This window comes from Sminthopsis crassicaudata, chromosome 6, assembly GCF_048593235.1.
Source record: "Sminthopsis crassicaudata isolate SCR6 chromosome 6, ASM4859323v1, whole genome shotgun sequence".
Classification (NCBI taxonomy): Eukaryota; Metazoa; Chordata; class Mammalia; order Dasyuromorphia; family Dasyuridae; genus Sminthopsis; species Sminthopsis crassicaudata.
The window spans coordinates 209,761,908-209,833,996 of NC_133622.1; the positions used below are offsets into that span (position 1 = coordinate 209,761,908).

The window sequence follows — 72,089 nt, forward strand, 5'->3', positions numbered from 1 at the left end:
ACTCTTAGAAGATGAATGAGCTAGATCTGGAATTAGGTAGGAAATTTGGGAAACCAGTTTTTTTTTTTTTTTTTTTTTTTAACAATTTCACAGTTGTTCTGCTTTACCAAAAAAAACCACAAAAAAACCCAACAATCAAAAAAGCCCAAAACAAAAACCATCTTTTTTTCATGAAATTCTCCTAGTAATGCTATTATGAATAAAAGATCATGGTGCATCATGATCTTAAGAGTTAAAATGACAAATAATTATAAAGGACAATGAAAAGCCACATTATAGAGATTAAAAGATTGCAATAGATTACCCAATATGGCTTATATGCAAGAAGTGGAACAGTATAAATTAGGATTATTCTATTGGCAGCCAAAGGAGATGGGTCAATTATAGAGAATGGAAGACAAGAGACAACCCAAATGGTTCATGACTATTCCACATCAAGAGTCAATTGAAGGAACTAGGATGTATGAGAAAACATGGATAAGAAAGGCATAAAATGAAGATTTGAAGGATTATGGCCTCTCATTGAAGGGAATATTGAGAAGAGATTAAACCTTGGATCTTTTAAAGTGCCATTCAAAAGTACATTTTAAATGTTTGTGGAATAAATATTCTTTATTCTTTGTTTGAACCTAATAAGAAGGTTCAAAAACTGCTGCAGAATTTGTATGATTACTGAAGTGCAGGCCTTCCACTGCTAAGGGCTTAGGTAGGTATACTCTTAAAAATTTCAGCTTAATTCTTCCCAGAACCCACAGAGGTTCCCAGAAAATATTATCTCTTGAGCATGAAGGGAATTAGAGTTTCCTCCTGTTCAATTCCACATCCATGTCCAGGAGTAGTATGAACACTTTGCAGAAGTCTTCCCCTGGGGCACTGAGGAACCAGGGTGAAGACTGGAGAATCACCATCTTCTTCTTTTGGCCATACAGTCTTTGGCTAATGTACGAGGTGAACAACTTTGTATCCTGGCCTCTATTTCATTTCCCCTCCAAAGAATCCATGATCTTCCATCACCTTTCCATTGACTTATTCCTTTCCCTCAGAGGCTTTATCATATAGAATAGGAGGAGAACTTCTCAATGATTAAAATTACTCTTCTCACTGCAGTATCAGGATACAAACTACCTTCCAGTCACTGGCACTACAGATCACATCATTAGCAAAACTACTTTCCACAAGGTCCAAATGAAAACATTAAGATGTTTTAGAAAAGTTTTAATTTGAACAATTTATGATTAAAAATACATTATATAAATAATTCCTTCTTTCATAGACTTGATTAAGATTCATTCCTACCTTTACAAAAGACATTACTGTAAGAACATGGGATCAAAGACATTAAAAAATATAGCTATAGTCCCACCTATTTTGAAATACAATATTATACATTGCACTTCTCGTGCAAAGTGCAGTAGAATGTTGTTCTGATATGCCAATATAATTTAATTTTCTAGAGTAAATTGTAACTAAGAACAGTTACTCTGTGGACAGGTACAGAGTATTTCGTTGAAATAATGAATCTTTCCCAGAAGGTAATGTACCTGAGTTCAATATTCTTTCATTAATTTTGTAGTATTAAAGACTGTACTTATACAAATATATATATGTATACATATACACACACATTAAAGTAAGAGTCTGCTCTGCATTAAGCAGTCGTTAAACATATTTACAACTTTTCTGGGGTAGTACCTGTTCTCCAAATAAGCATGTTAAAATTTTTTGTGTTAAGCTCTCTTCCTATTAATTCAAACATTTATTAAGCATCAAGGTTTGGCTGACATCATTAGTGGACATCTTCTGTAGACACTTCAAGCTTTCGCTGTGGGACAAAGAGAGGCCCCAGAGAGGTTTTACGAGCACCATCCAAATCGTCACAAGTTGGAGCCAGTTTAGTTGGTCCTCCTGGTGTTCGAAAGAAGTTTTCAGTCATTAATTGTGATCCTTTGGGTGTCACTGGGACAGGCTAATTGAAAGGAAATGGAAAAGAAAAACCAGTCAAGACTAAATATATGTTTAGTGGGAACATAAAAAATTGGCCTAGTCTAACATTTAACATGTTGAAAATGCAGCATATCTAGACACCTGCTATGCAAATGACAACAAGTTGTTCACCTGGTTTTCGCTGAGGCAAGATAATAAACAATAGCTAGGTACCAGCACATTATTCACCGGAGCCTTGAGCTCCAATGACAACGTATCTGTAAAGGAGAAGGACCTCTCTATGTTCACCATGTCTCTTAGACCACTATGTGTAGACCCATATGCTTGAAATGTAGCCAAGAAATGCCACTGATGTCAAAAGGCTGGCTAGAAGGTATTTTCAAGAAACCATATGGAATAATCTAGTGAGAATATTGTATAAATCTTCCCCAAAGTAGCCTTTTTTGTGAAGAAGACATCTATTATACATGTAAGTAGCTCTTCTCATACTCAAATGGGGAAAAATAAATTCAGCGGTTCCCAATGGAGCTAATTCACTGTTCCACTGTGTGGTAGATGCTAGGTTATTAACATTCCTTATTTATCACATGATCAAAAAGGGAATCAAAACACTTAGCTGTCATAATAACCCCTAAAATGAGAATGAAAAAATAACTATAAAAGAAAGCCATCTAAGGAAGATGTTCCAATGTGAAAAGGACATTTGGATCTTATTAGCACAGCAAACAATGATTCACATATTAAATGAAAGGAAAATGGCTTAATTAGTCAACAGTCCTACCTGCTGGCCTGTAGTCACAGTGATGGATTGTCCATTCACCTGACCCCGCCCTGGCACAGGTGACTCGTGCTTGGTGACTTTCCCTTGCTGCATGCCTGTGGTCTCAGATGGAGCGCTAACAGGCTCTGTTCTCGGAGATGCTGGAACGGAGCCAGCACCAGCATTTGCAGACACTTGCACACCTGGAGATATCAGCCCTAAATGTTGCAGGGTAAAGTTTACGATGGCTGAACTTGGGTTTTGGACAGGAATGGAATGGCTTGAAGAAGAAAGGGATGGGCTGTTCACAACAGGTACAGTTCCTACAGAGGTTGGTGAGACCATCAGTTTCAAAGGCGTAACATGAAAAGTGGGAAAATTCACAGCAGTGAGGTCAGATGTTGTCACGGGAATAACACCTACAAGGCAAAGGCAGAAAACAAAACATGAAGAGGCAAGTGACTGAAAGGTTGATATGGCTCAACATGAGAGCCCCTCACATATGAACAAGTTTTTGTTTTTTTATTATTTTATTTTTTCCCCCAACTACATATAAAAAAAAAAAAGCTTACATTTTTTTTTTTTCCCAGATGGAACAAGTTTTAAAGCAAACACACCTGTAATTGGCGAGTTGTAGATCCTATTATTTGGAGAACAAGCACCTGCGTTTTCTTTGTGAGATAAAATGGACTCTGTACTAAGCGACGGGCACTGTGTGAGAGGAATGAGGTATCCTGATGGAAACAAGGTCTGGAAAACAAGGAGAGGTGGTTTTGCTACACAGAATGGAAAAAAAAAAAAACACCAAAAAATGTCTTTCTTCTTAGGCTGATGGGATTCAACTATTTATCATGAGCAGTTTATAGGAAAATAATTATTTTGGGAATTGTTTCTTAGTCTTCTGGTGGCTTCCTGAGGAAATCGACTCTCAGAGGTCAATGAAATGGTTCTTAGAAATTTTTCCTGCAGTTTCAAAAAAAGATGAAAATATCTACCCACAAGATAAGCGGCTTTGTGGCTCAGTGGATAGTGTGCCAGGTTGGAAGTCAGAAGACTCATCTTTCTGAGCTCATATATTTACCATTTGTGTGATAACATCTGCCTGAGGTACCATGTTTATTGAATATAAATAGAGGTTTCCTGAAGAACCAGAGAAGCTCATTCCTACAAAGTGCTAAAATCCTGTTTTGACCTATCAGATGTAAGGAGAATTATCAAAGTACCAAATCAGATTTAAATGAAGGTAGCAGCTGGACTTATCAAATCATCTATTTCAAAAATTCTCAAGATGCTACAAGAGATGGTAAATGGATAACGATTATAATCATGTTCTTAATCTTGGAGTTTACTAACATGAGTTAAAAAGATCTGATAGAAGTTGGAAAAGAAAAAAATTGTACTTTTTAAAATGGGATCACTCTTTTAAACAGTATAGCTCTGGACAAAAACTTCCAAATTCCCCCAAACTTCTCAAGTTCTTTCTGAACATATAAAGTCCTGACCATCACATCTTTTCACTTCTTTCTGCCTTATCATTACACTGTGCAAGGAGAAAACATTCATGATGAAATCAAATGCTTAAAAAGCCCATTTTAACCTTAACATAAGAAAACCAGCAACATTTAAAGGCATTTTTTCTAAATAAATGACCTTTTTCTTAACTGCCATAAAATCCTTTTCTTTTTCAAAATAGTCCTAGAAATAGAAATAGCACCCAGGGATTAGAGTCTAAAGATCTGAGTCTTCCATTCCCCATTCTAGCTCGGTGAAATTGGGAAATCAGATGGGACTTTGGGCCTGCTTCCTCACTTACAAAATGAAAGGATTAGTTTAAATCTCTTAAGTCTACTAGAACTTTTCCAGCTTGAAAGGCCACTGGAACAGAGACTGGGTTTTTACTTTTCTTTGTATCCCTGGTTAGTACACAGAGTAAGTACTTCTGACTGATTATGATTCTACAATATGTCCACCAAGTAATTCACTCTTGGACGATGAAGCTGGCTCTAAGTCGTCAGTTTGCTATAATGCTTCATCTTTGTAGAGATGGCACTGACTTCCTAGGATATTGGCTCGCCAAATGCAATCTCTTGATTTCTAAAGTTAAATTTTTGGGGAGCAGCTAGATGGTAAAGTGGATAGAATACTCTTGGATTCAAATTCAAATCTAGCCTTAGATGCCTACTAGCTGGGTAACTGAGACAGTCATTTCTGTTTGCCTCAGTTTGCCCATCTCGAATATAGAGAAGATAGCACCTACCTCCCACCATGGTTATGAGGATGGAAGGAGATAATATTTACAAAATGCTTAGCAAAGGGCTTGGCACATAGCAGGAACTATACAAATGTTAGCTATTACTATTAATTAACATAGTTAAAACTAGAAGGAAGCTGAGAAGTCATCTAGTCCAAGTGCCTAATTTTACAGATGAGGAAATAGAAGTCCTTGAAAAGAAATGACTTGCACATGATCTCAGCTAGTTAATGGCAGAACTGAAATTTGATCTATTTCCTTGTTCACCTGAGGACCACTCTAGCCAAAAAATTGGACAACGAATGGCTGTTATTTTTCAGCCACAACAACTTATAAAGACTGTCTACTAAAACATGGAGGGGTTGCAATCTGTTTGAGTGGAGGCAGTATCCATATTATTGCAATCACATTAAAATCACAAAATCTTAAGAGTTAGAAAGGCCTGGGAGAGCACCTTTATCCAACCTGGACCTACACAGTAGGTGCACCATTTTTGTGACTAATTTTTTTTCCCCTGAGGCAATTGGGGTTAAATGACTTGCCCACATAGACAGGAAGTGTTAAGTGTCTGAGACCAGATTTGAACTCAGGACCTCCTGACTTCAGGGCTGGTGCTCTATCCACTGTGCCACCTAGTTCCCCCCTCTGCACCAATTTTAATAAGTGCTCATCCAATACTACTTTCAAATCTCCCCTGAAAGCAAACCTATTACTGCTAGGCAAAAGTGTATTTCTAATTAGAGGCAGCTAGGGGGCACAATGGATAGAGTGCTGAGCATGGGATCAAGAAGAACTGAGTTTAACTCCCCCTTCAAACACTTAGTAGTTGTGTGACACTGGACAGGTCATGTAACCTATTTCTCTCAGTTTCTTCATGTAAAATGTGGATAATACCAGGGGCTCCTGCCTCCCAGAGGCTTTGTAAGAATCAAATGGCATCTTTGTAAAGCACTTTTAGCTTAGTACCTGGTACAGAGTAGTCACTCTACAAAGGCTTACTGTCTCCCCCTCTTTCTCCTCTAAAGGCTTTTCCAGTCCTAAAGCTTAACAAGATTTCAGGCTTACAAATGTTGAAAGAACAGTAAAATCTCACAAGATTATGAAACAGAAGTGATAAAATTCTTAAGCTATTTAGCAATGTTTTAGGGTCCTATGACCTCATGATAAGGCCTTTGAAGTTCGTTGAAATATTTCAGACCACTATCACATATATCTCAGGAGCTTAAAAGAATATACTAGGCAAAGAGATCCCCAAAGTAGTTCCTTTTCTACTTGTCTTTCTTAAAAATGATATTACCATCATAATATCAGAAAGAAAAAAAAATCCAAATTGGAAATGGTCATTACAAGGCCTATAGTCAGCCTAAAATGAAACAACTCATTAGCTAGAACTGTACTAACAATAGATAGTACCCAACATTTTGTGTTTTAGAAAATCTAAAACTTATTTACAAATACCCTTTTCCACAAATTATTTATGTATCTTCAGAAAATTCCTGGAAATATACCAAATAGAAGAGTATACTCATTATACACAGATATGTAGTGAGATTAATTTGCCCAAGGTCAAATAAGAAATTGCTAACAGAACAAAAACTGAAAGCCAATTCTATTTCCATGGATTATATCATCTTCCACAGAGAACTTAATTTATTTATATATGAGAAGTTAACATATCAAGGTCCTTACAAAATCCACATATCCCATTTCTTAAAGCTACTAATGTCTACTTTAAATTTTCTATCTACATGTTTCTTTGTAAATGTATTCCAAGTGACCTGATAGTGAAAAAATTTTTAAAGAGGGGGAGGGAGGAAGAAGAGATGTTAGGATTTCTTTCACAATCACTAAATATTTAAGTGACTCTATAGTGTGACTCAGAGAATAGCTTTTATAAAGACTGTTGTAAGTGCACATTCATTTGGCGCTACTTTAACCCATAAATTCCTTCAGCCTATTAGAACAGGTGCTCGTGTACCATATAACTGCCAGGAACACTTAAGAGCCAGTACTGGGGTTGCTTGAAAGTTCCTCAAGTAATCCCTGCCTGCAAAGGTTAAAGGTGCAGAGCAGCGATCCTAGGCAGGAGATTAACTGTATGTGATGCCTGGAGCTCAGTTTAGGTTGCCAAGAGGGGCATCTACTTCTACTGAGAAGCTGCTTCTGAGTCTGGAAGATTCGTAAACTGCTAACTACTGGATTAACCCCCTAAGGAAGCTTCCGGGTCTGAACAATGAAGAATTTCACTTACTGCTGGGACATTTTCCAGTCCTTTTAGGTCCTCTTTAAGTTTTTTTTTGGAACTGTTGTCCTCCAGCACATTCTGTCTCTTCAAACATCTTTCGGCAGTTGGTTCTCTTTCCTCGTTCCTTGAGATTTGTCCTTCAGAGGTGGGCAACGCTTTCCCAGGCTTAGTGGTGACATCAGATTTGACCACATCACTAGCGCCTTTTTCCGTGGTCACTTTTGTAGTACTCTCAGCAGAACCTTTAATTCCAGTTACATTAGTACAGGGAACAGTGTGTACTGTGGAATTCAGGTTTTGGGGTGTCACAGTTTGGGCCTGGGAAGGATGCAGATAGATTGCATAGGAGGCGCCCGAATGGGCATGAGGCATAATTACAGGCACTGCAGAAGATAAGGGGCTGTGGATCAAAGGTAGGACACCTAGCGGCTGAATGAGAGATGGTGTCTGGGAGGAAGCCAAGGTTCGGTTAGGCTCAGGATTTGCTATGAAGTCAAGAGATTGACAGTGCACAGTAGGTCTCGTCAATTGCATTTTCACCTTCTTTTTTAGTTCACTAAAAAACAAAATAAAAATCCACCCATTGAAAAACCAATAATAACAACTATGAAACATTCTTTCATTTCAAATTTTTAGGTAAAAAATAATTTAGTTTTTTATGGGAGCTTATATAAAATCCCAATATTATTTGAAAGTAATTTGAAAGCTGAGTAATGAGAAAAAAAAATCATACCAGTTTCTAAGTCTAATCAATATTCTCGGGTAAGATAAGCAAACTAAGTAAATCAGAGGGAATTAATTCAGCACATTATTAAAACCCAACCTACCTCGATTGCTCTTCTAATTGCATTTTGCAAATAGCTGCAAGTTGAGCCATTTTACTTGGAAAGGGCACTGACTTCAGAGAACTCTCAGCTGGTAAAATAGAATGATGTAGATTAAGGCAAAGAACAGACACATTTCTCCATACAAAACCACCATGAGGGGAGTTGTATGAAAACATTTAATGTTTTTGTCCCAAAGTCATTAAGCAAATTAAACTCCATAAAATTCTATTCGTACCACTTGCTTCATGCATGATTTAGAAGCTGAGAACATTTGAGTGAATAAAGGTTATTATAATTCTCTAATTTACTGAATTAATTTAATAGATTCTAAAGCAATTCAATAAAAATGCTTTGTGGTAGAGCGAGCCTATTACTGTTAGTGGAACATACCAAAGTCTTGTCAAATACCTACCTTTACTGGTCTTGATGGGGCTACTGGGAGCTGAATTAATCTTTCTCCGATCATTTTCTATACTCTTTACTAGTTTTATTAGAGATGGATGCCTAGTAAAGTTTGGTTTCCCAGTGGTCGAGAAAAGATTCTTAGCACACTGTTCTTTAGAAGACTGAGATGGCTCCAAATCACATGAGTCAAAGGAAGTTACAGGGCTCAGAACTGAAACACAAGAGATCAATGCATTACGATGTATACAGTGAATTAAATATATATATGCAGTTAAATTAAATATATTCCTCTGAGCATCTTTTAAGTAATAATTACTAACACCTCAAAAAACAAGAAATCAAAAAATTGTCATCAATGGAGAGCTATAGACTAAAAATTTAGATGTTAATAGTAGAGTCAAGTTGGCTGCATGATGGAGAAAAAGTCAGTCACAGTTTCAAAGGTCACTGAGCTGCAAAATAATAACACTGATGATACCTTTTATCTATCCACAGAGTTTTTTTACACCTTTCTCAAGTGCTTTCATGATGACATTTCATTCTCTGGGCTTTGAACGTGAAGGTGGAGTTGTATTTTAAAATTATGTTTGTTTTCCTTTGAAAAGAAATAATTTTCTTGAAGTAGGCATTGAATAGGAGACATCTTAAGAAGAGATGCTTGTTGAAAAACTCAATGTTTTTCAGCCACTACATGTATTTAAGAGATCGTGTTGGAAAAACCAACTAATTATAAAGAGGATATGGCCCAGGTGAGGATGTATAGCTGTAGTGGCAGTCCCCTGAGCTCAGAATAATCAAGAAAAAGATCCTTTTGTTTGGAATTTAGGAAAATGAGCATTGATTTCAATGATCATTATCACATAAGCCTTCCTTTTTAAAACCACTGTTCTTCTTGGGAAGCTATTGTTGAGAATTATAGACTACCACAATCTTTAAATTATAAGAAACTTGCTTTAAAAAAATGAAGAAGAGAGAGAAACTTGCAAAGTGCAGTAATAAGAATAAAAAGACTGTAATATATTATCAGCAATGCCATATCCAAGTGATGAAAGAGATATGATGAGAGGATGTATGTGACTTAAAAAATTTTTTTTTCTCTTTCCTTCTCCCTACTTCTTTCCCTAGACAGCAAGTAATCCAATCTATGTTAAACATATGCAGTTCTTTTATACATATTTTCGCAATTATCATGCTGCACAAGAAAAATCAGATCAAAAAGAAAAAAAAATGAGAGAAAACAAAATGCAATATGTAATATATGATTACATAATACATGCAATCATAATTTACAGATAAGAAATTAAACAATCTGAATATAGTACTGGTACATTTAAGGCAGTGAAACTATAGAAGTAATCTTCAGCTGTGATGTCTGGAAACTAAATAGTGGATTTATAAAAGATGTTCCTAAGAAAAACAAGAAGAGAACTATAGGGAAGACTGAGAGACAAAAGTTAACCAATCAAAAACTATTTATTAAGCATGAACTATATTCCAAGCATTGTATCAGACAATGGGATAGAGAAAAAAATGAAACCAGACCTACCCTCAAAGGGCTTAAATTTAGTCAGGGAAACAAGATAGAGGACATACAGAATACATACCAAATAAATACAAAGTAATACAAAGGAAACAAAAACAAAACACAACTAAAAAAAGAAATCCAAAAAAACACACAACAAAACCCCACTAGGATCTGGGAAGATCACGAAAAGGTCCATTGAGAAGTTGGTGACTGAGCTGAGTTTTGAAGGAAATTAAGGATTACAAGAGGTTGAGATAAGAAACACATTCCAAGGATGGAAAAACAGCCTAGATTATTGCCAACTGGAGAAAGCAATTGAGTCATAAGGTCCGGAGCCAGCTTTAAAAGGATTGAGAAGTGAGTAAAAGGAGAGGAAACAGGCAACAAATGAATAAAGTTTTCCTTAACAAGTCTGATAGTGACAGCAAGGGTGGATAAATGATAACAGTTTGAGGGGATGGCGAGATTGAGAGCATGTTTGCTAGCAGCAAGGAAGTAATCTTGTAATAGGGAGATCATTAAGATGAGAGACGAATTGTTTTGGGCCAATCTGTCGAAGAAAGCAGGAGAAGATGGGATCAAAATTAGCCTTAGTAAGGAAAAGAGCTATTTCTTTATAAGAGACTAAAAGTAAAAAAGAGGGGAATAGAGGATGTCATGAAGAGATGTAGAGAAGGGGAAAAGAAAGAGCTCACAGGTCAATGCTTCTATATTCTTGGTGAGATGTGAAACAAGGAAAGTGAGCTGACAGAATTTTTTTTTTTTTAGTTTTTAAAGCTTTTTATTTTCAAAATATATGCATGGATAATTTTCAACATTCACCTTTGCAAAACCTTGTGTTCCAAATTTTTTTTTCTCCCTTCTTTCCCCCTACCCCTTCCCCTAGGCAACAAGTAATCCAATCTATGTTAAATATGTGCAGTTCTTCTGCACAATTTTCCACAATTATGCTGCAAAAGAAAAACTAGATCAAAAAGGAAATAAAAATGAGAAAACAAAATACAAATAACAAAAAAAGTAAAAATACTATGTTGTGGTTCATATTAAGTTATCACAGTCCTGTCTCTGTACAGATGGTTCTAAGGAAGCATCCTTGAGGTATGCTTTCACAATCTCTTGGTGGGAGAAGGTGGATGGATGAGAAATTCTCTATATGTGTATTAAATCAAAACAATGGAGCCAAGAAAAGGAAGAAAAAAAATACATACCTGTGGAATTTGGACAGATTTCTGGTCCTGTCCATTTAAAAGCGGGTTTTCGGCCTCTTTCCTCTGTAACATGAACTTTCTTGATAAGCTCCAGACTACTCAGAACATTTGCTATATCATATAGCCTCCTGATTTTAGCTGGAATCAAGTAAATGGAACAATTAATTGAAGCTTCCTTTAGTCTGTTTTCCCAAGCATTTTCATGTGAAAATAAATACTATATTTATTTAATATAACCAAACTGTCAAATAAGTAAAAAAGTGAGTCTACTTTTCTAAGTTATTCCAGTGGCAATATTTACTTGTTCATTTTTTTAAGCCATCTCAAAAGATCAAGTAGTCCCTCTAGTAAGACAAGGTAGTACAAGAGAAAGAACACTGACTAAAGAAATACAGACTCCAGGTTTAAATCCTGCCACTGTCACTTATTACCAATGTAAATTTGGGCAAATCATTTAACTTTTTTTAACCCTCAGTTTCCATGAACCTATAAAATGAGAAGGGTGGACTGGTTAACCTATAATCCCTTTCAGGTTGACATTTATATTCTATGATGCAGGTGGCAATACTTCTAGGCAATACTTTTAAACACTGGTTATTGTTTTTTTGTTCTTGAGGACCAAAAAGACATTATTATGTTAAGAGTCAAGTTAGTATGTCCAACTGTGGCTGATCAGACCAATACAAGCTTGGAATGTTCTGCCACAGATCAGACATAAACAATTCCTATGAACATTTGGGGTGGAATGTTTAACTCTGCACATCTTGCATTTCTTCTGAGCTAATGCAATTCTGCTTTGCTCTCAGAGCATAGCACCTTCTCTGACAAGGGCACACCACGCTGGGTGGTCCTGTCCATGTCATACAATCTATTCTAAAATTAATTTTTCTTTGATCTAATTGGAGTTCATCATGGTAGGCGCATAGCATGGCATTTTCCTGCGAGTAGCAATCGCAATATCATGAACCTGTCATTCATTTTAAGCATAAGAATTTATTGAGCCTTAAATTTTGAATGAAGAGAAACACATCTTGATTAAAGAAACTGGCATTGAGGTAATCCCATCAAGAATTATTATATATATATATATATTTCAATGGTTTAATTCTTAAAAGTCTTTCAACATATTGTGCAGAATTTTCCAGGAGAAGGTAATAGAGGTACAAAGCAGAATCTAATTTTGGCTTTTCTTTGTAGTTATAACTCACACTTGAATATAGCTTTAAGATTTGCAAAGGACTTATGGAACCCTAAGGCAAAATTTCACAAGATAAAGGGACTGAGATTCAGAAAACTTAGATGACATAAGGATAGACAGCTAGGTAGGGTCGATGGGATTTGAATTTCTGTCTGCTGACATCAGCTTTCTCTCTAACATACTAAGCTCCTTTTTGGTCATGTCTAACAATGATATATAACATGACCAAGTTAAAGACCGAGCTACATTCTCTAGTTTTGAAAAGCCAACCTACACTGGCATATATATTATTGAAAAGCCCTGTATATACCTCCCCAGTGATGTGCCATCATAGCAAATGGTAACCATTTATAAACTTAGCTGTGTCTTCATAGCCGAGCCAGAGGGTTCTTAACTCCCTGGGGTTTTAGCGAATTATACTGATTTCAGAAGTAAAGGATGAATCTAAAGCTGTGTCTAGACAAATAAAATGAAATGGAGAGTGGAACATTGTCTGTTGTAACCCAAATGCATAATACAGACAATTTTCCCTTGTGGAAACGGCAGATTTTTCAACCCAAATGATGTGGATTATTGCCTTGGTTTTCTATTTCCTTCTGTCTTCATAGGTACATTAACAGATAAGGAAATCTCTGTACTTCATAGCTCACAGGGTTTTGAGGAAGATGATGCTTTGCAAACCTTAACAAAGCTATATAATGTAAGTTGTTACTATGATAACAAGTTGGTTTATCCCTAGCACAGTAGAGATATTCTATACAAATAGTTCATTTATGTGATAATGTTTCTTGCTAAACTGTCAAAGATAAAAGGGCTGTTGGGTGCCTTACTGAGAAGTAAAAATAACTGCTAACATTTACATTGTTTCTTAATTTTTGCAAAGCTCCATCTTTCGATCCTCCCAAGAGGAAGGGGTTGTTGCTATCCCAGTTTCATAGAATAAGAGACTGGATTTATGATGAATAAATGAAAGGGATCCTCAGAGGCTAGCTACTATAAAGTATTGGAGATGAAGGAAGTAAAGTGACATGCTTGTCCAAGGTCACACATTTAATTATCATCAGAAGCAGGATTTGAACCCAGGTCTTCTGACTGCAGAGTCAGCCATTCTTTCCACTATATCAAAAACCAATCTGGGCAACTTAAAGATGCTAATAATGCTTACAATGCATTTTAGTCACTAAAATGTGAGTGTGTCTGAAAGTATCAGAAGAAGAATGACAAAAATAAACAAAAAGATTTGTCCTTAGAATGTTGAGAGAGAAAAAAAATATGTTCAGGCTTGCTTTAAGAGTTCTGTTTTATGTCTCTTAAAATTCCGAAGCTGTTGAGAACTAGAAGGGAAACAGGAAGCCTTGCTTGCCCTATCAGGGCCCACCAGCTTTGAGCTTCCATTCTTGGTCAGGACCCAAGGAACGTATCTTTCCCTTGTTTCCTGTATTCCATGTCACAGTATCTAAGACAGTAACTAGTCTTTTATTTTCAAAAGTGCATTTCCCATAGGTAGTGAATATAGACGAGAGACAGAAATAGCACTGAACTAGGAGTCAGGAGGCCAATGTTCTAATCTCAACTATCCTGCTACTACCGTGCCAGCTTGATCTGTTAACTTCTCTTGGAACAATTTTCTTAGGTGAAAAATGAAGAGATAAAACTAAATTCTACCTTCCAGTTTCTAAAGTCCTCAGTTTCTTCAGTCATGGTGCAGCAAAAAGAACACTGGATTTACTATCATGATATGGCTTCAAAATCTATGCCCACTATTTGATACTTGTGAGGCCTTGGCCAGGTCACAATCTCTCTGGGTTTCACTCCCCACCTTTGAAATATCAAGGTGTTGGATTCAAGACCCTATGATCCTACAAGATTTATGTATGGTTGATTTTAGGTGCTGTTCTACATGTCAGCTAAGGAAGCTGGAAGCAGGATGACACAGAGGTAGAATGAGATTTCTGTTCAATGTCAAAGCCCCATCTGAGAGGAGAGACGTGACTAAGCTGTTGCTCCCATGTTTCTCTCTTTGCTAAGCTCCCTTCTCTAGAGTTTGTTAAGATTCCCAAAAAGGAGAAGAATGCATGTAGCAGAGGACCCTCTCCCTCCTTCCTCTACTCAAGGACTCTCCCAACAGTAATTAGGTCTTCTTCTAGTTCATTTTAAGGCTTCAGTAAAATGAAAGTAGTTCCTCAACAAAAGGGATTCTTGGAGTAGAAGTGATGGTGAAGTGAGGGTAGGAGCTAAGGCTTCCCAAAAATGTTTGAACCCCCTCATCTCCTGAAAGCTTCCTGGGTTTAGAAAAAATTAATAAATATTGTTCTTTGTTTTTACTTTAAATGTTAAATCTTCTAACCCAAACGCCTTTTCTAGAAATAAGACCTACTATGTTTTCGAGCACCGTGGAAAACAATTTAAAGAGCTATTTTTGCATTCAAATATAATTTATCTCTGACAAAATGAATCTATCTGTTTTAGAGCAGCTGTATCATAGCTTCCAAAGGAATTTTAAAACACAGCAATTATACACCAAGTCTTTATTAGTAAATTCTCAAACTGGATTTGAACTTTAGTAAATCTAAGCAATATTAGTAGCATACTTACTTTTAAACTTGCTTTTATCCAAGTCTTCTACATGGTCCTCACCAATTAAAATTTTGGCGGCAACTTCAAGGCTTACTATTTGAGGGGTGGATACGAGAAACAGCATCACAAATTTCTGGCTCATCACTCTTAAGGACTTGTCTTTTCGACTATTTACAGAGGCTTTGCAAAAGAGAAGGGATTAAAAAATTAAAATCACTGAGAAGCTGAAATACATATATATATAGAGAGAGAGATTACAAAAAACTTGAAAATGGCACAACTCATCACATTCATGACAACTATAAAATTTTGAAAAATACCTATATTTTCTTTAAAAAGAAAAATTAAACATACAAATAGCTCTTTTCAAAAAAAAGGTCTCACCTGCTCGAAATTCTACTCCAGGAAGTTCCACAAAACACATATCAGAATGTCCATTTTGACCAGAGCCAGGTTTTACTGTGGCCTCTTCATTTTTGTCACTATTGAAATCAAACTCTTGCTCATACTCTCTCTTCTTGATCATCATGATCTGTTCTGCATATTTGTTCTCCATACCAACGCTTTTCAAAGTTCCAAGGGTTTTGTTGAGATTATGACGTCCATGCCAAGTATATCTGTTCTTTGCCAGGCGACTGACCATATGCAAACTTTCTAGGACATTTACAATATCATAAATGCGTCTACGCTCCACATCTACAAAAAAAGGACAACTAACTATTACTTTCAAATTATCTTAAGAAGATTCTTTAGGGTACTTTAAATTGATTTTTTTTTTTCTTTATCAATATAACTGTAGTTTTGATGAAATTTTAACTAATATTAAAAAATATTAACTTCAAGCACATTGACAATATTTCTGGGAAAACAAATAAAAGAGACATTGATAGGCCATATTTTCAGCCCATTTTGACAATTATGGGTATAAATAATTCTGTGGTATTAAACTACTCCATATTTTGGAATGCCATAAAGAATTTAGAATTCACATGTTCAATACCTTTCATTCAGATGCAATGGCTGCTATTCTTAATTTTAAATGGCAAATTCTAAATGGCAATAATTTTTTGAAAACTTAAAAAAAATAACACTGCTTCAAGAATGCCAATAATGTCACTACAATGAGATGATTACAAACAATCCATGAATGTATACATAGATATTCCCTGCAATGATGATGAAAGCAAACCATCTATGCATGTCATTCCTATGAAAGTTTTGTCCACTTCTTCCCATATGTTCATCACAAAAGGTCCACCTATGTGTTGCAGCCTTCCTTACTTTGTCTCGACCTTGCAAGGAGGTCAGAGGAGTATAGTCCGATGGTCATCCCTCACTATTACCATGTGACCAGCCCATCTTCTTTTTCTCTCACATATTTCTTTGATGGCACATTTTACTCCTTTGTAGTTCCTTATTTGTAATGTGCTACAAGCCTGTTCCTGTCCACCATTTGCATTTCCATTGCCTTTTGAGTGATTCTCAATTTTAATTCTTTGTAGCCTCTAATATTCCATAATTTGTAGTCAGAGAGTAACACCAGAAGAATAGTAACATTTAAAAGATCGATTATTTCAAGTCCCAGAACACTGTAGAACTTCCCGCATGACATCCATAATTGTTTCAAAAGAGTGATCTAACTATCCACACAGGAAAACCAAGTGGATGAAGAATGCTTATTGTCCTGATTATGATATGCAGTTGATGGACAATGTATAGAACTCGTCCATCAGAAGATATATACATACATATACAAATACATACTGTACAAACACTGCAAGTGGACAATGAGATGAACTCATAACTGAACAGGAGGAAAGCAGGCTGGACTGCCTTTGGAAAATGGCAAGTTCTTTTAATGATCCCAAACTTCTCCCTGAAACAAAGGTCCATCTTTTTAATACGAAATGATATTATGGACAAAATAGACCAATCCAAGTTGTATAACCTTTAAATGTGACATTTTATCTGCTAGTATGTTTAAAATATATTTAAAAACTTAAAAAAAAAAAAACCCTTAAGATTTGAGGTATTTTCTCTAGACGTTGATAAATTATCATATTATCAAAATCAGTTATGTTGATTTGTCTATTACATGCAGATTTTTTGATTTACTTCAGCAGCTCAAAATATGGCCATATACCCAGTTTTGGTTTTAAAATATGATTTAATAGTTTTGCATTTATACGACTAAGTACAGTACATGTTTAAGGAAGGGGATATGGGAGGACAGGATATAAAAAGAGACAAAGATAAAAACCCAACAACCTTCCTTAGCACCATTGTGCCAAAGTTAATGAACTTAACAAACCTGTTAGTCTTTATGATAACACTGAAGTTTGGTTAATTCCCACTTTAAAAAGCAGATAAGCAGCAACAGAGAGCAAAGCAGAGGGAAAGAAATCACTTGTGAACCCAGTAAGCCAGAGGCTGAGGCTGAATAATATATTCAAAATACAAATTTTCATAGACACTCAGAAGATCCTAGATCTCATGACTACAGATCTCTTATTTTCCACTGTATCATTTTTCTCCATGAAACTATTTTTGCCTTTGAATGTTTCAAATCTTTCTTTTAAAAATCACATACCATAGAAATGTTTTTGGAATATACTTGGACCTTCACAAATATCTTATTCCATTTGCCTCATCAAGACATAGAAAGAGAGTTTATGTTGTGTTCTCCAAGGCTATATGTATGGAGTACAAGGTGAATAGACAATAGTTCTGGCAACTGGCCAAGTAAATAGAGTCCAAAGTTGAGTCTCTAAATACAGAGAAGTCTCTCATCAGAATTCCGAGGTATTTTTCCTTGATCAGAAAAGTAGGCAGAAAAATCACACAAAATTCACACAATTCTAAGATTATCTACAAACACTAATTTAATTTAATTATATACTACTTTCAAGCTTTGCAAGATTAATTATGCAAGACCAGCAAGAACATATTCTCAAATAAATAAAAACTATTCAATTCTTATTTTAGAAACTTACCATACCAGTTGGGCCATATTCAACTGATAAAAGATTATTAGATTAGGACAGATTGCCATGAGTATATATTTGTTGTTCAATCATGTCCGACTCTTCATAACCCCATTCAGGGGCTTCTTGGCAAAGATACTGGAGTGGTTTGCAATTTCCTTCTCCAGCTCATTTTCCAGATGAGGAAACTGAGGAAAACAGGGTTAAGTGACTTGCCCAGGGTCACATACCTAGTAAGTGTCTGAGGCCAGGTTTGAACTCAGGAAGATGAGCCTTCCTGACTCCAGGCCTAGCACTCTATACCATGTAGCTGCCAAATATATATATATATATATATATATATATATATGTATATGTAGGCACTCTAATACATTCACATACATGTATACACACACACACACACATTCATATACTTACTGAGCTCTTCTGCTACTTCATCAAGACAAATGTCATTATTCACAGCGGGGTTAGGATAGTTAGGATATCGTGCTAAGAATTTATGACACAATAATCCTAAACTTTTTTCTTTACGACTTGGTTGAGATTTCTCATATTCATCTCCAGATAAATGTTCCTGCACAAGATGATAAAAATTATTTTAAATATAGAAATGTAAAGCTTGACAGATTTATTAGGGGCACCTGCGCTTTAATGACTAATACTTATACCATGTGCTATAGTTTCAACAGCTGCAAAGCTTTGAAAAAAGAAATATACTAGTAAACCTTACTTGGCAGATTTGAAAAGCAATCTAGTACTAAAAATACCGGCATCCCAGAATTCCTAAAATTTTTTGGCTAAAATCATTTGTCTTATTTTAAATTAGATAAATGACAATGATCTCTTAAAATTGTTCCTGCTGCCATTCTTTCAGTATCTTCATTGGTCAAACAGTATCCTGAGCCCTTTAAAAACCTACATGTAAACAATCTTTGGCCTCAAGGATTCCAGTCCTATTGTCAGACAATCCTCTTTTCTGATCTCTGTTTCGGATTTCAGGACTAGCAGCACTGATCAACATTTTAAGGTTCGCTGTTGGTGTCCATGGTTCACCTGGAGAGATTTCCTTAGGCTTTGTGGGTGTTGTTAATGGTCCAAAGTTGGGCTGAATCTCTGCTAATACTGAATTTGGAGTAGCTGACTCTTTCTGTGGAGTTTTTATCAATTTCCTTTTATGTGGCTCAAAGAAATGATTTTCCTGAAATCAAAAAAAAAAAAAAAATTACATTCATGATATAATAATTATCTTCATCTTAATTCATTTGCAAAAAGAGATCTGAATTCAAGTCTAGTTCTATCATTCCTTTATAACCTTGGGAGAGGTCATTCATTTCTCTTTGCTTAGCTCAGTTTATCTATTTGCAAAATGAGGTGAACTTGATAAAGTTGTAGAATCTGAGATGGAAGGAACTTCAGAGGCCATTTAGTCCAACATATACTCTTCCATATTCTCAGGAAGTAGCCATCAAGCTTCAATTGATGACATACAATGAAGGGGCTTACTGCTACCAGTGGGCCTGTATCCATTTCTTGTCTAAGTCTCTTCCAACTTTAAACTTTATTCATCTTTAGGTTTGTAAATATTTTCAGAAAAGAAAACTCAGATTATAAAAAGGAAAAAAATAAAAACAAATAGAAATGATAATGTCCATCAGCAATCTGCACATATGTTACGCTCCTATGACCTCTAATAACCTGTGCAGAAAACAGGGGAGGGCCAAACAAGATTGGGAGTCAAAGGTCTTGAATTTAAATCCCACTCTGTATTGTACAACCTGGGTAAGTCATTTAACCTCTAAGCCTTCATTTACTTATCTATAAAATTAAGGCACTGGATTAGGCCTTCTCCAGCTCTAAATCCTAGGACCCCAAGATATTGTTAAGGAAGAATGTAGCTGTTATTGATCTTGTAACCAGGCTTGTTGGACAATCTGTCGCTAAAGTCTGTGTGTAACACTTCAAAAACAGCCCTTAGAATAGAGCAATGCTCAAGACTTTCCACGAGGACAGAGGGGTTCAAAATATAGGAAAAGTCACGAAGGAAACCAGACTCCCTGGAGCTGAATCACTTTGCTGTCGATACAATAAGCTCTCCAGGCACAGGCTCAGGGCCTGGTTAGGTAACATGACCCTGGAGAAACCAGAGCTATCTCTATTTTTGTACATTGGTCTATAGGCAGGAAGCCTTGCTGTGGGAGAGATGAATGCCCTTATTTGGCATACTGACAGCAGTTGCTGTCTTCCTGCTCCCAGAGCTCTGCCATTCTGTCTCCCTCATTACAGTAATAAAATGACCATTTAATATGACCATTAATTACCCAGGAATTAAACATTGCCTCAAACCTTCTGTATCTAATGTTTTGACCCATTTTTAAAAGTCTTTTTTTAGTTTGAAAAGATTCAAAGCTAACATAGCACACTTCATGATGAGATAAGATTCAATGGTTATTCACCGTATCAAACAAGCAGCAGGCCCATGGGGCAATGGAGATATGGAATGAATTAAGGCTGGCTCATGGTCACACTTAGGAGCACAACACAATTCCTGACCAGGAGAGGGCAGCGGAACTCCTGAGCAGAGTATAGGACTATGGCTAACTCTCAGCTATCTCAAGTTCCACCATTTGCATCCTAATCACAACTAACACTAGTAGTTTCCCAGATTCTATCTTTGAGCAATTGTAACTCAACAACTAAAATGTATAGAGCTATACACTAAAAAAGCAATTGTTCAGTCATGGCAGACTCTGTAACTCCTTTTTCTTGGAGAGATAGTGGTTTGTCATTTCCTTCTCCAGCTCATTTTAAGATGAGGAAACTGAAGCAAAGAGGGATAAGTGACTTGCTCAGGATTATACAGCTGGGAAATATCTGAAGCCAGATTTCAATCCAGGTCTTCCTAATTTCAATCTGCTGCCCCCAAATCAGTAAATGAAGCCAAAATATACAGATCAAGCATAAAATCACTCAACTGAAGAGATACAAAAGGGCCCTCTCAATCCACTCTTTTGTGGGAAGCTCTACATCTTGAGCATATTCTTGGACTTTCTTCAGTGTAATGATCAGTTTTGTGCTAATGTTTTTTTCCTTTCCAAAAAAAAATACTATTTGTTCTATAGGATAGTTCTCTGGGATGGGGAAAAGAAAGGCGTACTTGTAATAATCATGATCGTATGAGAAAAAGAAGATAGCAACAAAAACTTATTTTAAAAAGCATTCATTTATTTTATATGAACATGCTTTCTTCCTTGGTAGAAATGTAAACTGTCTGAGGCTCAAGGACTGTTTATTTCTGTCTTTGTTATAACAAAGGAACTTAGCATAACACACATATATAAGGCACATAAAAAATGCTTGTGAATTGATTAACTGCAGTAGTATTACAGACTCATCAATGACATGTGTGACAGAGAAGATGGGCTGGTCATGTTATAAAAGTGAAAGATGAGTCTGATCATGCATTAGTGTCTGTGAAACATTAAATACCAGAGTATAGCTTCCAGCACAATGGGTGTGTCCCCTAAGTACAATTTATTGAAGGATAGGGACAAGAATTACACAGGCTAAGGTATGGATGGGTTATAATTTGCACAGGTGAGATCAAAGACTCATTGAAGTATGTATTTAAAACTTGAAATCGTAGGACGCAAAGCCCTAAAATAGTACATGTTCCTGATGATCACAGACTCACAGCACTTTAGAGCTGGAAGAGGCTTTGGTGGAGTGGAAAGCAGACTAGATCTGAAAGCAGGGGCCAAGGATGAACTCCTAGCTGAGTCACTAACTGTATGACATTGAGCAAGTTCTTGGTCCTCTGGGGGCTTAAGGTTCCTCAACTGTAAAATAAGAGGGATGGCCTCCTTTAGTGCCTTCCAATATGAAGTCTGTGTATGACCCTCTCCAGTTCTTTTGCTTTACAGAGAAATGGTACAGGGGGAGAGACAACAATTAGCCACCATGGGGAGATTAGCACCTAGCTCATCAGATAGCCAATTCAGGCTCTTTCCCTATTTCTGTCAAGGGCACCACCCTCCTTCCAGACATTCAGATTTGGTTCCTTTCCCTTGTCCAAACATCCAATCTGCCACCATATCTTATCTTCTCTATAGCCACATTCTCTCTTACATTTTCCATTTTCTCCATTCTCACTGTCGCCATACCGGCTCAGGTCTTCATCATCTCCTGCATGGCCTATACCAATAGCCTCCTCATTGGTGTCCCTGTCTCAAATCTCTCTCCCTATAGCAATCCATCCTCCTCAATCACCAAAGTGATTTTTCCTAAGGAGTAAAAAAGGACTGTGTCATTCTCCTACTCAGTAAACTCCAAGGGCTCCCATTGTCTCTAGGAACAAAAAGAAGCTCTTTTGTTTAACTTTGAAAGCCCTTTACAACCTAACTCTAACCCTTCTTTTGTAATCTTAGTATATATTACATGCCCTCCCACACTGCTCTAGCCCAACTGGCCTGGTTCTTCTTTACATGGGATATTCCACCTCCTATCTCAAGACAATACATGGATTGCTGTCCTCTCCAGGTTGCTCCTCCTCTTAGGTAATGTTTTTTCCTTCAAAATTCTGCCCAGGTGCCACCTTCTACACAGTTTTCTCAGATGCTTCCCTCTTCCATCCCCTCTGGTTTACCTTGAATTTATTGTTTGATAATCTATGTATAAAATACAATGTAACCTTGGGATCTGAGGCTGTTTCACTTTTGACTTTGTATCTCTCAGGATCTAATACAATGCTATGTACAAAAGAGCAGTTTAATAAACGCTTATGGATTAATTTTCATTATTGACTCAATGCAGAAATAAGTCTGTTCTTACTCCTCAGTAACTTTATATTCTTGGATTAAAGAGAATCCATACAAATTTAGTTGGAATTAACAGCAATCATTGTTAGCATCCACATCAGAGATGTTGCACAAATAAGATTTTTCATAATGGAGACAAATCACTTGGTGTTGATTTCCTCAACTTGAACTCTGGGAATTAGAAGGAACTGGATGGTTACTATTCTACTTCAACTAACAGTAATGAGAGGCATTCTTAATCTTCAAGTTTTATAGGTTCATTTAACTTCTGGGAACAAGGGGGTACATCTACATGTTTATGGTTTATGATACAGTCATCTGAATAACTGGGGGGAGGGGTGATCATTGTTGGTAAAGAAAATCAACTCTGAAATCTTGTGAGACAGATTAATGTAGAGTACCCAACAAAATCTTGGTGATATTATTACCTTCAGAATTGTCAAAGTGAAAATGAAAATACTGTACTACTTAGAACTACACTAAAACTTTTGGGGCACTATATTTTTTTCAGTTTTAACAGCTTAACAAGACTATTAGGACTATGTATATTATTTACTCTTTTTGTAGGATAGATTGTTCATATTCTTACAGCATTTTTTCATCTGATTTTTGGTCAGTCTTTGACCTAAACTACTGAAAATTATCAAATAATTTCATAGATCTAGGATCAACTGCATAGAACTTCCTTTTTTTTTTTCCCCCTTTTGCATTGGCATAAACAAATTAGTTTTTTTTTTTTAACCCTTCTGTCTTCACAGAGAAATTCATAGAAGAGGATGTGGTCTCAGTAAAGTACCTCTCCAAAAACAAATAAATAAATAAATAAATGAAGCAAATCCAAACCAACCCCCCAAGTCCTAGCTTTATTTAATAAGTTTTGGTACAATTTTCTTGAAAAGGAAAAAAACAAACCAACAAACCAACCCTGAAAGTCAGAGTAAAGATAAGAGGCATTACACTTAAAATTGTAGAAATATATGGATATGGAAATCACAATACCTTTTCATTCTCCATTTTGCAAACTCTTCATATATTTTCTTAAAAATTAAAGATGTTGATTTTCTCTTAGAAATTCTGATGGCTCATACATGCCAGCATATATTATTTTTAAAAATAAATTTGTAATATCCTTCAAGACAAAAAGAAAAAAGTTAATTTTTAAAAAAGGGAAAATATAATGCACAAGAGAAGATTATTTCTTGGGAATTCTAATGGAGCCTTTGCCTGTACTCGGCTCTCTAAAACAAATATGAAAACCAAAAGGAAATGGGCTACATTTTTATTACTGGTATAGATATGCTAACCAATGACAACTTTTCAGAATTCTGATGGAGATATAATTAAACAGCAAATAATCGAAAGAATTTTCAATTATGGCTATAACTCAATGATAAGTAATCGGGCAGCTAACACACACACATACAATTTTAAATTAGGCGTGTGTGTGTGTGTGTGTGTGTGTGTGTGTGTGTGTGTGTGTGGATGGATGGCCACAGTAAGCACAATTGCAATAGTGTAAGGAATCCTCAATAGGGAAATTCCTTCCTGAGACGGCTACATATACAATTCAATAATTTGTTGCTAAGCACTCATTACTATTTTTAAAAAATAATCATACTTCTAAACAAGCTTATTTTTTTTCTTTCTCAGGGCCAGTCTTTATTTACCCGGGAAATCCAAAAGGTCTCCCGCTAAGAGCCCCAGGGCTCTGAGTGCCACTAGCGCGGGTCCAAGGAACTTCCCCCTCAGCCTAACTGCCCCTCCCCTCTGCCCACCTTGAGGACAGTTCCTTGACAGCTTCCTCGTGGTCTCCAGGGTAACAGGCGCAGACCAATGAGAGGTTCGGTCGCCCGCCCACGATTGGTCCTCTGGACAGGGGGCGGGCCCCAACCTTCAGACTTCGATTTAAAAATTTGGCGGGGAAAACCCGGGCCGTGGCGGGTGCCGCCCAGCAGAGCGCGGGGATTGCGAGCTGGAAGGCGGGCAGGTCGGCCGGCTACCCCGCGCCGCCGCTAGCGCCAGCAGCCCCCTTCCCATCCCCCCAGATCTCCCCGGGAAGCCCCCGGCCTCTGCCCCACCCCCCTCAGCGCGGGAGCTCGGCTCCTCCTTCCGCGGGCGCCGGAGGGGGAGGCGGGAAACCGCCGGGCCGCTTTCCCGCCCCCTCGGGCCGGCCGGGCTTGACTAGGCTGGGACCGCCCGGCCGGGGAATGCCCGGTGTCCGGGATCCCTGCAGGGACCGCGGCCGTCCGACTGGGCCTGGGAGTCCCCTCACCTGTCGGGGTGGGCGGCCCCCGGCAGGAGGGAAGGAGGCCGCCTCTGCTGCTCCTGCTGCTCCTCCTCCTCTTCCTAGTCCCCAGCGTCCCGCCCGAACCTCGGGATTCCGCGGCCGGCGTCGCCGCCCGTCCGTCTGTCCAGGTGTCACTTGGAGGTGGGTGTGGAAGGCGGAGCGGGAGTGTCCGTCGGTGACCCGGCGGGAGGGTGGCGGAACGGCGGGCGCGTGACCTCCCCGGAGCCCCCGATTTGAAATTAACCCGCTGTCGGCGCGAGCAGCTAGGACGGGTTGGATCTGGGAGGGCCGCTCCCCCCCAGACCCGCCCCGTCCCGTTCGGACCCTTCTCGGCCAATCCGAATCTCCCGCCAAGAGCCACGAGCCAATCAGAGGCCGGCGCCTCCCTCCCCGCCAAGTTGGGCAAAAAGTTAAGAAACTTTTTTTTTTTTTTTTTTTTTTTTTTTTTGGCTCCACTCAGGATTCGCTGGGTACCTGAGAGCGGGCTGGGTCCGCGACCCCGGCTCCTGTCCCCTGGCCTCTCCTCCTGTGGCCAAGCCAAGTCCCTTCCGCACTGGAGGGTGCCATACCTGCCTACTCCGCCCTTCTTACCTTTGGAAGTCTCAGAGAAGGTGGGGGCGGAGGCTGCCCTCCGCTCCGGGTCCGAAAATCAGGGTATTTATGACTTGGAACCCCCGCTGCCAGAAATGGAGGCTTTACCCTAAAGATAAGCGCTCTATCCCGTTCTGAAAATCAGATTGAATGACTTGGAAATCTGATCCCCCGCTGCTAGAAATGAGGCCTGAAGAGCTTTGTCCAAGAGATGTGGAGTTAGGTGTGGAGGGAATTTAAAGTTGAAAACCCGCCAACTCCTGCTGACTTCCCTCCTCCTGCCTTCCTTGCATCTTCCCCTCCCCCCTCTCTGCTGCCTAAATCCCGAGGTAGATCTTGAAGGTCATCTAGCCACCCCCTCCCCCCTGTACAGATGGGGAACCTGAGTCTCAGAGAATCGAGAAGGAGCTTTTAGAGCCGGATATGTATAAATGCTGCAATTTATTTCTTTCCCTGCTCCTGGCGGGCTCCCTCTTCTCCTAATCTTTTTTCCTCTCCTTGCTGTGTGTATGTGTGTCCCTGTCTCTGTCTCTGTATGTCTCTTTCTCTGTCTCTTTTCCTCTCTCCCTTTCCTTTCCCTCCTTTCTCTGTATCTCTCTTGGTGTGTGACTGTGTATATGTGTGTGTGTGTGTGTGTGTGTCTCTGTTTTTGTGTCTCTGTCTCTGAATCTCCGTCCCTGTCTCTGTGTTTCCCTGTATGTCTCTTTTCCTCTCTCCCCTTCCTTTCCCTCCTTTCTCTGTATCTCTCTTGGTGTGTGACTGTATGTGTGTGTGTGTGTGTGTCTCTGTTTTTGTCTCTCTGTCTCTGAATCTCCGTCCCTGTCTCTGTGTTTCCCTGTATGTCTCTTTTCCTCTCTCCCCTTCCTTTCCCTCCTTTCTCTGTATCTCTCTTGGTGTGTGACTGTATGTGTGTGTGTGTGTGTGTCTCTGTTTTTGTCTCTCTGTCTCTGAATCTCCGTCCCTGTCTCTGTGTTTCCCTGTATGTCTCTTTCTCTGTCTCTTTTCCTCTCTCCCTTTCCTTTCCCTCCTTTCTCTGTATCTCTCTTGGTGTGTGACTGTATGTGTGTGTGTGTGTGTGTCTCTGTTTTTGTCTCTCTGTCTCTGAATCTCCGTCCCTGTCTCTGTGTTTCCCTGTATGTCTCTTTCTCTGTCTCTTTTCCTCTCTCCCTTTCCTTTCCCTCCTTTCTCTGTATCTCTCTTGGTGTGTGACTGTATGTGTGTGTGTGTGTGTGTCTCTGTTTTTGTCTCTCTGTCTCTGAATCTCCGTCCCTGTCTCTGTGTTTCCCTGTATGTCTCTTTCTCTGTCTCTTTTCCTCTCTCCCTTTCCTTTCCCTCCTTTCTCTGTATCTCTCTTGGTGTGTGACTGTGTATATGTGTGTGTGTGTGTGTGTGTGTGTCTCTGTTTTTGTGTCTCTGTCTCTGAATCTCCGTCCCTGTCTCTGTTTCTCTGTATGTCTCTTTTCCTCTCTCCCCTTCCTTTCCCTCCTTTCTCTGTATCTCTCTTGGTGTGTGACTGTGTGTATGTGTGTGTCTCTGTTTTTGTCTCTCTGTCTCTGAATCTCCGTCCGTGTCTCTGTGTTTCCCTGTATGTCTCTTTCTCTGTCTCCCTTTCCCCTCTCTTTTCCTCTCTCCCTTTCTTTTCCTACTCTATCTCTCTGTCTCTGTTTCTCTCTTTCTTTCTCTCTCGCCTCTCTTCTCCCTTCTTTTATTCCTCTCCCTTCCTCCCCTTCCTTTTTCCCTCTCTTTTCCTCTCTCCCCTTCCTTTCCCTCCCTTTTCTCTCTGCGTGTCTATTTCTGTCTCTGTCTCTATCTCTCTGTGTCTCTGTCTCCCTTCCCTTCTCTCTTTATCCCTCTCCCTTCCTTCCCTTTCCTTTTTCCCTCTCTTTTCCTCTCTCCTTCTTTTCCCTCTCTGTATCTCTCTGCCTCTGTTTATCTCTTTCTCTCTTCTTTATTCCTCTCCCTTCCTCCCCTTCCTTTTCCCCCTCTCTTTTCTTCTCTCTCCCTTCCTTTCCCTCCTTTTTCTGTATCTCTTGGTGTGTGTGTGTGTATGTGTGTGTGAATTTCTATGTCTCTATCTCTCTGTGTCTCTGTCTCCCTTCCCTTCTCTCCCTCATTCTCCTCTTTTTATCCCTCTCTCTTCCCTTTTCTTTTTCCCTCTCTTTCCCTCTCTCCTTTTCCCTTCTTCCCCCCCCCCCCTTTCTCTTCAAGTTGCTGGTGTTTCTGGTTTTGCTAGGCAGTTCCTATTGCCCAACTCCCCCAGGATCGGAACAGCCATCCATTTTACGTTGTTTAGTTTGATCTCTTCCTCTTATTCTGTAACCCTCCCTTTTTTGTTATCTCTTCTCAGTAAGCCACCTAAAGTCTCCCTGGCCTTGCTACTCTAGTCCAATTGGCTTACTTTATGTGGCAATGAATCACTAGTTATTTGCTTCAAACCAAACACATTCTTATATTGTTCCCCATAAGATAAGGGCCAAGAAACATCTCAAATATAGAGAAGAGGTTATACACTTTTGTTCAGCCTTAAGTTGAAAATGCATAGATCCTGTTCTGGACAGTCTTTCTGTCTTTCCTGATTTTCTCAAGACTGTTTTGGACAGTCCAAGTAAATGGAGTGGAAACATTGTCATGGATTAGAAAATATATAACCAATTGGGTAATAGTTTGCTGAAGTCCATATTTTGACACAACATCAAGTTATACAGGATTTGTGTTTTAAAGACACTCCCCTAGCAGTCTGATTTAAAAAAAAAAAAAAAAGGTCAGTGGGTTATATGCTAATGAAACATTATCTATAAGCAGAATGCAGTTAATTGGCTTTTTTTTTTTTTTTGGCAGACTTAGTATGTAGTTTTACAGTAATTACATTTAGTACACCTAATAGAACAATTGTTTCAGCCCCAATCCAGACTTAAGTATGTGTATATGTTTGTGCTCTGTACTACATAGGAATAAATCTGAATTTTAACCTTTTTTCTATAGTTTTTGATACTTTCTAAATTTTAATGAGTTTTTCTGTAGCTAGGTAAAGAGTTAAAACTCATGGTGTAGAAATTACAAATATATTGTGCAACAGGTACAATATAGATAGATTTGCCTCTCAATTAATGTTCCTAATATTGCCTTGAATTTGATTTGGACTTTTGACTTAACCAAAGTACTTTCATTATAATCTTACAACAATCCCAAATAGTAGGGAAGGTAGATAGTATCTCTGTTTCACAGAAGAGGAAACTAAGACACAGAAAGGTAGGAACTTGTTTAATCATGGAAGAACCAGATCTAAAACCCAAAGTTTAGATTCATTGCTCCAGGCCCCTTTCACCAGATCATACTTCCTTTGGATCATTTCGCAGTAAACAGGAAAGACCAGGTTGGGATATGTATTTCTCTTCTAGTGACCATTTTCAGACACAGTATTAGGCACTGTAAATCCAAGGCGATAGAACAAGTTTTAAATAAGGGTTAAATTGGTTTTACTTGTGGAAACTTAATGCTTTTTTTCTGTCTTAATTAGGACAAATTCAAATCGTGGAAATTTAGTTGGGTTTTCTTTTCATTGGTATTTGGAACCCAGAAAAAAATTTTAACTTCAGAGAATCTTAAATCTTCAGGGCTATAAGGAAAAAGAGATTATATATTCCACGTCTCATTTTATGGTAGAGAAAGCTGAGTATGATGCAGTATCAAGACTGGATTTGGAGCTGGGGATCTGGGTGCAATCCTGGATCTGCTACTTCCTGTATGATCTTGCATAATCCACTTAAATTCCGAGCCTCAGTTTCCAGTTTTCTGGAAGGGAGCAGACTAAACAATGAGCTTTAACATCTTAAAACCATAAGTGAAAAATGACTTCACCATATAGATATTCAGAGCTGTTCTGTGTATTCCTAAGCCAGACCTTTCTTCAACATACTGATGCTAAAATTATTTGTGAAATGTAAGTGGGCTGATGTATGAAACCTGAAACAGTATTCAAAAGTGAGTAAAGTATCCTATGAGTAGGGAAAGAATACAAAGAAGATAAACTGTACCTATTTAGAATATTCCACTTGGCATTTTTCTGTCTTACTGAAATTAAACTTTCCCATTCATTGCAAAGACTCATGTTTTGAGCATTTCCATAAAATAAAAACATGCAAAATAATTCAGTATCAGATAATTATAGAAATATGCCTAGGATAAGGAGAGGAAACACATCTCATCTTCAATAGGAAACTTAATTTTCTTTTTTTTTTTCTTTTTTTTTTCTTTTTTTTTTGATCACCTATCAGGAGAGCAAAAATGGGAAAAGGAATAGGCTATGCAATGACTCAGATTTTATTTTTTTTTTAATCTTTCAATTCTTAAAAATTCTTCCAGGATTCGCTGTATTCCAGATACTGGCTGTAGAATTCGAAGGGCCTTGAAGGTCAGCTTATGTAACCCACTCATTTTACAGATGAGGAAACTGAGGTCCATACACATGACATGATTTGCCTACGATCATATAAATAGTAAACAACAAAACTACAGTTTGAATCCATATCCTTTGCAAAACTCTCACACTGTCCCCTCCCCTAAATAGCTCAAGGAACAAAATCTATATATTGGGGCCACAAATAATAGCCTTTCCCACTTCACTCCATCCTATCTTAACTAAAATCTAGGTCACTTTATAGGCATATGATTCTGGCAAGTTTTATAAAGGAGAGAAAGTAGACTAAGGGAACATGGGTTGGCTCGTGCTAATGATATAAACTGTTAGTCATCACTGCCACCTAACCATTTTAGTACTACTCTTATACCAGTCAGAAATGTGCCTTATGGTGCTCAGAGTGAAAGTTCAAGCCTTCCGAAAGGAAGCTCACCTGAGATTAATTCAGCTCTCCCGGAATCTAACTGTACTTTTATCTTTTGCTTTGGGAAATCTTTCTCAGCTTCCCTTTGTTGAGAATGGGAAGGAAACAACAATCCTTGTCCACATTACAGGCAGGTTGTAAAGATGATTAAGGTTCTATTTATAACCTTAAAGCAAAGTGAAGTAAAATTATAGTGGAAATCTTTGCATATAACCAGGGTCTGGGAACTTAATGGACATTTGACTTAAAGTCTACTCTATATCATGTTCGATTTTAATGTTTTAAGAAAGTCTATAACAATAGCTGACTTTTAAAATGATACTTTGAAGTTTGCAGAATGCCATGTGTATATCATTTTACATACTGTTGTGCGTTGTCCTTATACTCTATTGTATCCATTTTGTTGTTGCTATGTGATTGAAACTGGAGCTTTATGACTTTGTTTCATTTACAAATCACTTTAAAGCTTCCAAATGAAGGGCCAGCCTCTTCTCTAAATAATATCCAACAAAACTCAATGGTACATGACAGAAGACTGAATTTGATTATGCTGAATTCACATATTTATAGATTGATGTGTGAACTCTCAAGCATGAAGCCAATTGTAAATCATAGAGCATTAAATACTAAATATGAGGTATCATTATTCATTATAAAATTCTATGACATCTGCCAAGTTCCATTACGTGTGGAAAGAGAAAGCTGTCAAAGTCAGGACCTACATATAAGTGACCTACAGTGAAATGAACATTAAATTCTCTGGTTTACATAAAATCAGATGAACTGACCCTCTGAAATTTTCTCAATATTCAAGATGCCTTTGAAATCCTAAAACAGGGGCAACTAGGTGGTATAGTGGTTAGAGCACCAGCTCTGAAGTCAGGAGGACCAGAGTTCAAATCTGCCCTCAGACACTTAACACATCCTAGCTGTGTGACCCTGGGCAAGTCACTTGACCTCAATTGCCTCAGAAAAAAAAAAAAAAAAAAGGAAATCTATTCCTTCACTGACTAATTGTACACTATTTCAAAGTCTGATTCTTTTTGGACAGCAAAACAACTATTTGGGCATGTATACATATATTGTATTTAATTTATACTTTAACATATTTAACATGTGTTGGTCAACCTGCCATCTGGGGGGGAGGGGGAAAGAGAAGAAAAATTAGAACAAAAGATTTGGCAATTGTCAACGTTGTAAAATTACCCATGCATATATCTGGTAAATAAAAACTATTAAAAGAAAAAAGAAATTTTGCCCCCCCCCAAAAAAAGGAAATCTAAAAATAATTCTGCTGTGCAACAATGTTGCCTATGATAAATAAACCATTGGGAGCAGGGATTCATCTCCATAGGAAGACAGATTCAGTGTGAACAGACTATTTAAATTATAAGTAACCCTATATGGTTTGTTCTTTTATTTTATATTTTCTTTGGACAAAGTCCAGTACTCTTAAGACCCTGCTTTTCTGATACTGTGGGTCATCACCCTATATGGGGCCTTGGAACTGAATGTGGGGGGTGGCAAAATTATGATTTATTATATGTAAATGTTTGATTTGAATAGCTATTTTATATACCTACATACTGGGGTCATGAAAACGTTCTCAAATGGAACAAGTTTAAGAAGCCCTGCTCTAAGAGATGATTTTTGAGAGGGAATATGACTGAGTACAAAGGGCAAAGACTTTGGATTTGGAAAAACCTGAGTTCAAAATCTGTCCCAGAGCCTAACACTATCTGACCCCAGCTAGACCCTTAAGCTTTCTAAGGCTCATTTTCCTTATCTATAAAATGAGAGGGTTGGATGTTGGCCTCCTTGATCTCTTCTAGCTCTAAGTCTTTGCTCCTGTGTTTTCAGAATTCTAATATTGCACAATTTTTATGACTCTGAGGGTGTAATTGGCAAATGTTAGTTTCAGCAGCCATTTGAAATGAGACTGTCAATCCCAGATTTGCAGCCCAATTTTATCCATTGGAACTAAGCTCTTCTCATCTTTAGCCCCCATACTAGTGGCAGAAATGAGAAACAAGACTATGAAAATTGGAAGAAAAAGTAAATCCCACTGGAAAGATCCCAGCAGGATCAGGGTTTCTGATGTAAATTTGAGGCAACTTTATGGGAAATTTAATCCAACTTGACCTTTCAGAGGTCAAGTGCATGAAGAGACATGGGAAAGCAAGTCTCACAGATGAGAAAATTGGGTCCTGGGTCCCACTGATTCAGGAGGCCTGTGAAAAGAAAACTCTTGGAATCGGTGTTCTGTAAAAAGAAGAGTTTCCTCTAATCAGCACTTCCATCTAAGACAACTGAATCTGGAGCCAGAGGAGTTCCAATCCTGGCACTGCTGCTGATGGATAACCTGTGTGCTTTAGGGCAAGTCTCATTCTCAATGAGCCCATTTCCTCTGCTGCAATATTAAAGAATTTAAGTCCTGAAGAGTTTCCTTGTCAAGCCTTCTCCAGTTTTAAATTCTGTAATCTGTATTCTAGGAATAATTAACATAGAACTGATGCAGAGGTATTGTGAAATCTTTACATGCTTTTGGCTTCATTTCAAAAGATTAAAATAAGGAAAATTGATATTGTGTTTTTTCTTGCTCCTATTAGTCAGCCTTCTTTTTAGTTGAAATTTCTTTCTTCTGGTTTCTAGAAAACTTTAAAGGATGGAGGACAAAAAGGAGGGAAGGAAGGAGGTGGGAATAAGTGTTTATTAGATACTTAATATGTCCCAGTACTATGTTAAGCACTTTACAAATATTGTCTTACTTGCTCCATACATTGGCTCTATGAGACCCAGCATTATTACCTACAATTGAGAAAACTGAGGTGGACAAATTATTTGCCATGGGACACAGGACTAGTAAGTAACTGAGGCAGGATTTGAATTCCTGTCTTCCCGAGTCCAGACCCAATATTCTATTATACCATTTAGCTATCTCCAAAAATAACTTCAAGCATTTATATGAAGCAGCTAGGTAGCACAGTGGATACAGTACAGGACCTGGAGTCAGAAAGAAGCACCTCCCTGAGTACAAATCTGATCTCAGAACTATCTGTGTGATCCTGGACAAGTCACTTAACCCTGTTTGCCTCAGTTTTCTCATCTGTAAAATGAGCTGAAGAAGGAAATGGCATATGGCTCCAGTATCTTTGCCAAGCAAATCCTAAATGGGATCACAGAGAGTCAAACACTACTGAACAATAACAAACATTTGTTTAGCACTTTAAGGTTTACAAAGCATTTACAAATGTCTCTCTTGATCTTCACAACAACTCTGGGAAGTAGGAGCAATTATTATCCTTATAATACAGATGAGGAAACTCAAGTCTTCCTGACTCTCAGTTCAGCATTCTATCCATCATTCTAACCCAATAAACATTTTTTAAATGTCTACCACATCTCAGTGTATGTGAACGGATGCTTTACAAATATCTCATTTGACCCTCGCAAAATCCCTGGAGGTTAGGTGCTAGTATTATCCTTATCATACAGAGGAGGAAAGTGAGGTAGGCAGAGGTTAAGTAATTTGCCCAGAGTCACAAAGCTACTCAGTGTCTTAAGCCTGGATTGAAACTCAGCAAGAGGAGTCTTCCTGACTCCAGACCCAGATTTCACACACACACACACGGATATGTATACATATATTCCATATGTGTGTGTCTATATATATATAAACATATATATACATATATTTTTATATAGGCACACGTGTGTGTGTTCATGTGTGTGTATAAGTGTGTCTGTACATGTATGTATATATTCCATATATACACGATTTCGCATGTATATGAATATTTGTACACATATGTGATAAATCTACATCTATACGCTCACACAATACACATATATGGAATATATATACACATCCATGGATGTGTATATAAATTCCATGTATGCCATATTTCACTCCACATATATATGTAAGTGATATACACATTGTGTGGAATATATATATATATATATATATGCATATTCAATATATGTATATGTGTACATTTGATATATGGGTGTATATTCCATATATACCAGGTTTCATACAAATGTATATATGTGTATATTCCATATATGTGCATATGTCTATATGCATTCCATATGTGTGTGTATATATACCGGATATCACATACTTATATATGTGTGTATGTATGTATTCCATACATAGAAGAAAAGATGGACAGAGAAAAACAATAGAGTGTTCTCCTAGTATCCCCTCAAGATTAGAAGAAAGCCAAGAAGACCTCCAGTATGTTGTGTAAATTCCCCAAAGCAGGTAGGCAGAGAGAATGAGTTAAGTTGTTGGAGGGAGAAATTATAAACCATTTGAGCATATCTACTGCAGAGAGGCAGCAGCATAGAGAGGGCTCATATCTCGCCATGAAAAAAGACAAGCTCTCTGACAAAGATCAAGTAACCTCTTAGGACTGCTCTCTAAGATTTGGCATTACAGATGAGTTATCAATGTGCATTGATTAATTTTTTTTCTTATATTCTCATTTTAAAAAATAATTTGGTGACTATATTATTGAGAATATTTGATTTTTAAAGAACATTATGTTTTCAGACTGTGACCCTAAAAACCCAAACTATAGAATCATTTCTCTTTCCCTTCCTTACCCATATCAATGTCATGTGAATTCTTTTTTTTTTTATTCTTAGTTTTCTTCTGCTACCCTATTAGACTACCATAATAGACTTTTTTTTACTGATCTCCTCATCTTTGATCTCTGCCCAGATCTACCTTATTCTTTGCAACCAGGCTAATGATCCAAAAATCTTATGTTTTCACTACCGAGTTATACAGGAACAAAAGAAAATCACTCCTTAACCTAGATTCTCTTGCACAGCAAAAAGAATAGAAGAATCAGCCCATGGATGCCGTGGATGTTGGCATTTGACAAGCATGTCTGGCCTGGGAGGAACATTTAGCTCAGGCTCTGGGAGAAGGCAGTTTTGAATTTTTAAAGAGGTCAGTTTTAATTTTGCCAAGGTTCTCTGGTCCAATCCTAACATGATTCATGTTTGTTTTGTTGAATGCCTTCCCTCTGTTAATATAGTTTGCTTTTTATATAGTTGTTTTGGATGTTTTTTACATTATAAATTTTTTTGAGGGCAAGAAATGTCTTTTGCCTTTTAAATTTTTTACTTTTTGTTTTTCTGTATCTGTAAAGTCTAGGGCTCATAGAATGTGTTTAATACATGTTTATCAATTTGTCAGTCTGGGTCTTAAATCTCCAGTGCATTTCTTTATCTGGGGATTATCTTCCTTGGCTTGGATCTTGAAATTGGGCTCTGTATCATACTAGATGGTTTCTAAAATCCCTCCTCAACCCCAAATGCTGTGACCTTATCTATAAGTCCCATTGGGATTTATGCAGTTGAATTTTTGGAATCTAGTTACAGGATGGCAGATGACTAAACTTCTCATTCTTAGCCCGCCACTCAAGGAGAAGGACCTTCAGGCTGAAAAGAGGTGGGGGAGAAATCAGAAACCCCAGGCACATGATAAGATGGAAGATAATGCCAACCTAACCTCAGTGAACTCCAAAACCAGGCTTGGACAAGTGGCCTCCCTTGGGGGCTGCGAGAACTGGAGGATCTGATTATGTTCATCAAGAACTCATTATTCTGGATAAAACTCCATTTCCTTTTATAGAAAAATGCATTTTAACTCATGAGAGGTTTATCTAGATAGATGTTCTGAACCCATGAATTCACTGATTTGGGTACTCCAGTACTGCCATTGATAAGAATATTCCTGCATTAAACTAGGCATTTGATAACATCCGTCACAATATCCTTGGAGAGATGTTGACTATGAATTTAATCACCTCGATTTGGAATTCATTGTATGGCAATATTAAAAAATTGTGATAAACAGGTTGATGAAAACCCATGTAAAGGAAGTCTCTTCAAGAGTCCCACAAAAATTAGAATTGGACCCTGTTCTGTTCCCAATTTTTATCAGTGACTTGGATAAAGGAATAATTGACAAACTACAAAAAATGAAATTTTAATGGAATATCTGTCTACTTAACTACCTAGACATAATTCTCAACAGAGGAGAGAGATGGTAAAAATTGGGTCCCTGGGCATAGAGCACTAGTCCTGAAGTCAGGAGGACCTGAGTTCAAATTTGGCCTCAGACACTTAACACTTTCTAGCTGTGTGACCCTGGGCAAGTCACTTAAACCCTAATTGCCTCAGCAAAAAAAAAAAAAAAAAAAAAAAAAAAAAAAGTCCAGGGATGGCAAGGGTTTAGGATTGGATATGTAGTTCTAAGACCACATAATAAAGTTAGGTGGGGAAATAGAAAATAAATGCAATTGTTAGGATCCTAAATACATTTGGCAATTTCCCAGACACCAGCAACACAGACTAGTACTTCCTAGATGCATGGATTTCTCTTCCTCTGGGCTATAGTAAAGGAAGAGAAAAAGGATTGTCAGAGATAACAATCATAAAAAGAGATTGCTGCTGGTTGTAGGGCCAACAGGACCTGACCATAAATAGTTGATTCCTTTGGTATACAGGATGTATGGATCCTCTTGGAAAGTGAGGAAGCACTTTTCAAATAGGATCTGGCCTGCTACCACTAGTATGATCCTCAGGTATAACAGAGGACTGTTTTATGAGTGAATCAGATGAGTGAATCTGGAAGCCTCTGGAGTGTTCTATATTGCCAGTAGGATGCCATTTGTGGTGAGAGTCTTTGGTATATTTGAGATTTGTCCCTCCCAGAAGTTTAGGTTGCTTGAAAGATCTGAAGTACCTTTGGAACCTGTAGGATTCCCTAAGAATCTTCAGCAGTCTTCTACAAAAAGAGACTGTTTGTTCATAGAAAAGGATCTCTGCCACCTAGGAGTCCAGACATGTACCCTATTTCCCCCTCCTCCTTGACAAGGAGCAAAGCCTGCTGCTCATTGATAGCTGAGCAGGAGAGTGGTGTTACCCAGCAGCCATCCCCTGCTTCCACTGTCATGCTGCTGCTGTGCCTGTGAAGAGAAAGCTCAAGAGCCAGTTTTCTCAAATTTGTGGATGACATGAAGGAAAAGATGAGTAACTGAAGAGTCAAGATCCAAAAAAAAGATTTGACTCTAAATCCTGCTCCCGAACCTAGGGAAGTCAGAAAAACCTCTGAATGGAGATAATATAGATCCCTCACAAGCCTTAATGAAATAATGTATTTTGAGAACTTGAAGGCAATCAAACTCAGTAACTTAAAAATCCATTAATGATTCATCATGAACCAGGATATTTCTCATGACTGAGAGGTGGGGATTTATAAGGGCCAGTACTTGGGTCTACTGGGACATGTGATTTCTATAGCACCTTGTATTTTAATTGTTTTTTATTGTAAGTTCAAATGGGGGGGAGGGTTTTTTCCTCAAAAAATATGTGATATAAAAACAAAAACAATAAAACATCTCTAAAATGTGAAAGTGTCATATAAATATCAGCTAGAAACTTGTGAAATTCCCAACTATAAAATCCTACACTTGAATTAAAAAAAAAAAATCAGCTACCCCATTATGTTTTCTATATGAATGAAAAAGGTAGTGAGATTTTAGAGGAGTACCAATCCAGTGAGTCAGGAGTGTGACAAATGAAAAAAGACTAAGTGCTGACTCTGATGGGAGATGCAGTGGGTGTGTGCTAGGCTGAGATGTTGCCCTCTGTGACTCACCCATATGGCTAATGTCAGAGAGAATGTACAATGTGAAAGGAAGGAGTGAAGGGGAGTGATGGCTTTTGAGATCCCAACCCTCTTCCTGCCATGACTGGCATCCTAGGACAACTGGGCATGACCTTTAGAAATTTTACCTGCTTCCCATTTCAGTGCTGAGAGTGGCGGGAACAGACAGAAATGTGACAGTTTTAGATCCCTGATCTGTCCTAGTGGAAGTGAGTAAAAAAAAAACACTGGGAGAGAGGTTCCATTCAGCCCTGTGAAAAAGAAGTCTCGCCATAGGATTAGATTCCTTGTAGTTCTTAGAACTTCTAGAGAGAAGTCTAGCTTCTTGTGCTTTAAATAGCAAAATTCCCTTTACATAGCTCCTGGATTCTAGGTTTTATTCTCTCTAGAGTAGTTGGATCCAGGTTGAGTATATTGATATCAGCCAGTTTTGATTTTTTTTTTTTTTTTTTTACCATTTTGGCTTAAATTTTAAACCTTATAATCGACATTAATCAGGAAAGTTCTTAAATAGGATGGGACTAAATTATGAGATTTAATGGGAGTAAATGTCAACCCATGCCATCCCTGGACAATGAGAGAAAGTGATACTACCCAACAGGAAGCAGAGCCAAAATGAGTGACAGACATGCTCTGAGAACATGAGACAGGTACAGAAAATGTTAATGGTTGCCCCCAAACTGCCCTCTGGTGTTAGACAGTGCAAATTACAGGAGGGGCTGAACACTTGAATGAAAGTTCAGCTCTTTATCAACTAATCAAGCAAGAAATATTTACTAGAAACTTATTTTGTGAGGCTAGTAAGTGGTATGGTGTGTAACAAGTAGGACCAGCAGCCTCTGCCTCCAGCTGGATAACCCCCGGGGCAAATTTCTAACTCCTCTCAACCACAATTCTTGAGAAAATACATGTAAACATGATTATGCAAATGTTTTGCTTGACTTCTCAGTGGGGGGAGTAGAGAAGGAGGAAGGGAAAGAATCTAGAACTAAAACGTTTTAAAAACTAATGTTAAAAATTGTTTTTACATGTAACTAAGGGGAAATAGAGTACTCAATAAATGGGGGAAAAACACAAGTAAAGTGCTTTGCTTGTTAAAGCACTTGTTAAAGACCTTATAAATGTTCATTGATGACAATTACAAGGACAATGGTGATTGTACCAAAGCATTGTGGTAGATGCTAGGAACACAAAAAGAAAACAGTTCCGGCCCCCAGAAGAGGGAGGGAACTGATAAGTAAGTGCAAAATGCATACAAGTAATTTCAGGAAATTCTAGTAGCTGGATGGAGAGAGCTTGAGGAAAGACTGACTCATGTAGGAGTTGTCTACCTGGGCAGAGCTCTGGCTGGAGCTAGGGGACCTAAGAGGTGGAGTACCTTACTGGCCCTGGGGATATCTCAGTATAAGCACTGAGAGGGAAGATTAAATGTTATGTAAAGGGATCCCTCTAAATCAAAGCTTCTTAAACTGTAATTTGTGACTGACTGGGGCCACTTAACTGAAGATGGGAGGTCATAAAATTATGATTTATTATCAGTAAATGTTTTATATACCCTCTTTATATATCCATATACCTGGGGTCACATAAAAATTTCTTGGGTGAAAAGGAGTCATGAGTGGAAAAAGTAAGAAGCCCTGGTCAATAGCAGGATGATTTCAGAAAGGCCTGGAGAGACTTACCTGAACGGATGCTGAGTGAAATGAGCACGACCAGGAGATCATTATATACTTCAACAACAAGACTATATGATGATCAATTCTGATGGACGTGGCTCTCTCCAGCAATGAGATGAACCAAATCAGTTCCAGTAGAGCAGTAATGAACTGAACCAGCTACACCCAGCGAAAGAACTCTGGGAGATGACTATGAACCACTACATAGAATTCCCAATCCCTCTACTTTTGTCCACCTGCATTTTTGATTTCCTTCACAGGTTAATTGTACACTATTTCAAAGTCCGATTCTTTTTGTACAGCAAAACAACTGTTTGGACATGTATACATATATTGTATTTACTTTATACTTTAACATATTTAACATGTATTGGTCAATCTGCTATCTGGGGGAGGAGGTGGGGGAAGGAGGGGAACAAAAGGTTTGGCAATTGTCAATGTTGTAAAATTACCCATGCATATATCTGGTAAATAAAAAGTCCTGGTCAATAAATCCAGTTACTTAGTCAAGCTAAATTGAGTTATGACAATATTCTATGGGGTACACCAGGAAAATGGTCATTCTGGTGATGGAGCAATGTTACTAAGGATGCTGTTCCAGGGTTTAGTTTGTATTTCCTAGCCTTCAGATTGAAAGTAATGCAACACAAAAAGGTAAATATTTAACTAGAGGGAGTACAGTCCAGAAATGTGAAAATATCCAAGGATCCTAATTGGACACGGTGTGAGAAAGGAGACTGGAGGAGAAAATTGCCTTCTGGAGCAGACAACCAACCAGAATTTGATAAGCACCTACAGTGCACTGGCACTATACTAGACAAGGAAAGAAACCCTTCTTTCCGTTAGATTTACAGTCTAATCAAGGAGACCAATATATGGAAACTTTGATAGATTAAAACTGTATTAAAACTAATGGGACACTGTATAAATAGCAGAAATATAAAAGGTAATCAAACATAAGAATATTTGACAAACCAAGCAGTACAACCTGGTACTCGCATAGCCAATAAACATTTAGTTAAGCACATACTATGTGTTAGGCATTGTACTAAGTGCTAGAGATGCAAAGGAAAGAGACAGTCCTCAGTCTCATGGAGTTCACAATCTAATGTGCTTATAAAGAGGTATAAGAATTTATTAAAGACCTAAGGGTCAGCACATCCTACTAAGGATGTGCTATTGTTCCCATTTTACAGTTGAGGAAATTGAGTCAGAAGTGACTTTTCTAAGGTCACACAGCTATAGCCAATAAATGAATGAGGTGATTTCTTGAAATCCTGGCTTTCTGACTGTGGGTCCCCACTCTTCCTACTGTGCCATCTAGCTGCCTCTAATCGTATGATATGGCCTTCCTAATCTCAAAGTTAGTCTTCTATTTACACCTTTAAGATGTTTTCTTTTAATCTGGATTAATTTCTACAGTTCATAGTGATTCAGAATGGTGAATAATCACCACTCTATATTGCCTGGTCCATCACTGAGTGGTAATGATATTCAAGGCTCTTACAGATATGTCAGAACTATCCTTCCTTACTTTTTTAATGACTAGCAGCAATGTTGTGGTAAAGGAAGTCAAAAGCTAAAAGAATAGTGTCAAACTTAATTGAAATGGGGGCCACCAATCCATATACAGATTCACTACATGTTGATTTAGTTTTGAAATATAACATCCAAGTTTCAATTTTATTATTTTATTTTGTCAAAAATGTATCACATTTTTATCTGTTTGATGTCTCTAGATTTTGGTTCTCTTCTAAGAAGTCCCACAGGATGGCCTTCCCTAGCTTGGCCATTATTTACATCCAATTAGCTGGGATTTTAACTTACAAAATGAGGAATATCATAAACTTATGGTTTAGTGAGGATATGTTTTTTACCTTATCTATGCTAACCACATTCCAATAGCATTGAGAATGGGATAGGAAATGTCTCACTTTATGAGTAGATATGGCATGTATCTATCTGTTGTACTCTGCAGAAGTACCAGGGAGCACAACTAAACCTATGCAGTGGTAGGATTGTATAAAACCAGTCAGCTAATCTCAGCTCTAAGAAGAGAAAGGTCGGGTTTATTATCAGGCTCACTATCTTTTCATGTTTCATCATTCAGACCTCTAAGGGCTTGATGTCCCAAGTCATTGGTCTGGGTCTAATGGGTACCTCTTAGTGGTTTTGACTCCCATTGGGGTAGCATAGACTTTCTGGAGGATTATTTCCCTTTAATCAATTTCATGAAATTTAAAAAAAATTCCTAAGTAACTCATAGTGAATAAGTGAATCTGGCAAATTGATTTCAAAGTTTATGAATAGGCAGGGTATGGAATGGAGTATGACAATTGGAGGGTCTGGAAATGCATGACAAAGAGAACATCTGTATATAATAGGTGAGTTCAAGGGGACTCCTTACTCAGATGAAACCCCATGACAAGGTAAAAAGGTGATCTCTTCTTAGAGCTGAGATTAGCTGACTGGTTTTATACAATCCTACCACTGCATAGGTTTAGTTGTACTCCCTGGTACTTCTGCAGAGTACAACAGATAGATACATGCCATATCTACTCATAAAGTGAGACATTTCCTATCCCATTCTCAATGCCCTAGATGGAACCAGTTCCTCCCTTATGGATAGATGAATGGAAGGAAGAGGCTCCATCCTTGTGTAGTCTCTTTAGCTCTAACTGAAGATGGATCTTAGGATGCTCACATTTCATACTAACCATGATCACTGACCATGTTTGCCCAAATGAATTTATCATTAAGAAGTGTAGTTAATTCCTTTAAAAACCAGTTCACTGGGACAAGAGTAGTTCATGCCAAGTCTTGACTTATAATCCTGAAGGAGCTGGTAGATCCCATCACAGCCTCTTGCCCTTCCTGAAGCTAACAAATGAGTTCGTTGAACAACCTTAGCTATTAAAGAGGTTGTCAAAAGTCTCCATGTCACCAGACAGGCTATTTTCTATGAGATAAAGTTTGAAAGGCAATCAATCCCATAATGTATATCAAGGCAATTTTGATTTGGATTGTGGAGAGTCTGGGGGTTGATGTCCATGAATTAGAGTACGAAGTCCTCTTAATGAAAAAAAAAAAATATGGAGAGGGACTCAGTCCCAAGCCATTGCTCCCCCCCATACTATTTCAAATTCACCTCAAAATATAGCCAGACCTAAGAAGACCAGCTCTTTTCAAGATTTCTGGTGGCAACTGGGACAGGCGTGTTAGAAAACTGCCCTCTGATTTAATTCTAGGGGAATTTATGAAGAAGATATCTCTAAAAGGCAGGTTTAATAGAAAGTTGGGTGGGGAGGACTACCACCTTATATGGTTAAGAGGAAGACAGAGTTCTTCTCTAGGCAGAGGTCAAGGATATAAATCAATAGAAGGAGAGCTTTGGATGTAAGAGGGAGAGGGGAAGGCAACAAGAAACACTTGTTTCCCAAGGTGCTTGGGATTCCAGAGAATGAGAGCTGGCTTTCTTAGGACAGTAAGGACTTCACCTGATTAGGTGATTCTGGGAGACAAGAGTTGCCTGGTTCTTAGGCAGCCTAGTCACCAATAGGGATTTGGGGAGCAGCCCACCTATTCACATCTACCCACAGAGACAGAGGTCCTTCAACTATCTGAGGCCAGATCAGAGTCTTTCAGCTAAAGCAAAGCTGGGGAAGAGAAAGAGAGCTTCAGGCCATACCTCCCTGTGGATCCCTCTGTTCCCCCCATGGGGGCCTTTACTTTCCCTCTGCTAAATTTCTCCAACGTTCAGATAGCAGCCTAGAGTGACAGGAGGAGGAAGCTGAAGATAAAGAGAGCCAGCCAGTCTGGGTAGTGTGTCTAAGGGAAGACAATGTTTACAGTAACAGTAACAGAGGCTTTTGCTTCCTTTCCACCTTTGCTCCAGTTTGAGAACAGTAATTGGAATAGAGAAGGAAACTACAAATAAGGTACTAAAGTCCTTGAAAAGTGAACTTGGGGTAAGAAAGGACTGGCCCTTATTAACTATCTATCTAACTATCTAACATAGGGCAAGTCATCAAACTTTATTATTAAGAGATGATGAGGAAAGGGTTGGCTAATCATGAATAGGAGGATATTTTCACACTTTTAGCTCCTCAACTGAATTTGCCTAAAGTGCAGTAATTCTTAATTACTTAATTAATGAGAGATTACCTGAGAGTGCGGATAGGAGAAGAGGGTGATTTAAAGGATGGTCACTCAGAATGAGTGTAGATTCTTTTGGGGAAAAGTGGATGGTGTTTAAAATCTGGATTTAAGCATGCAAAGGCAAGGCCAACCAAGAAGGAAGATCTCTCAGAATTATACAAAGGACTGAAATGAAAGTGAAAAAAACCATGGATTGATGCAAAGATTTAGCATCCAGGAGGGCTAAAGTGGATAAGGGGAATGCTACCTTGAGAACTAGGGAAATGATTCCATCTCCAATGTGACTGATCTCACCTGGCCTTGATTTTTTTATGATAGTTCTATGTGGCCTCTTACTTTCTGCCATGTTCCAACATATTAGCTGGTACCATATACCTCCTCTTGACCCACCAGCATCCATGAGTTTGTGGATTAGAATACGCCTGACACTGTAATTTTTTGAAATATGTGATTATTTTGATAATAATTATAATCAGTCTAGCATTCATAAACTATATTACCATTTCTGTTATAATTAACTTTTTTATGTTTTCCTTAACTTTACAATTCAATCTGCTCACTTCAGTGATAGCAGTCCATATTTATCTAATTTAGGGAAGATTCAAGTATGCCCCAACGAGTCACATATTTTATGATCAACATCCTTGGCTAATTGCACAACTTATTTTGAATTTAATCATCAGATGGCAGACTTCATACGTTCATGTTTATGCAGTTTGTTTTTGTACATTAAATCTTATAATGATTCATGCATGGTTTTAAAATCAAGGAACGTTGGAGCTGAAATTTTATACAGACTTTTAAGTTAAACCTTCACAGAAAGAAAGAGTTTGAGAATTGAAGGGGACCCTAGAGGCCATTTAATCCAACACATACTCAAAAGGAAGATCTGCTAAAAACATACCCAAGTGTTTCCATGGTACAGATGAGAAAAATGAAGGCTCATCTTCTTTTCCTTTCTCTTCCTCCGTAATCTTTGTGATCTGACTTCCAACCTCATCATTTAACTGAAATTATTTTTATGTGATCTTTCAAATGTCAAATCCCAATGTCAATTCCTCATTCTTCTTGACTTCTGCAGAATTTGATACTGTTAACTATACCTACCTCCTGGCTGTTCTAATCTCTGGGTTTTAGTAACATCCTATTCTCCTATTACCCTTTCTAGTTGTCCAAGACATTCTTTCTCAAGCTCCTTGCTGGATCATCATCTATGTTCCCATACCCTTGCCCAACTACAATTATACCACTCATATAGCTGCCATCTTGGTACAAGTCCTATCCTCTCATTCCTGGACTATTCCTCATCTGTAAAATGGAAATTAGAACAACACTTATCTCAGGATTGATGTAAAGCTCAAATGAGACAATTTTGTAAATTTACAATTTTTTGTAAATTTGTAAATCACTTAACACAATGTCTGGTACATAAGTGATTAATTAAAAAAGTTTCCCCCTCCCTATTTTAGATCCATATATTAAAAAATGAGAACTTACAATAGAATGGATTACAATACATTACAATAGAATGGATTACAATACATCATTAAATGGTTCGAGTGGCGAGATTGTATTGTCATCACTCAGGGAAAAAAAAATGGTGGCTCCTTTTTATTTCTCAGGGAATGAGATTTTTGAGACTGAATCACCCTAGCTTGTGTAAGCCAGAAATATAGACATTGATCAGCACAAAAACATTAACTTTCATTTTCTGACAAGACAAGATGCATAAAATACATACAAAGTGATTGACAGAGCTCAGCACTATCAAATCAGAAAGGGCCTCTTAAAAACAGAGCAATTGAACTAAGTTTTAAAAGGAAATCAATGTTCCAAGAAGTAAAGCTAAAGAAGGATAGTATTCTAGACTAGGTCTTATTTTCTCCTCCGTAACCAGTCTGGTAACTCCCAGTTCCCCAGGTACCATCTTGGTGCTGTACTTAATATAGACACTGTATCAACTTTAACCCCACTGTACCTCAAAACTCCTGAAATTAAGCAGCTTCTGTCTCCACAGCAGTAGGTATTATAGGCATGCACCAATAACTGGCAGAACCTTTCACTTAAAAATAAAAGTACTATAAAACTTTGGTTGAACATTTACATGAACTACTTTGAAAATTACTGTCATTTTATAGCACCAAATAATATGAGACTGACCTTTTAAAAATATTTTAGATCAATGTCAAATCTAGCATTATAAACAAATTAAATAATGAAAAGGTAATTAGGAATAATATTATCAATTAGTCAGCAAACATTTATGAAGCATTTACTATGTACCAAGATAGGGGGTGAAAATATAATAAGGTTTTCTCAAAAAACTTCCATTATAATTGGAGGTGCTAGGAAAAATATAGTATGCTCACAGATAAATAAAGACAAGATGCATAAAATATATACAGGACTCAGCACTACCAAATCAGAAATGGCTTTTTAAAAAATAGAGTAATTGAACTAAATTTTAAAAGGAAATCAGTATTCCAAGAGGTAAAGCTAAAGAAGGATAGTATTCTAGATTAGGAGGATGACCTCTGCAAACCAAAGCTTCAAGGCAGAAGATGGAATGTCATATTTGGGAAATAGCAATTAAGCCAACTTAGCTAGGCCCTGAGTGTGTTAGGAGGAATAATGTGTAGTTTTCTTGGAAAGACAGACTAGGATTATATTGTGAAGGGCACACTTGTGAAATGCTTCAAAAACAATTTTCATTTTTCCCCTACATTTATATAAGCCAGCACTTACAGAGATCATTTCAGTTCATCGTATTTATATTTTAAAACTTCAAGAATTTTGATTTTAAAGCTACTGTGTTTGGTTTGCTAAGTGCTTCTGTAATTTTGCCAAAACCATGGGAGTTATTTTTAATAAGCATTTTATTAAAAATTCAACATCAAATATTGATACAATCAACTAAACTCAATTACCATTCAGATTTAAGTTAATTAATTTCAACAATGAAGTGAGTGTATGATTTTTTTCAATCACTCCCACTCAGACTTCACCAGGCTTCTTTATCCAGCCATTCTCATTCATTTTTCATTTAATATGTTTGTAGTGAGTATGTATTCCATTCTTTTAATCCTGTCTTGTCTTGCTTTACATTATTTCACGAAGATTTTTCTAGATTTCTTGTAGGTCTTAATTGCATTATAGAATTCTATTACATTAGTACAACCCAATTTATCTCACTATTCCCTTACCATCAATTTTAGGTGATTATTGTTATTATTTTGCAACTATGTAGAATATTATAATTATATATGTAACAGCACATATATAATTCTGCTCTGAAACTACTTGATTACATAGCATTTTAAGGGACCTATTTTAAAAATTTGTAATATAATACATTATTCCTCTTATTCACTAGAAATAAAATCATGTAACCATAAAAGTCTTCCAGTCCCACTCTTTCATTTTACAGACAAAGAAACTGAGGCCCAGAGAAATATCTAAGGTCATTCCAATAACGAGTGGCAGTGTCGGATTCAAATTCAGTTTTCTTTGATTCCAAATCTAGAGCTTTTTCTGGCTAACATGCCTCCTCTGTAAAGAGAGAGTGTTGCATGAGCAAGCCTGAAGCTATGCTTCTTTACAGAGACTGTAGGAGGGGGGGTGTCTCTGTGGACAAGGTCTTGCCAGAGGCTAAGCCATTCCGAGGAAATCCATCTGGGAGAAAACAGGGGCAGCTGCCCTGGGCTTTCCACATAACAGGGGGCTCATCATGGAAGTACCTTAACATGGTATAAAATAGAAAGGCTGACATGATATCTGTCAAGACCTGCCAACAACTGACAGGTTCACAGGATCCAATCTCTCTCACAGCCAGCCACCTTGACAAATAATGTGCAAGTAACTTTTCCTAACATGGAAACAGCTCTGAAAGACTTGCTGCACTTGAATGATCACAAACCGCTTTTGCAAATGTCCCTTTTCAAAAATGAAGCTGTTCAGAAACCAGCAATGGACAAATATGACTGAAAACCGCCTCCTGACTCCAAGGTTAGTGTTCTATCCATTGCAACATCTAGCTGCCTCTTGAAAAGCATCTCTTCAGCCATGCTATCATCATTGCTAAAGTAGACACTTTTGGTAGTGTTGCTTTCATAGACATCATATGTATTTCATCGACATCACATATATTATATATATTATTTCATAGACATATATATATTATATTGCATATGCATTATGTATTACTTTAAAAGAAATTTGATGATTGCATCAATCTTTTTTCCTAACAGTTCTTGCTGGGGTACACTCTCATTTGTCATTTTATTACATTATATAGATTTTCCCAAATGCTTTAGTGCAGTTTCATAAAGCATACTTGTAATTAATATTAGTAAATAATAAACAAATAATATTAAGCTATTAAAGCTTATAGTTATACTTAGGTTCTTGTGACAAGCTGTATCATGTTATGTTTTGTTTTGTTTTATAAGGGATCATTAGTGTAGAGTTGGAAGGGATTCCAAAGTCATCTAATCTAGTTCTTTTATAGATAAGAAAACAGATCTATCTAAGGGCATCCAGATATAAGCATCAGAAGTGAAATTTGAACCCATATCTTCTTATTCCTTCATAGCCTCCCCATACAGCTTTCCAATGTTCTAACATTGTTCTAACAATGTTCCACACCAAGTTCCCTCCAACATATATTTGGATCGAGAGATACTGGCCTCCTGGCTATTTTTCAAATAAGACATTCCATCTCTGGACTCCAGTAATGTTTCTAGGCTGTCCTCCAAGCTTGAAGTGTTCTCTCACCTCATCTCCATCTCCAGCCTTCCTTGGCTTCCTTCAAGTCTCTGTTAAAACCCCACCTTCCCCTGAAAACCTTTCCCAAGTCCTTTTAATTCCAGTTCCTTCCCCCTTAGAATTATCTCTAATCTATTCTTTATGTAGCTTGTTTGTACATAGTTGTTTGCTTCCTGTTCCCCCTTAGATTATGAGTTCCCTGAGGGCAGGGCCTGGCTTTTCCCTAGTTTAGCCAAGTTGTCTAGGATCAGGTTGGAGTGGTTTATCCTTCTTTTTCTAAGAGCACCAATGACTTCACAGGTGATGTCTTGACTTGCTCATGAATTGTATTTAAGTGAAGCAGAGTTGCACAAGATCATCAACCTCATTCTCTTCCAGAGTCATTCAAGGGAAATAGTGAGGCAAAAGTTAGGATGATTGGAGATGGTCCAGGATGCAGTGCATGACTTTGGCATTCATCATGTCTGACCAAGCCCTAAGCACTCTACAGGGTCTGCTTCAGCTGCCTTCATGGCCATTGGCACAAGTTGTTCTCATCTGCCCATTCTGCTGGGGAAGTTTTCACATGCTTGGAATAAATCTTCCCCTAACTCACTGAAGTGTTTGTGTTTATCCCATCTTTTGAGAAAGCTTATAGGTTTGTGGCCACTGGACATACTACAGCTTTTTGGAGCCACAGGTGAGAGTTGGATGAATCGAGTGGATTCCAAAGGCCTATGAGCAGCCCTCACAGCAGAGGAACGACTCCTCCTTGAACAATACTGATACCCAAGGTCTCCTCTAGGTTCCTCAATAAAAGTTTATTGACTGACTCTAGTACTTTTTCTACTTCAGAGGAGTACTACTTTCTACCACACTTCTTCATCTACACAATTTTTATTTCCTCACCAGGATAATAGGCTATTTGATCCTAGCCTTGTATATTAGAGATCATCCAGTCACTGAATCTCAGTTGGAAGGGACCTCAGAGGGTCAATTCATATCTGAACAGGAATCCTCCCCTATAACATACCTGACAAATGAGCTCGACATTCTGGTTTTCATTCCATTGTATAGATGTTTTAGAACCCTTATGTCATGATGTCCAATCCCTTTGGGTTAAAAATAAGAAAGGACATAAAGATGATGTGGTGGATAGTGTGTATCCTGTAGACCTGGAGCCAAGAGGATCTGAGTTCAAATCTGGCCTCAGACACTGGTACAGTCACTTAACTCTGCTTTGCTCAGTTTCCTCATCTGTAAAATGAGCTGGAGAAGGAAATGGCAAACCCCTCCAGTATCTTTGCCAAGAAGACCCCAAATAGGGACATGAAGGATCAAATATGATTGAAATGACTGAACAACAACAACAAAATGGATACCTAGAGGGACGAGTGACTTTTCCAACTTCACAAAGCTCAAAGGATTTGCCTGAGTATTTCACAAGGCTCTGCACCTAGTAGGCATTTATCTTTTTTTTAAATAATGATAAAAATCATAGGTTTATTTACTTATAGTAGGAAGACACCATAGAGACCATCCAGCCAATATCCCCATCCTTATGCAATGATGACTCCAATATGGGTGTGTGACATCTTATTATTATTTTCCCTAAACTTTTGAAGTGACTGGTCATCCTAGAGGAGTGATAAACTCATTTTAGGTTGCTTTATGGTCAAAATCTGCCATAGGAGTCCATGAAAAACATATGTGAGTTTGAGTTTTAATTGTGGATTCTCACCAGCTATTTACTTGGAGGACGATTACAACAAAGGAGATTTTATCTGAGCCAAAGAGTATCACGTTTTCAAGAAGACTTGGGAAATAGGGTAGAAAGAATTAGCTAATGATAATGATAATGATTATATGTAGTATATCATAATATGTTCTAATTATTTTAAAAATGATAATTATAAATAAGAAAGCAAAAACAAAACTTCCAAAAGACTGGAACTGAATAAAATAGCAACTTTTGACCAGTAAGTGGCGCTCTCAGCCTCATTTGGTGTCAGTCATAGCCACTGAGTCTTCATTTTTTATTCATTAGGTCAGTTAAAATTAAATCAGTCGTCATATTATTGAAAAGCAGGATTCAATTTTATTTTAATTCCATTTATTTGCCTTTAATTGTTACATGCTCTTCTGAAAATGGTCAGATTAAATCAATTTGTGTTGAAGCTTTCTGATACAAGAGAAAAATACATTCTAATATTTGAGATTCCTAAGCAAATTAACACCTCCAGTGGTTAGTAATGGGATTCTGGCTTTTTTTTTTTCCAGAGGAAATGCTAATTAAAAGTTAGTATAAACACAGAAATTGGACTGGGAGAATGGAAAAGGAAAATCAAGGAATCAGCCTTTTAACCCTTTCTTCACTGACTGCATAAAGTCCAGGAGAGTTCCTATACTATGAGAGTCATCCCCATAAAGTCTTTGCTAGGTAGGCTCAAAAAAAAAAAATCTTTGGAACCTGTGATCCTGTACAATCAGTAAATTAAGCATTTTAAAGCCCTTTTTAATCAGTGCCAGGCACTTGCCAAACCCAGAGAATACAAAGAAAATGAAAAGCAAGATCCCTGTTCTCAATGTGTCTACATGCAAACAACTGGTATATACAAGTATATACAGTGCAAATGGAAATAAGCTCAAAGGGAAAACAATGGCAGTGAGAGAGTTGGGGAAAGGAAATGATATTTTGTAGAAGGTGAGATTTGAGCTGAATTTTGGAGGAAGCCTGGGAAGACAAGGCAAAGGTGAATAGGATGCGCATTCCAAGCATGGAGGACAGCCAGTGAAAAGGATAGGCTCTCTAAAATTTAGCCCTTCTAGACCAACTGGAGACATAAGGAGCTGCTAATTTTACTTTACTTTCTCCTTTAAAATGTTTCTTTTTTTCTTTCTTTCATTGGTTTCACAACCCATGTAACTAACATTCCCTTCCTCCTCATTCCCTCCCTCCTCACCCTCTCTTATTCTCTCTCTCTTTCTCTTTCTCCCTCTGTCTCTTTCCCTTTCTCCCTCTTACCCTCCCTTCCTCCTTTGTTTCTTTCCTTCCTTCCTATCCACTATCCTTCCTTTCTTCCTTTCCTCCTTTCTTTATTTTTATTATTTTTCTCTTCTTTCTTCCTCCCCTTCCCTCCTGTCCTTTATTCTTCTCTGTTCTCCTTTTCTCCTCCCCTTTCCTTTCTTAAGGAACCCAAAGTGTCCTAATTATTAGGAAAAAATTATTATAAACATCAGCTTCATAAGATAAATGGGAACCTCATTTTATATCAGGAAAAGATTATAGAGGTTCTCACCAAGCTCATTTTCCTTTTCCTTACCATTGCATATTTCCTAACATGATAGGGGAAGAGAACTACAAAGTGAAAAGAAGAGCAGGTCAGCAGCTGATCAGGTAATAGAGGCAGTATATGTAATGGGTTGCTGAGATATTTTTGTAATAATATAGCAAATGGAGCAGAAGGAACTTTCAAGAGAAGATTCAATTTTTGTCTTACTGAGACATCATTGATGTTCAAGGAAATTTAGTGCTGTTACAGAAGGCAGCTGGTGATGGGGAAGAGAAAACTGGACAGAAAATCAGAATAATTGAGTTCCAGATCTGAATTTGTCACCAGCTTGCTATGTGACCTTAAATAGGTCGTTTCTCCCTGAGTCTTGGTTTTGCCATCTTGAAATAAGGATAAAAACCTAGCTTGGTTCACTGGGATGCTGAGAGGTTCCAAGAAACGATGTATATAAAATATTTTGTAAACAATAAAGTATTTTGCAGAGATAAGGACTTTGATGTGAATCACACCACCAGATCCAGCCTGTCCAAATGGATTTCTTATTATGAGGAAGAAAACAAAAAGGAAATTGGGCAAAATGATAGTTTTATTGTTATTTGTCCTTTGTTCTCCAAGAGGACCATGACATCAGAAAGGTGATTCCATGACATGCAAATGAATTGGATTTAAGTGAGGGAGAGCTGTGCAAGGTCACCTGCCTCACTTTCCCCTCCAGAACCATCTGGGTCCAGTGACCATATAGATTAGGATAATTGGAGATGGCCCTGGATGCAATAGGAGACCCCAGTCTTTTTAAGCTCAGGACTTCAACAGGTCTCAGTTTGACTGAAGCAAAACCCATTCAGTGATTAAGGATAGGTAGCAATCGAAGCAAAAAATAGCCTCTTTCACCACGTCCAAAAACCCTAAAATCTAAATAAGTAAATCTGGGAGGGGAAAACCCTCAGTGTTTCTGAACAAAACAGAAATGATTGTGATTTACATTCATTCTGAATCAGGTCAGAATTCTGGCCTTTGTTGGCAATGGGGAAACCAAGCTGAAAGATGCCATGGGACTGTTGTACACTGCTCCTACAGCCTACAAGGTGACAAGGGTTTGTCACCCTGAGCTTGGGCAGATATCTTTCATCAGCCTTGACTGATCTTTAACCGGGTAAAATAATAGCAGCCATATGTAATCCCAGTCTATCTACCAAAGCATTATCCATCTATCCTTAAATTTTTTGAATTATTGCTTCTGTTAAATTTTTTTTTCACCTAAGACAATAAATTTCCCTCTCATATTTTCATCCTGATTCCTTAGGGTCATGTTTATTCAAATAATTTGGCCATTGTAAACTATTTGGTCTTGAAATATAACAATGGCACTAATGAAGGCTTGTTTAAGGCAAAGCTTCTTAAACTGTGAGTCTTGATCCCAAATGGGGGTCTCACAGCTGAATGTGGGAATCATGAAAGTATGATTTATTATCAGTAAATGTTTGATTTGTATTCCTATTTTATTTGTGTACACACACACACACACACACACACACACACACACACACACACACTGGGATCATGTAAAATTTCTTGGGTGAAAAGTAATCGAGAGTGGGAAAAGTTTCAGAAATTCTAGTCTAGGGGACACCTTGGGCATCTTTGTGAACCACCTCATTTGGGAAATAGCACATTGGTGCAAGCCGATATAACATTTTCTTAATGCCTTTTGACCAGGTTGAAAATCAGTGGCCTTTTTATTATCTATGTATCACTTTTTCTCCCTAGATATTCTTGTTCTTCCCTAGATATCCAATAAGTTATTGTGATTCAGGCTTTTCTTTTTTCCTTTTTCCTTAGACTCAGTCACTCAGCTGTTAATAAATCTCCCATTCTAAAACTTACAGGACCCAAATTAAGTGTATTTGCACCTGTCACTTCCATTTGTAGCACTGTCTCTGTTAAAACAAACCCTCCTGTTCATAACTGTCATTTTAGCCAGGTCACAAGATTCAGGATTAGGCATGTCAGGGCTGATTTGCTCTTCTTCACAAAAAGTTCTTGCCAGGGAGTCATAGATTCAGAACTAAAAGGGACTCTGGAAAAGCTCATCTAAGAGGAGCTGAGTGGGACAGTAGATAGAGAATCAGCCTTGGAAGCAGGAGATCTGGAGTTCAAATTCAACATTAGACTTAGATGTTTGATAGCTGCTTGACCCTGGGCAAGTCATTTAACCCTGATTGTCTTGCAAAGGAAAAAAAAAGAAAAAAGAAAAACTCTTAGATCCAGCTTCTTTATTTTACAAATCAGTAAACAATCTCAGAGAGATAAAGACACCTTTACAAAGTCACACAAGTAGAAAGTAGAAAGACTAGTATCTGAACTCAGGTCCTCTAACTCTACATCAATCAGTCAACAAGCAGTTGTTTGTATCAGGTCCTGTGCTAGGTACTGAAGATGCAAAGAACAATTTGGGGACTGGCATTTTGTTCTGCTGATGCAAATGTGTGAAAATTAAGTTAGTGGATTGGGTGTGGCTATGCATTCTTGCAGTCTCAAATAATAATAATAATAATAGTTAAATTTATATAAATCCTCCTATAGCCTGTGCTAAGTACTTTACAAGCATTACTTTATTCTCACAAGAACCCTGGAAGAGAGGTGCTATAATTATCCCCATTTTACAAATAAGAAAAGTGAGTCAAAGATTATCCAGAAGACTGAGGCTAGTTGATCTCTTGAGCTCCTGATATTGCACTAATAAGCTGTGATGGTCAGGTGGTCACACTAATTTCAGTACTAATATGTGACTCCTTTCCCCTAAATGCAGGTCACCAGGTTGTCTAAGGAGAACTGAACTGGTGCAGATCTGAAACTGAGCAGGTCAAACTTCCTGTGCCAATCTGAGTGGAATCGGTTCCTGGAATAAGCCCTGGACTTTCAGCCTACTTGAGATAAGGAGGAAGTATCTTAAATTTTTTTTTTTTAAAGGGCACTGATCTTATCACAGTAATATTTCACATGTTTGAGAGAGAGAGCCCAGAGAGCTACTAAAACTCTTGTCTTCTTCTTTACTACAAATTGAAACATTCCACCAATCGACTTACATTCAATTGAAAATTTTATCTATGTCATAAATAACTTTCATAATAAATTCAGTAGCATAAGATGGTGAAGGTTCTGTGGCTCTTTTACAAGTTATACCTAAATACAATAAAATGTTCTTCAATTTCTTCAAAGGTTTTTTACTTTGGAAATAATCTATTTTATTTTGGCCTTTCATGTGATCCTTACAAATGAAATCATAGAATCTCATGATTGGAAGTTGGGCCCTAGATGGGACTTAGACCAACTCTCTTAGGAGAGCATAAGTTTCTTGTCGACAAGACTGACAGAAAGTACACCATCTATCCTTTGCTCAAATGCTTCCACTGCTGGAGAGTTTATGGTCTTTCATATTGGTGAATTCTTTTTTGGGTTGAGGGACAATTCTATTTCCAAAACAGTTCTTCCTTGTAATGGACAAAATCTGACTCTGTGTAACTTTTATACATTGTCATCATTCTACCCTTTGGTAACTTCAGCATAAACCTTTTAGTTGACCACCATTTGGATATTTGCAAACATCTATGACCCCCCCCAAAATTCTCTCTTCCTCAAGTTAAGTAGTCCCAAGATCCTTTAACAATTCTTAATATGACATGAGGTCACACAAAGTGAATTCCACATTTGAGGAAGGGCAATAACAAACTGGCACGTGCTCAGAAAAGGATCACTGGATGGGTCAGAGGTTTCTGTGGCCAGACTCCCTTACTATTAATATCTAGGGCAGTTCTCTTTCTCCCCCCAAATCAGTAATTTAATGGGATCTTATGATACCAGCAGTGGTTATAGCATAATGGACTTTTATTTAGGTTTTCTTTACCAACCTAGATGATTGATTCACAGACTTTCCACTTTAGTTCTAGAAACAGGGCAGAATAATGGAATCTAGATTCAAAACCCAACTTTGCCACTCACTACTAGATATATTTAGACAAGTCACTCACACTTTAAGTACCTTGGTTCCTCATTTATAAAATGATGCTCTAAGAGCTAGCTAAGTATTCCCAAGACAGGGTCAGCACATGTAGAAATCAATATGTCTTGCCTTGAAACTAACTAGTTATGTGACTGTGGGCAAGTCACTTCCTCATCTTTAAAATGAGAATAATAATATTCCTATAACATTCCCCTGGGTTGATGTGATGATCAGTGGAGATATGCATAAAGTGCCTTGCTAAATTGCTAATTAAGTGTAATAGAGTTCCAGCTGCTTCCACAAGCTTTCCTCAAAACAAATTCTTATTTTATGGAAAAGAAAAAAATCAGAATACAATCTATGGCTATTCTTTTCTATGCCATCAATCTTTAGCTGTTTTCCTTTTTTCCCCTTTTCTGTAAGAATGGAATAAAGTGTCCAACCTTCTAACAGCAACCCCACCTCCCACCCTCCAGCCTTTTTGGAATAATGTTACAGCTGCCCAAGATTATGATTAACTGTACATTTATCTAGTGAACATTTCTCTGGCTTTGGTCCAGGAGGCAGTTTTTCATGCAGGTACATGCACACAGAGACAGAGAGAGAAAAAGACAGAGACAGAGAGAGACAGAAAGTGGGGAGGAAGGGAGAGAGAGAGACAGAGAGAAAGTGGGGGAGAAAGGGAGGAGGAGGAGGAGGAGGAGGAGGAGGAGGAGGAGGAGGAGGAGGAGGAGGAGGAGAGAGAGAGAGAGAGAGAGAGAGAGAGAGAGAGAGAGAGAGAGAGAGAGAGAGAGAGAGAGAGAGAGAGAAAGTGGGAAGGAAGGGAGAGAGAGAGACAGAGAGAAAGTGGGGGAGAAAGGGAGGAGGAGGGGAAGGGAGAGAGAGAGAGAGAGAGAGAGAGAGAGAGAGAGAGAGAGAGAGAGAGAGAGAGAGAGAGAGAGAGAGAGAGAGAGAGAGAAGGGGAGAGAGAAAGAGAAGGAAAGAGAGAAACAGAAAGACACACACACACACACACACACACACACACACACACACACACTTCTGTAGTTGCTGCTCTCTTTTCCCTAAAGGGGTTTCAAAGCACTTAGGTACAATGGAAGGTTGTCTATTAAAGTGACAGGGGGCTGGGCAGACACTGAAGTTTGCAGTCACACCATAAAATAGAGAAAATAAGAGCCTTCATGGCTGGGGTATTTTCACAAAAATACCCAAACACTCCTACTCTGCTATTGTTACCTTATACTGGAGGAGGTCGGTTAGTCATCTAAACACCAGGTTTACAACAGCCTAATTCTCTGAAACCACAGGCAGCTAGCAAGGGCTGGAGGAGCATAGAAAGATCCCCCAAAATAGCTCAAGGCCTGAAAAGCTGGGGTGCCTGAAATTCCACTTTTTGAATAATTACTTTGGACTAATAAGGCATTCTATCTCCAGAAAGGATAGGTTAAAATGAAACTAGAGTACTACGGGATTTTAACAATAAGCTATTATTACCCCTGCTTAAGTTTACTGATAAATGAACTCATTGGGATGCTTGTTCTGTGCCATGGAGAGCAATATATATTTTTCATGCTTTCTCTTGTTTGGATGCAATGAAATCATAAATATCACCCCCATTTAGGATTTAATCCAGCTGGAAGGGAATTTTTAAATCATCTTAATACAGGAGTTCTTAATCCTAAAGTCTGAATTTGTTATCATTTTAAAAATTTTAATAACAATTTCGATATAATTGGTTTTCTTGATCATGCCATGTATTTTGTGCTTTTAAAAATTTCACTGAGAGAAGGGGTCCGCAGATTTCAGCTGCCTTCCACTGGAGTCGAGGATACCCAAGCATCCCAAGTCTAATACAATACCCTCAATTTTAGAAAGAAGGAAAATTAGATGGGGAGTGACTTTTCCAGAATCCTGCAGGAGATAACATGTGAATCCAGGTTTGCTCATCACAAAGCAAGGCATTTATTAAACACTTATTATATGACAGGCATCATGCTACATGCTGGAAATATAAATACAGAAAAAAGGGTTCTTTCCACAATATCATGACTTCCTCATTGCTATTTGATTTGCCAGTCACTGTATATGTCTTTTAGGATACTTTTTTTGGGGAAATGGGAACTCTAGTCCTAAAATTGCAGAACCAAATTGTTGTTACTCATTTGAGAGAAACTATTAGATCTCATCACTGTGGAGAGGTTCAGAGGGTGAACTTTCAACTAGATCACGAGGTTCTTGAGAGCAAGGATTTCATTTTGTCTTTTTAGACACTCCTCCATAGTACAGAATGTTAATGACAAACTGTAACCTCCTTATGGATTTGTATGCAGGTTCTATGATGCTAGAACCAGCCCATTTTTCACAGTATTGAACTGGCTTCTTACCCCAAATTCATTCATTAACCTTCAGTCTTATTAAATGACCAATTCACCTCATTTTCAAGCCAAAAATATCCTTAACTCCTTCCAAACAACTTTTATTGGCATTGGCATTATTATTGGTGACATGCTTCCCTCTGCATATAACCCATGATGCATCTTTTCATTCTCTTTGGATCTTCTGAAATTTTGACTCATTTGACAGCATGGTGATTGACTATTGTGATTGACAAGTCACATAGACCTGGTTTCAAATTTTGTTTCCATTACTTCACACTTTGGTGACCTGAAAGATGTTTCTTTATGTCTTTTGTTCTCAGTTATCTGTTAAATAATAGGGTCAACTAAAGGAACTCTAACTTTGTAAGCTCTAAATCAATAATTTTATGTTTTTAAAGAGTTGTTTGCTGCAGCAACCACCTTTTGTTCATTGAAATCACTGCACAATTTTTTCAGGAGAAACAGCCAACTTTCTTTCTCCTATCCATTTCTGAATCAGCATTTAGTATGGTTCCCAGCACATAGTAGGCACTTAATAAATGCTTGTTGACTTACTTGACCAAGTTCATGTGGGAAATAGGGAGTAGAAATGGTATTTGACTCCTAATCCACTGCTTGTTCCACAAAAGAAATAGGGGTGTCTTCTCATAGATAGGAGAATATCATTTCTATGACCAGCTAACCTATTTCTCTATATATCCATTTATGTATCAATCCTTTTTTCCATCCATCTATCCTTTTTTCTATCTTTTTTTTAACATAAATATTCTCCAAGTGAGCAATTTTTGATCCATTAGAAATTCAAAGAGCAATGGAAAGATGGATTCCGAGTATAAATAGGCTGCTATATGTCATCAGGGATGAATTGTATGGAAGAAATGAAGGAAGCAATATGGTAAAATGGTAAGTTTGAGCAGTTGTATTGGATTTAGAGTCAGATGGACAGAGTTAATCTCCACCCTCTGTTATTTTACTGGTTTTTCAGTCATAAGACTGTCACTTTCTAAACTGAGTCACTCACTTTCCTAATCTGCAAATTGAGGGGGTTGGATAAGATGATTTGTATGGTCCTTATCAACTCTAGGTAACATGATTCTAGACATAGAGTAAAAGACAGGATTTTTATGGTGAAGAGAAGGAGGTAGGCTGAATATGTAGCAAAAGTAAGGTAAGATAAGGAAAACATAGCCCATTGATGGCCAAGATTGCAGGGCCTTGAATCAGAAAGACATCATCTTCCTGAGTTCAAATACAGTGTCAGACACTTATTAGCCGTGTGGTCCTGGGCAAGTCACTGAACACTGTTTACCTCAGTTTTCTTATCTGTAAAATGAGGTAGAGAAGGAAATGGCAAACCACTCCAGTACCTTTGCCAATAAGACCTCAAATGGAGCGATGTCTGAAAAAAATGAGTGTACATAATTTTTTGGGGGGAAATCTTTTGTTTTTCCCTGACTCCTTCCTCCAGATCCCTCTCAAAGGACCATCCCTTATAAGGACATTTTTTCAAAAAAATAAAAATATCATCAAAATCAATCAGTACATTGGAAAAATCTGATATCATATGCATGTTCCACACTCATGTACCTCTCCTCTGCAAAGAAAGGAGGGAGGTATCTTTTTATATCTCTTCTTTATGGTGATGTTTAGTCATTATAATTTTTTTGTGGTCACTGTTCAGTCATTTCTGACTCTTCAAGACTCCATTTGAGGTTTTCTTGGCAAATATACTGGAGTGGCCTGATCTTTCCTTCTCCACTCATTTTTCAGAAGATAAAACTGATGCAAATAGGGGATAGGTATCTTGCCCAGAGTTGCACAGCTAGTATTAAGAATCTAGTTTAAGTATCTGAGGCCAGATTTGAATTCAGGAAAATGTTTTCCTGATTTCAGGCTCAACACTTCTTCCCCTGTTATAATTTTACAGCATTTAATTTCAATTTTTTTGTGGTGGTCTCTCTCTCTCTCTCTCTTATCTCTATATATATATATCTCTCTCTCTCTCTCTGTATATATATATGTATGTTGGCATTGCATGGATTGTTTTTCTGGCTCTGCTTATTTCATTTTGTATCACTTCATATAGAAGTTTCCATGCTTCCCTTATTTATGACATTCATCATATCATGCAGTACATACACTAAGTAGTATTCCATTCCACTCATGTACCACAATTTATTTAGCCATTCCTCAAGTTGATAAGCTACTTTAGTTATAATTCTTTTTTTAAATAACAAAAAGAGCTTCTATAAATATATAGACTATATAAAGACCAACCAGGACTTCTTAAACTTTTTCCACTTGTGATCCCTTTTTACCTGAGAAATTTTTATGCAGCCCTGGTTATATGGGTATATAAAATACGTGTACAAATCAAATATTTACTGATAACAAATCATAATTTCATGACTCCCACATCCAGTTACATGACCCCAAATGAAGTCACAACACACAGTTTAGGAAGCTTTGATATAGACTCCCTGGAATCAGGAGAGACTGAGTTCAAATCCAGTCTCAAAAACTTGACACTTACAAGCTGTGTGACCTTAGGAAAGTCACTTAATCCTGATTGCCTCCTAAAACAAAGAAAATGTATTTTAGTAAATATCAAACTTTTCTTTTTGTCAATATGGTTTTCCATGAAATATCAAAAGACATACTAAAAAGGCCTCCAATCTATTATGAAAGGAATGAATTAAGCAAGAATTGAATAAGATGGAAAAGCATGAATAGTTTACAATCTGTTCTGGTAAAAGGCTTCACTTTCTAAGATTAGAGATTTACAATTAAGCCGAAAATTATGCAAGAGGCCATCTAGTCCAACTCCCTCATTGTGAGCTTGAAGAAATGGAAGCCCAGAAAATTTAACTGGCTTGGCCCAAGATCATACAGATAATCACAGAGGCAGGATTTAAACCCAGGTCCTGGAACACCAAACTCAATATTCTTTCATTATGCCATCTCTCTTCTATAAAAGCTGAAATCATACTTAGGATCACAGGGAAGCTTTCTTCTGGAGGGAAAACAGTCACTGATTAGAGCTCAGCAAATCCATTTTGACTTGCTGCCATTTGCTGATTTAAAAAGCAATAAACAGAGACTGATTTGTTTATCTTTTTTTCTACATCATTTAATAAGGATCCCAAGCACAATTAACAGACTCAGAAGGAAAAAGGAGAGGACACAGAGTCATCAGTCTGTCCTCATTCTAGAAGTTGTTCATTTCACGCCTTCTTTGTGATTAATAGAGCTGCCAGTTGTCCTGGTTGAAGAGCAAGGACAGGATCTTAGTTGACAGTATCCTTGTCACTCTGCGATTCATCTCGGAGACATTAATCTTAGTGGGGGTATTAGCCAGGGGCATATAATCATGGAAATTTAAACTTCAAGGTACTTTGACCATGAGAAGTGAAGCAGTGTAAAACTCTACTTTTGGTCCTTTCTTGGAAACTTTACCTCATTCTTCCAGGCCTTCAGATTCTTTTTCTGTTCTTCTTCCAAGGATAAATGGTTTAAATATTTATTTACTTAAGTGTCTTAAGGGCTACACGAACAGATTGACATTTATTAGTAAATAGAGCACATACTGGCAATTATGCCCAGTACTATACACCAAGCAACTCTCTTAACAATCAAACAAGTATTTGTCAAGTGTATATATTTTGTGCCAGTCAATCAATAAACGCTTATTAAGTGCTACTACACACTGTAGTAAAACAGGGATTATTTCATTTTTGTCTTTGTATCCCCAGTTCTGATCTTCTGCCTGTGACATGATTAAGACACTCATCTCTTAGCTCTGGACATTTTTCCCTCTGTGCTGAGAATACAAAGAAAGGCAAAAGATAGTCTCTGCTCTCAAAGAGCTTACAATCTAAAGAGGGAGAAAACACACAAACAAATTTATACAAAGCAAACTATTTACAGGATAAATAAAAAAAGTATTTAACAGAGGGAAAGCACTAAAATTAAGAGTTAAGGAAAAAGGAGGGATTTTAATAGAGATTTAAAGAAAGGTAGAAAGGTTAGTAGCCAGAGATTAGGAGGGAGAAAATACACAGAGCTAAGAGATGAAATGTCTTGTTCATGAAACAGGCAGAAGACTGGGGATAGGAAGACAAAAACAAAATAATTCCTGCTCTAAGGGAACTTACATTCTACTAGAGGAGCCAAGTATATATATATATATATATATATATATATATATATATATATATATATATATATATATATATATATATATATATATATATATATATCATTATGTATAAGAGATATTACCACAGAAAATGCTGAGGTATTCACCATTGTGTGAGAACTTTCTATCTGTGACTAAAATCCAAGTCAATTTATCTATGTCATCTGACTATTGAGTAATATCATCAACTGTCACAGAGGATAGTATATGAAGGAGGGCGATCATCTATCTTTCACTTAAATACAAGGTAATTTTTTGGGAAGGGAGCAAAGTAGTGACTCAAAAAATACCTTGTATAAGAGATGTGTCTTGAATTAAGATTTAAATGGATAGTTATTCTAAGAGTTACAAAGGAGAAGATAGTATATTCCATGCAACCACAGATAGGAGCACAAGTCATGGAGATGGGAAATGAAGTATCATCCTTTGTGAAAAACAAGAAGGCCAATGTGGCTGTAAGATAGAATTATAGGAAGAGGATTAGTGGGTAATAAATTTGGAAAGGTATGTTGGATCCAGGTTGTCAAGGGCTTTCAATATCATGCAGAAGAGTTTATATTTTATCCTGGAGGTATTAATTAGGGAGCCCCTAGAGTTGATTGAGCAGGAGCATGACATGATCAGACCTGTGCTTTGAGAAAATGACTTTGACATGCATATAGAAGATTAATTGAAGAGGGGAGAGACTAATTCCCATTAATCATGTGGTTCAGAACCTTTCTCACCCTCTTCAACATATCCAAATGGCCTTTCATCATGTCAGTCAATTTTGCCTTTCCCTCAAGGCTGAGTCCTTGGCTCTCTGCATTTCCTTCCTCAGAAAGCTTATTCATTCCTGTGACTTCAATTGTTGTCAGTATACAAAGGGTTCTCAATTCATTCTCTTTAATGCCCTCAGTTTTGAGTTGCTTATTAAACATTTCTATGTAGGTGAGTTATAGTCCTTCATTCTCGAAGAGGACCATGACATCAGGGGGTGTGATTTCATGACATGAAAGTGAAGTGAATTTAAATGAGAGAGAGCTGTGTTTGGTGCACATATTCATTGCACTTTCTGAGCCAAACAAACAAAAAAAAAATTGACACCATTTTCAGACAACTTTTCAAATATTTGAATACAGCAATCATGTCCCCACTAAATTTTATAGAGATAAAGATTCCTTGTTTCTTTAACTGGATCTCAAATGGATTAATTAAAATTCTTTAATTTCTGAATTACCCTCTGGAAACACTCCAGCTTATCCATGTCTTTCCTAAAATATAGCACCAGAAGCAAACACAAAACAATCCATCTTTGCATTATTCCAAAATATTGATAAAAATTGTTGAACAGAATAGGACCAAAGAATACGTAGGTGAATCATTTCTATTGGTTAACATCATTCCATTATCTAACATTCTTTGGGACCAATCAGTTAACTCTAATTCTATCTTGTTCTATCATCTAGTCTTATGATTCCCAATTTTAAGCCATACACTTTGCACTTAGAATTTTTGTTCTTTATATCAACTATTTTATTCACTTATCCTTCCCTCCCCTCATTAATCACAAATCCCATTAATCATACACTCACATATTTATCATAAATCATTAGGTGGGCCTGTAAATAAACTACCAAACTTCCCCTGCACTGAATAAATCATGTCTCATATATGTATGTATTGTTATTTATTTTAATGCATGTAGACTAGTGTTGGGATCAATAGAATATAAATTCAGATAAAAACGATAGTTGAATTCTTAGCGATTTCTTTAGTCATAATGTATGAGAATATAATGTATATTCTCAATCAGTGGATACTAATAGTACAACCACTATCATGGGGTGCGGGGTGTGAAGTTTTTTACCAAAAATTATTCCTATTCTTTGTATAGTTCATAGCTCTCCATCTTGTCCACAAGATGCTGTCAAAGGCCTCGATGAAATATAGGCACATAATGTTTATTGCATTCCCCCATCTGTCTTAAAAGAAGGAAATGAGGTTAGTTTGGCATGACTTATTGATTCTATGTAGGCTCATAGTGAACTCCACTTCCCTTTCTAAGTGCTCCCAAGCTTTCCCTTTCATAGTGACTTGTAAGATTTTGCCTTTCTCTAAGCACAAAAAATAAGAAATAAGCACAGCTGTTACAATTGTTACTTTTTAAAAAATAGAACATCTCTTCACAATTATAAATATTCACTTATATAAACAAAAGTAAAGTTTAAAAAATCATGCCTGGAATGGTAAGCTTCTATTATTTATAGTTTGTTTTCAAAATTTTAAAATTTATTTTAATGAAGTGGTAAGAAAATCATTCCATTTGTTTCTATATCTTGCCCTGAACTTTTTTTTTCCTATTTATCTGAGTTTTGGTGCTATAATTGTTCTTATTATTTACATGAATTTTATAAGGATGAACAATCTAGATGGATAATTAGCTGGACCAGAAATGAATAGGAGAAATCAAGCAAGCTGAATTGCATTTGAGAAATTGTGCAATACATTTCATGACTCCAAATTTCTCTCTCAAACAAAAACCCATTTAAAAAAAACTATTTATTTTAGTAAATATTTCTGAATCACATATTTTAAAAAATTACTAGCCTTAACAAAATATATTATCAAGAAATTTTGCTACCAGAAAAGTAATTTGTTTAGTTATGGAGTGAGAACAAGGGATGATTTAAGGTCCAGCTATTTAAAAAATGGACCTCCCAGATGTTATACTCTTGAAAAGCTGTATGGTAGAAAACTGGATTGGAATGAGGAAGACCTGAGTTCAAATTCTTTCTCAGATAGTGGCTAGTTGTGTGATCATAGTTATATCACTTAAACTTCCTGAGCCCCAGCTTCCTTATTTGGAAAATGACAGGGTTGTACTAAATGGTCTTTGAAGTAATTTTTAGTTCTAGGTATGTGAACCTGTGACTTCAGCTTTAAAATACTTCCCAAGATCTATGATCTCATTGCTACTCTGATAAAGTGGTTTAGTCAAGATGTAACAGAATTCTACCTTACTCAAAGACCAGACACTATAAGGCATTGCTTCTCATGATATGATAAATATTTGACTAGATATGCTCTTTGAAACATAATATAATTACATAAAACATAACATAGGTTCCAATTGGCTGTGAGAGGAGGGGAGAATTGTCTCAGGACAGAAACACAGCCAGTCAAAGCCAATCCAAGTGAGGTCAGCCTATGAGTGGCCTCTTTTCTTCCAGCCTGAGATGTGGGGAGAAAGTTTTTTTTAAAAATCCACAACAAAAGACAATTGGGAATAACTGAACAAATTATGATATCTGTATGTAACGGAATATTATTGTGCCATTAGAAATGGCAACAGAGATGGATTCAGAGGATGCTGGGTAGGATAAATGACACAGCTTGAAGGAAGCAGAACCAGGAGAAAAATTTACATAGTAACAAAAACATTACAGAAAGGAAAGATTTATGAACTCTGATCAATGAAATGATTACAACCATGTCTCCAGACTCCTTGTGATGAAGCATGTTACTCACCTACTGACAACAGTGATGGACTCATGGTGCAGAAAGAAACACATTTTTGGACATGATCTCTTGTGAGCTCTTGTGAGTGTTTGGTTTAAATTTGCTTATTTGTTATGAGAATTTTTTTCTTTTTCTCAGTGAATTTTTAATAGTACAGAAGCAGCTAGTGGTACAATAGAATACAAGGTACATAATAGGAAGACTTGAGTTCCTATTAAATTCAAATATTTGCTAAGTGTTTAACTTTAACTCAGCCCCTATTTGCCTCAGTTTCCTCCTCTGTAAAATGGGGATAATAATAGCATCTACCTCTCAGAGTTCTTATGATGAACATGTGAGATAAAATTTATAAAGTACTTTGCAAATCTTAAAGTATTATATAAATGCTAATTAGTAATAGTAATAATTTAGGGAACTTTGATGGGAAGTAGAGATTAATAATGCTTGTGTCAAAAGACAGAGGACATTAAAATGGTTTTTAAAGTGAACTGAAGAAACAGACGTTTATATGGAAAACAGATGCAATATAAAATAGAGACTCATGGTTTCCTATATGATCTTCTTTTGTGTTCTTCTGTGTGTATGGAAATGTTCCTTTTGGTGTTTAAGTTCAGAATTAAAAAAAAAAGAAAGGAAGGAAGATATCACCTCATTCTCTCTATTCTGTTAATGGTATGACTTTTTGAAATTTCCGAGCCAATTTCTTTGTTTCTTTTCTTTCTCTCGAAGCTAATTATCTCCATACCAGGTTCCCAAGATAATTTTGAAGCACAGGCTTTCTTTTGGTGGATTGATGAACACAAATACGTGAGATTTGTGTTAAAAGAAGGCTGATGAGGGCCATGCTTTCCTCAAATCTATATCTTTGATGCAGATGCTGGGACACCTAAATGGTATAGATATACTACAGCCTAAAGATGGGGATTCTTCTAAGCACACTTCAAATCACTAGAGTAAATTGCTGATAACTTTGTTTTTCTACAAGGATGATTACAATGCAGATGGTAATTGATTAACAGAATCAAAGAATGTTAAGATAAGAAAGGACCTTAGTCCAAGCCAACTTCTTTATTGTACAGCTGAGGAAACAGAAGACAAGGAACAAGGGATTAATTCCCCAAGCTTGTCCAGCTTGTTGTGGCAAAGCTGGGAATGAAACCTTTATTTTTTTCTCACCACATTTCCCCCACACACACACACACCTCCATTCAGTCTGATGGCTCTACCATCTGTAAAGTGCTAAAATCATAGGAACATCAAGTTGGACCCAAGGCATGAATTCCCTATCCAACATTCTGCACAAATGACCATCCAGCCTCTGCTTTAACACTCTCAATCACAGGCACCAACTGCCTGGGGCAGAACATTCTATAAATAAATTTGATACTTATTCTGCCCTCTGAGGTCAAACAAAACAAGTCCATTCTTTCTTACATACAATAATGGCTAATATTTGTAGAGTAAGGTTTGTAAATATATTGTTTTACTTGACACTAACACCAATCCTGAGAGGGAGCTATTTTATGCCTGTTTTACAGAGAAGGAAACTAAAGTTTAGAGAAGGAATCTTGTTTTGAACTCAGGTCTTTCCTGGACTCCAAATACAGTGAGATTTTTTTGTAATTATTATTGTTATTACAAATGCATATTCCATTTAAAATAATTGCACACAATATAAAATACTTTGAAATCTATGTGCCAAGACAAACCAGGAACTATATGAACACAATTACAAAACACTTATCACACAAGTAAAGACAGGTCTAAACAACTGAAGAAATATTCATTGCTCATGGGTTGGCCAAACCAATACAAAAAATTGATAATTTTAACCAAGTTGATTTACTTATTCAATGCTATACCAATTAAACTACCAAAGAAGTATTTTGTAGAGCTGAAAAAAAAGAAAATTAACAGTAAGGAATGGAAGATCAAGAATATCAAGGGAATCAATCAATGAAAAAAGTGAAAGAAGGTAGTCTTGATTTCAAACTATATTACATAATAGGGTTGTAGATCAATGGAATAAATTATATACAAAATCCATAAGAGTAAATGACCATAATAATCTAGTACTTGCTAAACCCAAAGATCCAAGCTTTTGGGACAAGAACTCACCATCTGATAAAAAATTTCTGGGAAAGTTTGGCAGAAAATAGGCATAGCCCATCATCTCACATCATATATCATGATAAGAACAGAATGGATCAATGATTTAGACATAAACAGTGATATCAGTAAATTAATGGAACATGAAATTTTTGCCTGTCAGATTTATGGATAAAAGATGAGTTTATGATCAAACAAGAAATAGAGAGGGACACAGGAAGTGAAATGAATAATTTTTTATTACATGAAATTAAAATGGTTTTACATAAACAAAACCAATGCAAATAAAATTAGAAAAAAGCAAGAAATTTGGGGGGAATTTTTACAGTAATTTTCTTTTTTTCTCAAATATATGGGGAACTGATCCAAATTTATAAAAATAAGAGCCTTTCCCCAATTGATAAATAGCCAAAGAATGTGAACAGGCACTTTTCAGAATAAGAAATCAAAACTATCAGTCACATAAAAATTCTGTAAATCCCTATATATTAGTAAAATACAAATTAAAACAGCTCTGAGATACCCTTCACACCTATCAGATTGGCCAACATGACAGAATGATGGAGGGGATGTGCAAAAAATGGAACACTAATGCATTGTTAGCGGAGTTGTGAACTAGTTTAACCATTTTGAAGGACAAAGGGCTATAAAATTGTGCATACTCTTTGACCCAGCAATACCACAACTAGGTCTGTATCCCATAGAGATAAGAGAACATTGAAAAGGACCAAATTGTAAAAACAAAAATTCATAGAACTCTTTTTTTTTTGGTAGTGGCAAAGAATTGGAAATTAAGGGATGCCCACTAATTGGGGAATGGCCATACAAATTGTTGTATATGGAATATATTTGGATATTGAGTTCTAAGAAAGGATGAGCAGATTTCAATAGACTTATGATGGAAAGTGACATCTACATTCAGAGAGAGAGAGAGAGAGGGAGAGAGGAAGAGAGAGAGAAATATGGAGACTGAATGTGGATCAAAGCACAGTATTTTCATCTTTTTTGTTGTTGTTAATGATTTGTTTATTTTTTTTTCCTTGTGTTTTTTTCCTTTTTGATCTGATTTTTTTGCACAGCATGACAAATATGTAAATATATTTAGAAGAACTGCACATGTTTAACCTACATTAGATAGCTTGCTGTTTTGGGAAGAGGGAAGGGGAGAGAAAAAGGAGAAACATTTGGAATACAAGGTTTTACAAAGAGGACTGAGAGCTATCTTTGCATACATTTTGGAAAAATAAAATACTATTTCTAAAAAAATGATGAGCAGGATGGTTTAAGAAGTCTTATATGAGCTGAAGCAAAATGAAGTAAGTAGAACTAGGATAACTTTGTATACAGTAATAGCAATATTCTAAGGATGACCAGCTGTGAAAGACTTAGCTACTTTGATCAAGATGATGATCCAAAACAATTTCAAAGGACCAATGATGAAAAATTCTATTCATCTCCAGAGAGAGAACTGATGAACTCTGACTGTAGATTAAAGCATTTTTTTCACTTTTTTTTTTTTTTTTTTTTTTTTTGCCATATGACTAATATGGAAATGTCTTTACAATAGATATCATATTACTTGCCTTCCCTAGGGATAGGGGAGAGGTGGCAGGGAAGGAAAGAATTTGAAAATCAAAAATTTTAAAAATCAACATTAATTTTTTACACATAAAATATGTGTTATACATATAAAATATATAATATATATATAAATATTTTACACAATAAAAATATATTAAAAAACAAACAAAAAATGTCTATTCCCTTGAACAGGCTGTTTTGTGGACAGCACATTGGGCTTGGAGTCAGGAAGAACTGAGTTCAAATTCAGCCTCAGACACATACTAGCTGTGTGTGATTCTGGGCAAACCACATCTTTTTGCCTCAGTTTCCTCCACTGTAAAATGGGGACAATAATAGCATCTATTGCATAGGGTTTTTTTTTATATATATATATATTTTATAATATTATCCCTTGTATTCATTTTTCCAAATTACCCCCCTTCCCTCTATTCCCTCCCCCCGACGACAGGTAATACCATACATTTTACATGTGTTACAATATAGTCTAGGTACAATACATGTGTGTGAATATCATTTTCTTGTTGCACAATAAACATTAGAATCCGAAGGTACATGCAACCTGGGCAGACAGATATTAGTGCTAACAATTTACATTCCCCTCCCAGTGTTTCTTCTCTGGGTGTATCTACCTCTGTCCATCATTGATCAACTGGAAGTGAGTTGGATCTTCTTTATGTTGAAGATTTCCACTTCCATCAGAATACATCCTCATACAGTATTGTTGTTGAAGTGTACAGTGATCTTCTGGTTCTGCTCATTTCACTCAGCATCAGTTGATTTAAGTCTCTCCAGGCCTCTCTATATTCCTCCTGCTGGTCATTTCTTACCGAGCAATAATATTCCATAACCTTCATATACCACAATTTACCCAACCATTCTCCAACTGATGGACATCCATTCATCTTCCAGTTTCTAACCTCTACGAAAAGAGCTGCCACAAACATTTTGGCACATATATGTCTCTTTCCGCTCTTTAGTATTTCTTTGGGATATAATCCCAGTAGTAGCGCTGCTGGGTCAAAGGGTATGCACAGTTTGATAACTTTTTGGGCATAATTCCAGATTGCTCTCCAGAATGGCTGGATTCTTTCACAACTCCACCAGCAATGTATTAGTGTCCCAATTTCCCCACATCCCCTCCAACATTTGTAATTATTTGTTCCTGTCATCTTAGCCAATCTGACAGGTGTGTAGTGGTATCTCAGAGTGGTCTTAATTTGCATTTCTCTGATCAGTAGTGATTTGGAACACTCTTTCATGTGAGTGGATATAGTTTTAATTTCTTCCTCTGAGAATTGTCTGTTCATATCCTTTGACCATTTATCAATTGGAGAATGGTTCGGTTTCTTATAAATTATGGACAGTTCTCTATATATTTTGGAAATGAGACCTTTGTCAGAACCTTTGTTTTTAAAAATATTTTCCCAATTTGTTACTTCCCTTCTAATCTTGTTTGCATTAGTATTATTTGTACAGAAACTTTTTAGTTTGATGTAATCAAAATCTTCTATTTTGTGATCAATAATGATCTCTAGTTCTCCTCTGGTCATAAATTCCTTCCTCCTCCACAAGTCTGAGAGGTAGATTTTGCATAGGGTTTTTTGTAAGAATCAAATGGAATTTTTTTTGAAAGACATCACAAATGCCTGACAAGTAGCAGGCACAATGTAAATACTTATTCTTTTCCCTTTCTCTCTTTTCATTCTAACACATGTTCCTTTGAAGATGACACATGACAGCCCTCTAAGTAATTTCAGTAGTATGGTCTGATGGAGAAAGGTACAGAGAGGTCATTGTGTTTGCAGTCAGAGGATCTGGCTTAATTCCTGGCTTTTCCTCATCTGTCAGATGAAAAACTTCATCTGGATGAGATCTCCTCATTCTCTTTTAGCTTTAAACCTCAAATCCTATCAGATTCCATCTCCCAGTACTTCACGTACTTCTCATATTCATAGAGCACCTACTATGCTGAATATGCTATGATAAATCTCAAGGGGAGATAAGGAGATGAGACCTGTTCCCTTCTCTCCAGGAACTTATAAGCTTGTAAAGGTAGATAAAGCATGAATATAGATGGTATAATAAGATCAGATTATGAAATTATATACTATATTCTTCATAAGAGAAGAACAAAGTGGAAATAGCAAGTTAGAAGCTTATTTCTAGGCCAAACAGCTTCAATTTTCAATTCTTTTATGGGAAGGTTTTTGAGATTGCTTACTGTGTCAGTCATTCTCTTCTGAACCACTGCCAGTCATCTGTTTCTATTATGTAACCTAGAAATTCAGTGGAGTACTCG

General features: G+C 37.2%; 1 protein-coding gene across 2 annotated transcripts; it reads right to left on the reverse strand.

Annotated features, from left to right (window-relative positions):
• Window positions 1–593: 593 nt before the first annotated feature.
• Window positions 594–25,747, reverse strand: E2F8 (E2F transcription factor 8). 2 transcript variants are annotated; one of them, XM_074274007.1, is made up of 13 exons: window positions 25,011–25,196; window positions 23,738–23,867; window positions 18,844–19,122; window positions 18,342–18,498; window positions 15,325–15,636; window positions 14,959–15,120; window positions 11,166–11,303; window positions 8,440–8,643; window positions 8,028–8,115; window positions 7,207–7,756; window positions 3,322–3,454; window positions 2,726–3,123; window positions 594–1,966 (listed from the first exon to the last, which is right to left on the reverse strand). In XM_074274007.1, exons 2-13 carry the CDS (start codon window positions 23,750–23,752, stop codon window positions 1,787–1,789), a joined length of 2,616 nt encoding a protein of 871 aa, XP_074130108.1. In that variant the 5' UTR covers window positions 23,753–23,867; window positions 25,011–25,196; the 3' UTR covers window positions 594–1,786. The 2 variants fall into 2 exon arrangements, with proteins under 2 accessions (XP_074130108.1, XP_074130109.1); XM_074274008.1 differs by lacking the exons at window positions 23,738–23,867; window positions 25,011–25,196 and adding an exon at window positions 25,617–25,747.
• Between the last annotated feature and the right edge of the window lie 46,342 nt (window positions 25,748–72,089).

Coding starts and splice junctions, on each gene's coding strand:
- E2F8 (XM_074274007.1), bottom strand. Junction 8,644..11,165: donor AATCTGTCCAAATTCCACAG/GTATGTATTTTT, acceptor CTTGTGTTTCAG/TTCTGAGCCCTGTAACTTCC. Junction 7,757..8,027: donor CAATTAGAAGAGCAATCGAG/GTAGGTTGGGTT, acceptor TTTGTTTTTTAG/TGAACTAAAAAAGAAGGTGA.